At 42.0% G+C, this 72,089-nt stretch overlaps 1 protein-coding gene across 2 annotated transcripts; it reads left to right on the top strand.

Annotated features, from left to right (window-relative positions):
* Window positions 1–20,269: 20,269 nt before the first annotated feature.
* On the top strand, window positions 20,270–64,128 carry CCC1 (cation-chloride co-transporter 1). Of its 2 annotated transcripts, XM_087683823.1 has the most exons (13): window positions 20,270–20,649; window positions 20,977–21,138; window positions 21,488–21,566; window positions 21,703–21,794; window positions 21,901–22,015; window positions 22,143–22,243; window positions 22,428–22,489; window positions 58,741–58,980; window positions 59,123–59,234; window positions 59,323–59,517; window positions 61,995–62,395; window positions 62,488–62,649; window positions 62,743–64,128. In XM_087683823.1, the coding sequence occupies exons 1-13, from the start codon at window positions 20,516–20,518 to the stop codon at window positions 63,813–63,815; spliced, it is 2,928 nt and encodes a 975-aa protein (XP_087539949.1). In that variant the 5' UTR covers window positions 20,270–20,515; the 3' UTR covers window positions 63,816–64,128. The 2 variants fall into 2 exon arrangements, with proteins under 2 accessions (XP_087539949.1, XP_087539950.1); XM_087683824.1 differs by lacking the exon at window positions 20,270–20,649 and having other exon boundaries at window positions 21,004–21,138; window positions 21,496–21,566; window positions 62,743–64,127.
* The last annotated feature ends 7,961 nt before the right edge of the window (window positions 64,129–72,089 follow it).

The raw sequence follows: 72,089 nt of genomic DNA, 5'->3' as shown, positions 1-72,089 counted from the left end.
TATGTATCCCCTGATACTATGCTCTAGGGGCTTGTTTTAGCCCATGCAATGCCTTCTTCAGCTTACACACTTTGTTTTCAAAATGGAGGGACCTCAAACCCTGGTGTGGCTGAGCCACGTACACCTCCTCCTTGAGGTCACTATTTAAGAATGGTGTAATTAGATTAAGGTTGAAGCATGCTTCATGGAATGGCCAGCTTAGATTCCACAAAGCGGATGTAGGATGCCCAAGAAAGGGTGCAAACCTAATTCACGGCTATGGAAACCCTAAACTACAAAAAGGGTACAAATCTGAAAATATAAAGTGGGGCACAAAACCTAAAACACAAAGTTGGGTGCAAAATATAAAATGGAAACAAGGTATCAGCATAGAGAAGTAGCCTAATCCTAACCCTAATCTTGGTCTATATAAAGGTAGGAGGTTTAGGGAGAGTGAGTGAGTGAGAGGTGTATTTGAGGGAAGGGCCGAAGGAAATGTGAAGCTCTGCATCGTCATTCTAGCCGTTGGGGCAAATGACTCTTGAAAATCAAACCCTTCAACTTATGAAAATCCCTGTGCAACTAGTCTGGTTTTGTACTTTTCTAAGGTACCATCAACCTTGTACTTTACCTTCCAGTTCCACTTGGTGCCAATAACCTTCCACTTTACTGGCCGATCCATTAGCTCCCAAGTATCATTCTTCATTATGCTGTCATACTTGGCTTGTATAGATGCCTTCTATGTTGGATTTGCAAGTGCTTCTTCTAACTCAATTGGCTCCGTTACTTCTCTCATAATCTCAGCCATCATGGCCATATTGACTATGTGAGCAAAAGCCCTCCTTTGCTCCTCTATTCTTTGAGACCTCCTTGGTCTCGTTTGCCTTTTCCTCAAGAGATGTAGGCATAGGATTATTGTGGTCATAGAGCTGCTTCACTCAACACGGCAATGGCTTTTCCAATGGGGTGATGTCGGGTTGGTAAACTTTTTCCTCATCATCTGAAGATGATGCTTCCTCCTCCTTAAGGATAGAGACATCTCTCGGGATAGGTTCATAATGGACTACTTCTTCACTTGATGATAAAGTGGAAGAACTTGCCTCTTCTCCTCCACTGTATGTGGCTGCTCCTTGAGTACCACATCATGGCTCACGATGATCTTCTTTGCCTCTTGGTCATATAATTTGTAACCCTTCTGATCATCACTATAACCCAAGAATATACATTTTTTGCTTTTTGGGTTTTAACTTGTTTCTCTTCTCATTTGGAACATGTGCATAACATTTACATGTGCTCTTTATACACCTAGTGTCCTGATTGAAGGAATACCAAGCTCATCATCCAAATTCTTTGAACAACTGGAATCTCTGTCAAATCCCAAATTACTAGAATATGTATCATTACCACATCTAACACTTTCTTCTTCCCTTTGTCTTTACATGCAACATTAATAGATACACCTGAAGATGTGGGAATCTCCTTAGTCTCCCAAACTGTAGATGTAGTATCAAATGATATTTCTAGTCCACTAAGGCTCTGTGATTCTTGCTTCTCTTTCTGCATATAACTATTATCATCATCATCTAATGCATCATCAGTAGATGCATACCAACTACTCATCTCATAAAAAATACATCCCTACTCTCTCTGAACTCACCTATAATAAGGTTATAATATCAATACCCTTTCTATTCTAAAGAATATCCAATGAAGATACATTTTTAGCCTTTGGATCAAGCTTCTTTTGTAGCTCATCAGGTACATGAATACATGTAATACAACCAAACACTTTTAAGTGTGACACATCTAGCTTCTTACTTGTAAAGTATTCTTTGGGGATTACTCCATGAATTGTAACTGTGTGATTTTTATTTACAATATAGATAGTAGTATGAATAGCTTCAAACCAAAATTATTTTGACATATTCTTTTTAGCCATCAATGCCCATATAAAGATTTCTTGAACAATCATCAATAAATGTGACAAAATATTTATTGTTACAAAGAGATATATTTTGTGCAGGCTCCCAAACATCAAAGGTTGTTTTGTAAAAGACTGTATAAGTGTAGATTAGTTGCAAAAAAGAGTAGAGCATGTCACATGTTCATCTTAGGTGTTGAAATTTCTATTATGAATGCTACTATGTATGCTAGAGGCAAAGGAGTGGTTGTAGACATTGAAATATGGCACAAATGTATTGGACATGCAAATGTGCAAAGGCTAAAATTACTCATTGCAACAAACACTTCTCTTTGACCTATCTATAACGTGTCCACCTATCCACTTGTAGGACACGTCTTAGCAACCCATCGGGAAGAGAGTCCAGAAAGCGCCGCTTGACACTCCCACGGAATGTCACGGGGTTTTCGGTCTAGGTCTCCCATGGAACTAGCATCGAGCCCCAGACGAACTACTTTACACAGAAACATCAGGGTCGAAGCGGATTTATACTGCACTTAGTTCAAGGAGAATGGGAAACGAGAGGGATGCGAAGCTCAACCTCTCTGCCCGTAAGGCATAGTCCCATTCCGTTCCCCTAAAACAATATAAATCGGGACTCTAGCTTTCTAAATTCTAGGTCATTGTTACCTTGCTGTCACTTCCTTTGAGAAAAGTTCCCGGCCAACCGGGACCACCCTTCTGTAGGACGGGACCCATGGTCACATCCACCGCACTTTCCTCAAGTTGCTTTAGTTATCTAATTACCTACCACATTTAGTTTGACAAGCAAAAACAACTTCCTTAATTAGCCAATTAATCACCAGTTCCTTCACGTAACTTAAGCACTGATATAGAAAAACAATGTCAAGCAAGTCCCTTTTTTAACAATTGATCTTATTTATCAGTCTTTGGAATACATCACATAATCCAGCCCAAAGGCTATTCCATAATCTGCCCGAAGGCAATTCCATAATCCTCCCGAAGGTAATTCTAGCAATCCTCAGGGATCACTATTCCAAGTTCTGCCCGTAGACTAGTATGCGGGCCTCGAGATCCAAACTCGAGTCACGTCGGCCTCTTGTGCAGGACTCGAAGGCAAGGGATTTACGGCCAGATCCCCCCTCGCACCCAAGCGTCCTCTTGCTCCAAGTAGCACCCACGGAGAGGCCTCTCGCGGTGGGTTCGGTCCACGTACCCGACGCGGCTAACAACCCCCTTGGATAGGGTCAGGTAGATAGTCAGGGGTAATTGATGCTGCCTCTCCCTCCAAGATTTTAACCTGAAGAATTAGTTATTTTCCAACATTAGTTCCTTGAGCAAAGAAGTACAAACAGTGCTCCTAAGTGTACAAACGCAAGCATTCCAGTGGTCGTTTGTACGGCTAACTGCTAAGGTGTGAATCCTTCTCTCCGAATATATCCAACATTCAATCCGAGATCAATTGCGACTTGGCAAGATCCCAAGGGTTTCGTAAGCTAAGTTGCTTGTTTACCCTTTTATCCTTGGGTTAGGGTTTATACCCAATTAACCCAATTTATTTCCACCTTATGTTTCCTTAAATTAAAGACAATAAATCCTGGACAACCTCGTCACCCTAACTTGATTGGTCAATTGCTTTGCTAGGCAATTCATAATTTCCCTAACTTGGCAAATCAGCCCCAAGGAAGGGTGACGTAGTAGGATGACTAGTCATCCTCTTGCAAATTAGACTTGTACTTAGAACCTGCCAACCCTTGTTCTAAGGAGTGGCAATACTATTTTGTGGTTTAGACTCAAAACCATGCGATGTTGCAACTTGTTGCACGAGATAAGTGTCGCACCTATCTTGAGGGATTATTTCTCCCGTCACACAGTATTCCTTGGTCAAGATGTAGGGTTTGGGAGTCCTCTCGACCCAACCCAACCCTACCTTCCTTGCGAAAGTCTAGTATTAGGCCAATTGATCCATAGGGTAAGAACCCTAGATCGTTCTTACATGGGCATTTAACTAACCCTAACATTCCGTGAATGTGGGTAGGACCTTTGAGGTCGGAAATATTAAGTCAGTTTCCCGAGTGCGATACTAGGCACATTTTTATCGCAGCTTAGCTCGACCTAGCGCATTGAGGTGATCATCATTTGAGTTACACCATTACAAGTGATTTACCTAATTGATCTAATTGTCTTGCAACAATACTTTTCCTAAAATATGTAAATAATTGCAAGATATAACATTCCATGCAAATATGCAATTCATAGACTTTTTCCTTCTATGTAGCTATAAGTTCTACAATGATCGTTACTTTCCTTGCCTAAACTATAATGATTGACAATTCAGTGCTAACTCGTATAAACCCTATGTTGGTTTACATCAAGAAGTATGCCTATAAACCCTTTGTTTAATGAGTTGAATTCAAGCTTTAATATGAAAATGCATCCTTTCCTAAATACAAACTTCAATAAAAGAACTCCATGCATGAGTGAATGCCATGAGACCATTAATGATTTAACCCGTCCTTTAGCACTTAACCGACCTAAAATGTAACCATCCTCGCATGCAATTTGCAAGTTCATAATTCCTTTCCATGCATTGCGACGATTTGGACATAATTCAATTGGGTGTCTAAGATTATCCTCTATATGAACCATGACCATGAATTTACTTCATAAGTGCATCATGCAACATAAGCTCTATCCTTCTTAGCATGATATCATCTTCTAAGTTATGCATTATACGCTCAAGAAGATTGCAACCTGACCATGGAAGTGCAACAATTTCAAATGCACGACATGCAACTAAATCTTGTAAGACGAATGAATAAATGCATTCATAACTTCCCCACGAAAATTAAATGTGCCTAATGCATCCCTTTCATGTGGAATTATTTTTTTAAAGAACCTGGGCATTGAGGTTTGGGGTGTTGTCCACAAGTGTGGTCGGGGTAGAAGCTCCCGCGTGTGTGCCTCGTGTCTTGTGCTTGGGGGCCATTGACGAATTAAATCACGGTTCAACAACTTCCTCTTGGCTCTCTTTACGTGTTACGAAGCTCTTTCTGCCCGGGGTTCTCTTCTTCTACGTAGGAATGGGCCTTACAGTTGCGGGTTTTGAAAAACACAAGAGCACGGGTGAATAAGGATTCAGGAGGCCTTTAATGGAAGCTTCCAAGCTTCTGTCAAGAGATTACGTGGAGAGAGAAGATGAGAATGGCGGTGATGATGAGGATGACGACGAAGGAGATGAAGAGGATGATGATTATGATGATGATGGCGATGATGGCAGGGGCGTGGCAGCAACGACCTGGCGGCAGCCCTGGTGGTGTGAGGGCAGCGCCGCGGCGATGCCGGGCAGCACGGCAACCTGGCGGATAGCATGACTCCCTCTCTCTCTCTTCTCCCTTCCCCAAGCTCCAGGGGGGTCATATAGGTTGTAAAGGGGGGGATAGCCACCCACGTGGCTAGCTACATGCCTCCTCCCTCCCCCATGCTCTCCACCTCTCAAGGTCCTCTCACACTTTCTCTCCCCGCCATGCATCGTCTGGGGGGGAGGGGGTTATTATAAAAAAGTTTGCTAAAATTTAACCATTATCCCTTTCCCCCCCCCCCCCCCTTAAAAGGGGTGTTCTCGTGGGAGCTACGGGTTTTTAGCCATGGTCTTCCATACGCGATGCGGGCTGGAGTTCGTTGATACACGCGGAGTAAGCACTTAGCCAAGGGTCTTTTTGTCACGGGGAGGTCACTTGAAATGCTCTTGCGCAGGGTGTGCGGGGTCAAAAATCATTAATATTTCGTGCGAAAATATTACATTCTCTCCCCCTTAGAGGAATCGATATGTCCTCATCTCGAGAAGATTTGGGGGTATTGTTGGTTGAGAGTGCTTTCATCCATCCAAGTGGCATCCTCTTTGGGATAATCTTTCCATTGGACGAGGTATTCTCTCAAGGTTCTGGATCTCAAATGCCCCTCCTTAACATCTAAGATCCTGTCAGGCTGTAGCTCAAGGATTCCTTGGCTAGGCATTACAACTTGTTGATCATCAACCACGTGACTAGGGTTAGGCACATACTTTTTCAATAGGTTGATATGGAATACATTATGAACTTTTAGGTTTTCAGGGAGTTGAAGTCTGTAAGCATTAGGCCCTAGGCACTTGAGAATCTTGTAGGGCCCACAATACCTTGGACTTAGCTTTTTATATTCACCCAAGGATAGGGAACTATTCTTTGGACGTACTTGAATGAAGACCATATCTCCTTCCACAAAGGATCTGTCTTGACGTTTCAAGTCCGCGTAAGCCTTTTGCATGTCCTTGGCGGCTTGGATGTTATGTGTTATTGACTTGATTTGATCATCCATGTCTTCCAGCATCTACTTTGAAGCTTCAACCCTCAACTTAGATCTGAAAAGTTTAAAGGACTACGACAATTGTGTCCATACAATGCTTGAAAAGGGGTCATCTGAATGCTTTGTTGGTAAGAAGCATTGTATGCAAACTCGACCAGTGGCAAATATTGAATCTACTTTTTGGGTTCGTGACAACAGTGTGCCCTTAGCATATCTTCAATGACTTGGTTGACTCATTCCGTTTGACCATCAGTTTGGGGATGGTAAGCTGTACTGAAACAGAGTTGAGTCCCAATGGCCTTGAAGATAGCCCTCCAGAAGTGTGAGGTAAAGAGAGAGTCATGATCACTAATGATTCTTCTCTGTAACCCATGCAGTTTGAATATTTCCTTGATGAATAATCTTGCAATGTCTGAGGCTTTACAGTTTGTCTTAACAAGAATAAGATGTGCAACCTTGGTGAGCCACCAGGTTGCGTGTTGCCCACCATCGCCACCGCGTTGCCCTCACACCGCTAGGGCTATCGCCAGGCTGCTGCTGCCACGCCCCTGCCATCATCGCCATCATCATCATAATCATCATCCTCTTCATCTCCTTTGTCGTCATCCTCATCATCACCTCCATCCTCATCTTCTCTCTCCACGTAATCTCCTGACAGAAGCTTGGAAGCTTCCATTAAAGGCCTCCTTAAGCCTTATTCACCCGTACTCTCGGGTTTTTCAAAACCCGCGATTGTAAGGCCCATTCCTACGTAGAAGAAGAGAACCCCGGGCAGAAAGAGCTTCGTAACGTGTAAAGAGAGCCAAGAGGAAGTTGTTGAACCTTGATTTAATTCGTCAATGGCCCCCAAGCACAAGACACAAGGCACACACACGGGAGCTTCTACCCCGAGCACACGCGTGGACAACACCCCAAACCTCAATGCCCAGGTTCTTAAAAAAATTAATTCCGCATGAAAGGGATGCATTAGGCATGTTTAATTTTCATGGGAAAGTTATGAATGCATTTATTCATTCGTCTTACAAGACTTAGCTGCATGTAGTGCATTTGAAATTGTTGCACTTCCATGGTCAGGTTGCAATCTTCTTGAGTGTATAATGCATAACTTAGAAGATGATATCGTGCTAAGAAGGATAGAGCTTATGTCGCATGATGCACTTATGAAGTAAATTCATGGTCATGGTTCATATAGAGGATAATCTTAGACGCCCAATTAAATTATGTCCAAATCGTCGCAATGCATGGAAAAGAATTATGAACTTGCAAATTGCATGCGAGGATGGTTACATTTTAGGTCGGTTAAGTGCTAAAGGACGGGTTAAATCATTAATGGTTTCATGGCATTCGCTCATGCATGGAGTTCTTTTATCGAAGTTTGTATTTAGGAAAGGATGCATTTTCATATTAAAGCTTGAATCATAACGCATTAAACGAAGGGTTTATAGGCATACTTCTTGATGTAAACCAACGTAGGGTTTATACGAGTTAGCACTGAATTGTCAATCATTATAGTTTAGGCAAGGAAAGTAACGATCATTGTAGAACTTATAGCTACATAGAAGGAAAAAGTTTATGAATCGCATATTTGCATGGAATGTTATATCTTGCAATTATTCACATCTTTTAGGAAAAGTATTGTCACAAGATAATTGGATCAATTAGGTAAATCGCTTGTAATGGTGTAACTCAAATGATTATCACCTCAATGCGCGAGGTAGAGCTAAGCCTCAATAAAATTCTGCCTAGTATCGCACTCGGGAAACCGACTTAATATTTCCGACCTCAAAGGTCCTACCCACATTCACGAAATGTTAGGGTTAGTTAAACACCCATGCAAGAATGATCTAGTGTTCTTACCCTAAGGGTCAATTGGCCTAATACTAGACTTCCACAAGGAAATTAGAAACCGTAGGGCTAAGCATTATCGGCCTAGCAGGGTTAGGGTTGGGTTGGGTCGAGAGGACTCCCAAACCCTACATCTTGACCAAAGGTATTCTTGACCAAGGAATACCGTGTGACGGGAGAAATAATCCCTCAAGATAGGTGCGACACTTATCTCGTGCAACAAGTTGCAACGTCGCATGGTTTTGTGTCCAAACCACAAAATAGTATTGCCACTCCTTAGAACAAGGGTTGGCAGGTTCTAAGTACAAGTCTAATTTGCAAGAGGATGAATAGTCATCCTGCTACATCACCCTTCCTTGGGGCTGATTTGCCAAGTTAGGGAAATTATGTAGGGCGACGAGGTTGTCCAGGATCTATTGTTTTTAATTTAAGGAAACGTAAGGTGGAAACAATTTGGGTTAATTGGGTATAAACCCTAACCCAAGGATAAAGGGTAAACAAGCAACTTAGCTTACGAAACCCTTGGGATCTTGCCAAATCACAATTGATCCCGGATCGAATGCTGGATGTATTCGGAGAGAAGGATTCACACCTTAGCAGTTGGCCGTACAAACGACCACTAGAATGCTTGTGTTTGTACACTTAGGAGCATTATTTGTACTTCTTTGCTCAAGGAACTAATGCTGGAAAATAACTAAATCTTCAGGTTGAAAGCTTGGAGGGAGAGGCAGCATCAGTTACCCCCAACTGTCTACCTGACCCTATCCAAGGGGGTTGTTAGCCGCGCCGGATACTTAGACCGAACCCGCCACGAGAGGTCTCTCCGTGGGTGCTACTTGGAGCAGGAGGACACTTGGGTGCCAGGGGAGCTCTGGCCGTAAATCCCTTGCCTCCGAGTCCTGCACAAGAACCCGACGTGACTCGAGATTGGATTCGAGACCCGCATACTAGTCTACGGATGAAACTTGGAATAGCGATCCCTGAGGATTGCTGGAATTGCCTTCGGGCGGATTATGGAATTGCCTTCAAGCGGATTATGGAATAGCCTTCGGGCTAGATTATGTGATGTATTCCAAAGACTAATAAATAAGATCAATTGTTGAGAGAGGAACTTGCTTGACATTGTCTTTCTATGTCAGTGCCTAAGTTACGTGAAGGAACTGGTGATTAATTGGCTAATTAAGGAAGTTATTTTTGCTTGTCAAACTAAATGTGGTAGGTAATTAGATAACTAAACCAACCTAAGAAAAGTGCAATGGATGTGACCATGGGTTTGTTCTACGGAAGGGTGGTCCCGATTAGATGAGAACTTTTCTCAAAGGAAGTGACAGCAAGGTAACAATGACCTAGAATTTAGAAAGCTAGAGTCCCGATTTATACTGTTTTAGGGGAACGGAATGGGACTATGCCTTATGAGTAGAGAGGTTGAGCTTCGAATCCCTCTCATTTCCCATTCTCCTCGAACCAAGTGCAGTATAAATCCGCTTCGACCCTGATGTTTCTATGTAAAGTAGTTCGTCTGGGGCTCGATGCTAGTTATCTCCAAGAAACTTGACCATTAGGGATACCCTAATTCAGGTCGATCCTAAGTGGGAATGGCTGGAATGCTTCCGCTTCGTGGAAGACTTAGGAAGACCTAGATCAAAAACCTCGTGACATTCCGTGGGAGTGCCGGGCCTCGCTTTTTGGACTCTCTTCCGATGGGCTGCTAAGACGTGTCCTACAAGTGGACAGGTGGACACGTTAGAGTTGGTATCAAAGCGAACCAACGAGATCTAATAATTTCAAGGAAACTTAATGAGGATAAGTAGAGCAAATGTTACCACTAAGAACATTTCCTTACTTACTTACCGATGCTAGCCTGTAGAGTCGTGAAGCATGGAACAAATTCTTGGTGTTCCAGGTTATGGTTATGACTGCGATGCGTGCCTTGGATTATCTTCGGAGGCTAGATATAATGAATATCCTAGACCTCATCTACAATCCTTCACCCCTGTATGTGGAACAGAGATGGACGGGTGATTTAGGAATTTATTACATAGTTGCCTACCAACTTGCGTACCTTCGGACCAACTTGAAGAGAATCAAGTGGATGGAGAACTTAAAGATCGTGAAGCTATTCGTCTTTGTTGAGGCTCATGCAAACGCAACCCTACATGTCGACAGTCAAAAGGTCAAGCAGAACAAGTATGTGTACGAGGAAGTGACTCGAATAATCCCTACCGACAGAATCAAGGTGTTGGGACATTATGAGAAGAACGGGTATCAAAGGAAAGGATACCCCAAGCTTCCTATGACCTATCGATTCCTGAAAATCCATGACCCCAATCCATATTATTACTCAGTTCCCATAGCTGAATGTAACACAATCTTATTCTTCCCAAATTAATGTATCAGCTTGCTCTACCTTCCCAAATAAATGTACTCGAAAGGGCTATGCCCATATGAATGAATAAGATTTTTCTTATCAATGACTGTCATGGCTGTAAGTGTTGAAAAAGGAGTTAAGTGATTAGGTCACTTGGCTAAAAGCTAAACTGGGCATGTTAATGTAATGTGAGAAACGTCTAGCAAGTTTTTAATGTAAAGAATCTTAATGGCCAGGCACAACCTCAAGTGCAGATTCCTAGTCCAACCCCTACACCAAGTACAGCTGTAATTCAAGAGAAGAAGTTTCTTCTCAAACAAATCAAGCCACCAGAATTCGATGGTAAGGGAAGGACCGTCCAAACTAATGCCAAGATCTGGATCGAATCCATGGAGGATTATTTCGAAGCAGCAGGTACTACACCCGCTAACCAAGATATGCTCGCTAAGCTGAAGCTTACGAGTGAAGCAAGGCTTTGGTGGAAACAATGGTGCAAAGACCAAGGGATCTCGGAAGGATCAGTTACTTGGGAGAAGCTAAAAAGAGCTATGCGAGGAAGATATCTACCACCTGCCCACTGCACACAGAAGATGAATAAATTCTATGAACTGAAGCGGCTTGGTCTATCCCTTGATGTATACTATTCAAAGTTCGTCTCTCTTTTGAAGTACACGCCACAAATGGATATGACACAACAGGTGTCAAAGTTTTGTACTGGATTAAACCCACCTATAAACACCCGCCTGGAATCAATGTGCCCAACAGACCTTCAAGACATGCTCATTCGAGCTGTACCCATAATACAGGAGGTCTAGACCAAGCCAAGAAGTAACAAGACTTGGTCTTATAAGGATCAAAATAAGGAAGTGTTTAGGTCTCAGGCCAAGAGAGCGCATGTCCAAAATCATGCACAAAGGAAGAAAGCTAGGGCGAATGCTACCAATAACTTCATTCCTACCCAAGCAACAACCCTCATCCCGAGCATCCCCACCAGTGCAGATGTCTCAAACTTCATGGTGTGGATGCAGTACTTTATTAACAAAGAATTGGCCCAAGGAAAGAGCACCGAGACCACAGCCATTGGGCAGAAAAGGACGGTCACAGATGCCGAGTCAAGGCAGAATCCGAATCACTAGAAAGTGGAGGCCTCGACCACTCCCATCCACACAACAATGACGCCACCAACTAATTACGACAAGTACATTGCCGAGATACTCTCTCAATTGGAGAAGGCTAAGGAGGAAAGGAAGATAGCTGTGGTTGAGTTGGCAGTAGAAAAAGAGTCGGTGGCTACATTTCAGCTCGAAAAGACCCGAGTAATAGCCATGCATCAAAGGGAGATCTCTGATCTCAAATAGGAGCTGAAGGCTAAGGATGGCAAGGAAGAGGGCTAGAGGCAGTAGCTGGTGGATGAAACACAGGAACTCGTGAAGATGCAAAGAGAATACAAGCTCCTGATCGTGCAACATGAAGAGTTGACTGTAAAAATCGATCAAATCGAAAAGCTTATGGCTGAGTTTACTGCCAGGGACGAGGAAAGAAAGCAGGAGTTAGAGCAACAGTAGAAAGAGATCGAAACCATGACCGACAAGCTGGACCAAGGAAAGAAAGAATAGGAAACCATGAGCAAAGAGCTAAAGGACCAAGAGCAGAAACTCGTGTCCCTAGTCCAAAGGTAGGGTGAGAGCATGGAAGAGATGAAGAAGAGAGCCGAGGAATGGACAGGGCAAAATGAAAGAAGGCTGAAGACACTGGTGCGGCGCCTGGCTCTAGTAGAGAAAGAGAAGATCCTTGCAGAGAGCAAAGCAAAAGCTGCCCAGGTAGCCTTTAATACCCAGCAAAAGGCCTTCCTACATACACTAATGGACACCACCTGCCCAGAACAAGGAGAGTCATTGGAGGTGGTTAAGAAGAAACTCAGTATCGCACGCAGGGCTATAGATGCCACCCCAACCTGTGGAGGTTAAGCTAAGCCTAGATTATCAACAAAAGTACATGTTACTGGCCGGCCTAACCCCCCAAGAAATTGATGCAATAGGGTTTGAAGAGGGAACACAATAAGGAGACCAGCAATGGGGATAAAGTTGAACTTCAATTCGATGTGGGAAGGTTTAGAGAAGAGGTGATCTCACAGCCCCCCTCACTGCAGTCCCAAGAGCAACAACCGATCGACACATCAACGGAAAGATAAGCTGCACTTAGGGAAATAAGGAAAAAATTAGTAGAAGAAACCAGAAAGCAGCTAAGGGCCAAGCCAGTCGTGCAGCCGTCCGCGCCCCTCCCACCATGCCCTAATGACATTCCCATAGGATTCCACACAGAACTGGTAGTTTGGGAGCGACATGAAAGAGAAGAAGAGCCATTCACTTTCAGCTTTCTCATGCCCAACAGCTTGCGGAGGGTCTTACCACTCAAGGTGATGGAGGAGGTGATTGGGATTAGTAGCCAACTAGGACAGAAGTGGCTAGAAGGAAGAGAGAAGAACCCCACTCTTTGGGGAATTGAAGAAGCCAAATTCTGGCAAAATAAAGTGTTTGAAGTGCCACATTATGTGCAAGGTTATAACTGCCAACCCCTATGGAGGAGGCGGGTGTGCGACATCAACATGCTTGCCTGGATGGCTTTTTGCAACACCCTGCCCTACGAGAGGAACAACCCCACATTTATGGCATACCCTCATAGGGTAGGAGTGGATTTTGATGCCACCCTCCACAGGCAATATGATTTTCCCATTATCTACAACTCTAATGTTGTCTCTTTTGAACATGCCCTCATCTTCAACTCAGAAAGCTTGGATGGCTCCATGACTCGCCGACTTCTCCTCTTGCCCTGATCCAGCTTTCATAACTACATATAATTATCTTAGGCTTCTTAAATTATTACTTAAGCAGGACCCAACTCTTCTTTGTGATCCTAATGCCATCGACAGCTGTGCCATGGCTCGCCTGATGATGAGGGCTAGCCTCCTCCCTTCTTTTTGCCTGGCTCTCTTGGAAGACATGAACGACAGCCAGTTCACCAGATGTAATCATCCATTTCTCTCCACCACTTCACTCCACGTTCGCATGAATCTTAAAGGATACATGCAGAGCTGGCAATTTTTGAGCAAATCCATTCGACCCCCCTCTCCACCTAATTCAGACGATGAGAATTAGGCACTGGCTGTCATCCTACTAGTGTAATACTTAAATTTTTATTTTTATTTAAAGAAGAAGAAGCAAAAGAAGAAAAAGAAAAGCATGAAAGGAAAAGCAAGAGGAACATCACACAAGGACATGGAAAAAATGACTTACTTGAAGAAGCACTTAGCACCACATAAAACACGATCACTGCACCTAGGGGTCCTCAAGTTAGGCGTGCCCGGTGGCTTCGATCGGCCGGCTCTGTTCCTAACCCCCTAGCCCTTTTGATCCCCCACTTCGGGCCCATCAAGGGCACGACATACCTAGGGAGGTAACACTCACCTATGGTTAGACCTGTCACCCTAAGCTACTTGCACCGCACCTCCCTTTGCACAAATGGGGTCCGCAAGTGTGGGATGTCACCTACGCTTGCCTATGGTTAGATCCACCTCCCCATTCCACTAGCACGAGCACGATGCACCACACAATAAGGTAGACACTCCCCTTAGGTAGCGCATTGCACCTTCTCCTTTCAGGCATTACAAAAGGTGACAAACCACCAACTTCGGAGGCCCCCATCATCCACTTGGCATCCAATTGTTTTCTTCGACAAACATCATTACCAAGCTTCCACAAGCACTCGAGTCTACATGTGGCCCTACCCTCACCCGAACAATTTTCCAACTGCCTACCATTCCCCAACAGCAGCCAGAAGTGCCATGGGACTAGCACTCGTCTCGGAGGGGGGTAATGTTAACCGCAAGTTGAGATGGTGGAGAAAGAGGGTGGAGAAATGAAGGAAAAAGCGGAAAATTTATGGAAAAAGAGGATTTTAAATGAAAGGCGCCTCAAAAAGCTCTAAAAACTCTTGTAAAAGAGCGCCAAGCTCCCTCCTGTACCAATTGTAAAATATTAGACGGGTGTAGGCTAGAGACATAAGGCTAGAAGAGGGAAATAGAGAAAGGACCTTGCCACAACGGCTGGTCATATAAAAAAAAGTGATGGGTACCCATGGGATTTTAGGGCTTGTATATAAAGTTCAAAAAGTGAATGGAAGCTCATTCTTTTGGTGTGTGGCTAACAAGAGTTCTCTTCTTCTTCTCTTTTTCTCTTCTCCTTGCTTTGTGTATGCTCTTGAGAGAGGGAGGGTAAGAGTGTGAGGGAGTGAGTGTGTGGGAGTGAGTGTGTGGGAGTGAGGGATCAAGAAGGTGAAGCTCTTCACCATCTCCTCTTCTCTTCTTCTCTTCTCTTCTCTTCTCTTCTCTTTTCTTGCGCGCGCGGCTATGGTGGATGGAGCTTGGAGATGGAGGAAGCTTGAGGATGCTTGAGCTAGCATCTAGGATCGTGGAGCTACCGGCATGTGTGAGAGAGGAGGCAACTCATTTCGGCATCAAGGTAAGCTCACTACACTTGTAGGATCGACAAAGCGTCGGCTAGGTGAGAGATAGCCATTAGAGCTCACTTGAAACGCTTGAAACAATAAGTGGTCCGTGGGTCTTGGCGGTTGAGCATGAGCTCCCTCTACAAATGATAGGTAGGTTACTAATGGAGATGTAAAAGCAAGGGAGATTGGAGAGAGAGATCGAATGCTTGAAGAAGGAGAAGGAAAAAATAACCGAAAAGTGGAAAGAGCAAGAACCAACCACAGTGGCTTTAGCTCGAAGACATAATAAAATCTTAGAGGAAATGAAGGAGAGAGCTGACAAATGGGTGACAAAGAGTGAAAGACCTAGCGAGCCACCTGGCCCTTACAGAAGGGAACAAAGTGTTAGTGAAAAGTAGGGTAGAGGCTGCATAAACAAGATTGGTAGCCCAACAATGTGCCTTCCTTAGCACTATCTTGGACGTCACACAATTAGAACAGGAGGAGGCCATTGAGACATTGAAGAAAAAGATGGAGATTGCCCGCAGGGCCATAAGGCATGGGATGTGTGCTCAATCACAAGGAGAAGGGACCAGCTTAAGCCAACTAGATCAAATAAATTATTTGTAAGGGAGAGCTAACAGTCCAAGATGTGGACCTACTAGGCTTCAAGGAAGGAGAACCACAAGAGGCCAGGAGAGAATATGAAATGTAGAGGCTACTTTCAGAAGCAAGTCTAGAATTTGAAATGGGGCAACCAAACAAGGAGCTAGTCCTGCAACCTCTCTCTCCACAACCAAAAACGCAGCAAGAGATGGACACCATTACCAAGAGGAAAGCAGAAATCAAGAGGAAGAGAATGAGCATGTTGGAGCAAGCAAAGAGAAGATTGAAAGCCCAACCCATAGTAGCCCCAAAAGCACCCATTCCAACACAAGAAGATTGTTTCCTCGTGAATTGAAATGCAAAACTCATAGTGTGGGAGCAGAAAGAGAATAGTCACCAACCCTTCAACTTCACCTTCAAATTTTCCTGTACACTATGCAAAGTGCTATCAAACCAAAGTGGTGAAGGAGATGATAAGCGTGGGAGGAAGGCTCAACGAGAGGTGGAACCAAGAGAGGGAGAAGAATCCAACACAGTGGGGAATGGAAGCACTTGATTACTGGGAGAACAAAGTCATGGAGGTGCCTAGGACAATGAAAGGCTATGAGTCCCAACCAAAGTGGAGGAGGAGAATTTGGGATGGCAACATGGACGCCTAGATGTCTTTTTGCAACACACTACCCTTCAAGGGAAACAACCGCACATACATGCCATATTCGAGAAGGGTAGGGGTGAAGCTCAACCCTGACATCCACGGCATATATGGCTTCCTGAAAATATACAATGTAAATTCCACCAAGCCGGAGGATGCCCTGACCTTCTCCAAGAATGACTTATGAGATTAAATTGCCATTTTCCTAATGAGTTCACTTATTGCCTAGATCCCGCCTTTATCACTACTTGTAACTATCTTAGATTACTTAGGATACTACTTAAATAGGATCGTACACCACAAGAATACCGCCTCCCACCCCTATTTTTTGATCTTAATGCCGGCATAGATAGCGATGCCATGGCTAGCTTGATGATATGAGCTGCCCTCTTACCATCCTTTTGCATGGCCCTCTTAGAGGATATGAACGATAGCCACTTCACTAGGTGCAACCACCCATTTTTGTCCACAACTCCTCTCTAAGCTAGAATGAACCTAAAAGGATATATGGAAGGAAAAGCCTTCATTAACAAGTCTCTTAATCCCCCAACTTCTTCTCATGACCATGATGACGAAGATTAGTACTTTGTTACTTTCAAAAAAAAGAGAGAGTAAGAAAACAAAGAAGAAAATCACAAGAGAAAGCAAGAAACTCACTACATGAGCACCACAGTCACTATACCTAGGGGTCCCCCCTCAAGCTAGGTGTACCAGATGGCCGCGGTTAGCTGGCTCCATCTCTAACCCCTTAGCCACTTTTGATTCCCACTTCGAGCTAAGGGCACATCAAGGGCAGGACATACCTAGGGAGGTCACACTCGCCTATGGTTAGACATGACTCCCTAAGTTTCACCCATCACACCTCCCTTATGCACAAATTGGTCCTCAAGTGCAGGACAACACCCAGACTTATCTGTGGTTCATCGATCGAGCTCCCAATTCCGCTAGCATGAGCACATTATACCGCATAGTAAGGTAGACACACCCCCTAGGCAATGCACTTTTCTTTTCCTTTTAAGTAAAGATGAAGGTGACCAATCACTGACCTTGGAGGCCTTGTTATTTACTCTGCCTTTTACTCAACATAACCTTGGCCTCCACCACCTCAATCATTCGATAAGCTTCTCTTCCATGACCAGTCTCCACAAGGCCCCATCATCGACCCACACGACCACCCTTCAACTCACTGAGCCCTCATCAACAAAGAACCCCAAGTGCCATGGGATTCGCACTCGACTAGGAGGGGGGTAATATTAACCCTAGTGCAAGACAAGAAAAAAGAAAAGCAAAAATAAATCCAAGAAAATTTTGAGATGCAGACCCAATGAAGTCAACAAGAAGGCAAAAGGCACAAATGTAACCTCATAAAAATGCAAAAGATGGAAGGCACAATTTTTGAAAGACGCCCCTAAATTTTCATAAAAGAGTGTGAGTCTCCCTTCAGTGCAAATTGTTAAATCTAGACGAGTATAGGTGAAGGGATGAGGTAAATAGAAGCAAATGAAAAAAGAGGACCTTGGCAAGACACCTGGTCATGTAAAAAAGGGGATGGGTGCCCAAAGGATTTAGGGCTTGTATATAAACTCAAAAAGTGAACGAGAAGCTCATTCTTGGTATGTGGCAAAAGTAGCTCTCTTTTCTTCTCTTATCTTCCTCTTGCTTGTGCTTGAGAGAGGGAGTGTGAGAGTATGAGGGAGTGAGTGTGTGAGGGTGAGGGACTGTGGTGGAGAAGCTCTCCATCTTCTCCTCTCATCTTCTCTTCTCTTTTCCTCTCTTCTTTTGTCTCACATGTGTGGCTATGGTGGATGGAGCTTGACGGTAGAGGGTTGAGCTTGCTTGAGCTCGCATCACAGATTGTAGATTTACCAGAGTGCTCGAGGGAGGAGCCTAAACATTTGGGCATCAAGTTAAGCTCACTCTACTCATAGGATCGGAGGCGCATCGGCTAGGTGAGAGATAGCCATTAGAGCTCGCTTGAAACAATAAGTGGTCCGTGGGTCTTGGTGATCGAGCATGAGCTCCCACTTTGATTCTTATCCCCTATGTGCTTAACATCTTGCTCATGAGTAACTTCCAAGATTAGGCCATGCATTCTTCTCAAAGAACATTGTTAAAAGACAATCTTTGAGTTTCAACAGAAATGCATGCAGACTTGAAGGAGAATTGGGAAGTGGTCATAAATCTCCTCCATGCTTATTTCTCCAAGTGTAATGTTTCAAGGTGTCACATCCACTAGTTTTTATCTCCTTTGTAGCTCCATTCATGCATTAATTTCTGATGATGTTAGAAACTCCCCTTTGTGGTGACCTATCTTCTTCATTGAAAACCATATTCCAAATATATTAGTACCCCCACTACCCCTGATTGTGGCATCAATAGAGCAATCATACTCTTACAGTGCCAGATCCAGGTGAGGACACTTGATCTCTTACAAACTTAATACATTTGGTTTGAATGTCCTATCGAATGTCTTGATAGAGCCATCTCTACATTGGAGCATAAGCCCCTTACATTTTATGAAAAGGAAGACTTATGCACGAGAGAAATTTTAAGAACCAAAACTCAAGGCTTCCAAAGGGTTGTCCATATTCGTGAATCCCATAGATTTCCTAGCCTACTTCTTGAGGGGGATTTTATTGCTATTAACCTTGTCTTTAACCTACAACTTGCCATTGTGATCTTTTGTTAATCCTTTTATTTGGTGGTTGATTCTTTTAGTTTGCAAAACACATGTTGGGTTGAGTGTGCCAACTTTCGTCAACAGATGTTGTCTTGCTAAGGTTGAAGGTGAATCATTAGCAACATTCCTCTTTACCTTCTATACAATTTTTGATCTAGCTTTCTCTGACTACCCTCCCTTTAATGGTTGGATGCCTTTGTAGTTTGGGAGGTATTACTTTCCTTTTCCTTCCCTTTCTTAGGGCATTTCTTGCAAAGTGCTTGACTTGATGGCTAGGTAACATGCATCGAGGAATGAGAAATACTTAACTTCATAGAGAAGTTCCACAACTCTTGAGTTCGAAAAATGAAGTATCTTTGATGGCTCAACTTGGTGGTCCCATAAGATGAAAGCCTTGTGATCTCCCTTCAGGTAGATAGAGCATAGGAACATATGACACCTTACCAAGGGAGCTAGCAATCTCCTTGACATTTTTGTCGAAGATTCTGTGTAGGCCTAGGTTGGACACCTAGACTAGGCAATTTGGCAAAATGACTTCTAATAAGGAGAACTCAATAGACCATGGAACTTGCATCAAGTGCCCTTTGAAGCCCATAGAGCAAGAAAGCACCCAATCTTGCTCAGTATATTTGAGCTAACCACCACCTAGAAGAAGCCTCTTCAAATGAACTTGAAGTGCACCAAGGAACGATGAGCCTAGAATGAAGTGGCAAACCATCTCAAGAACTCCTATTTCGTTGGCAACCTCCCCACGAAATGCATGAATAAGTTTGAAGTAACAAAGTCAAAGTAGTGAGCACAAAGAGCCGCCATAGAGAGAGCCACAATAGCTTTGTGAACCTTCTTATGAGTGGCCAATAGAGGACTCTACTTTGCTTCGTTGAGTTTATGTATATCATTAGCAAAGGCTTGAAATACTACTTTAGAACCAACTTGCACATTGTTTACCCGAGTAGCATATGTCTTGGCTTCCATGCTTGTTCCATCAAGTATTGGAGTCTTTTATGAACCTGCCTCTAGATAGTCCTTTTGTGGAATACTGCTTTGGAATCAACTCGCACATTTTTTACCTGAGTAGCATATGTCTCTGCTTCCATGCTTGTTCTATCAAGTCTTGGAGTCTTTTGGGAACCAGTCTCTAAGTCCAGTGTCTTCTTTTCCTACATGTCTGACATGCACACGGCAAGGTTTCACACATAGATTCATACACGGCCACAATTTCCTACTCAAACTCACACTCTTAGAACCCAATATTCGGAGGTTGACTGAGGTGGGGGATGACCAAATTTCTTAGAAAATTCTTAGCCTGAAAGCAAGCCTTTAATTATAAACGTTTTGCTTATCATAATCATCACTTGTTTCAATATAACCTCAAATTAATGTTTCCGCAAAAAAAGAAGAGGGACGAAAGAAAATGCAAAAGAGAGACAATCCGTGCATGACCGGGCGACTGTGTACGTAAGGAAGCGGGGGAGGACGACGGGCGAAAGCAGTTCATGGAAGCCTTTGCGCTCAAACTCTTGAATTGGATCTGCTCCCGCATCGGAATCCACCTCAGGTGACAGATCTCGCCTCGATCCCTTTGCCGCGTGCCTCCATACCCCATCCCTGCAGAAGGATTCCGTTTCTCAGTTTTTCATGGAGGCCGGTGGCCCTCCCCCCTCACGAGGAGGCCCTTCCCGGGATAATGGAGGTTCTTCACCTGTTGCTGCAAGCTCAAACGTTCCCAATCAGTCTTCTTTGATCATGAAGGATTCAGGTCCCCCTCCCAGGTATGCCTTTTGCAAACAACCTATTCATGCGCAGAATCACATAATATACCAGAACGTTTTGCATTGTAAGCCTGTGCAGCATCAGCTTTGTAAGCAACCTATCCATAGCTTTGCCTTTGCAAGCAACCTATCCACGTGGAGAATCACATAAGATTTTTTTCAGAATGTTTGACATTGTAAGCCTGTGCAGCATCGGCTTTATTTGAGCTTTAACATCTGTTTGGTTTTCATTTGATGGTTAAGATTCAAAACGCGCAAATTGCAATGTTCTTTTGCATCATTTCAGTTAAATAGAGCAAAATGTGATGGAGAAGTTTGGATTTTCAGGCCTATCTTGGTTAAACCAGCAAGCATTGGTCAGAATGGTGAACCCAGAGACGAGGGACCACACTCACCGACCGCAAATGAGATATTTGACCGAACCGGTCTTGAGTCCAAGCTAGAGCTTTTTGGCTTTGATTCACTGGTTAATATCCTGGGACTTCGGAGGTATTTATTAAGATGATTCTGGCTGCTTATTTGTTGTTTGTGGTCTTGAAATGGATAACTCCATGGTGTGGACTTGTAACCAATGCAGCATATGTTCAAGGAAATGCTCTAGATGCCTGAGGGCCACATGGTGTCAATGCATGTAGACTCTGAGAATTTAAAGTTTGCATTCTGTCACGGTAGTTATTAAACATATAACATCCCACAGATGTCAGTGTAGGCAAGATCAGCATGTATACTGTCAGTGTTAAATTTTTGCAGTCTGCTTATCACATCCCATGAGTGTCAATGTAGCCAAGATCAGCATACCTTGAGTCTTGACCAAGGTTGCAACTATTGACTTGTGCAGTATGGCAGGGCAGCAACCAACTGCTTCTTCAAGTCCTAGGGATGGTGAAGATGTTGCTATAACCCTCGGACAGCGCCGGGTATTGCCATTTTTGATTGTGTAATCCAAAAAGATGAGTATCATGTATCGTGTTCCAGTAGTGTGTGAGGATTTCATTTATTATTTCCTTGATACATTTGCATTCATGATGTTTATGAACGTTTTTGATTGTGTAGCCAAGAGATGCCAAACTAGGAACGATGATGGGAGTGTTTGTTCCATGCTTACAAAACATTCTGGGTATTATTTTCTACATCCGATTTTCCTGGTATCATAAAACCCCTTCACTATCTATTTATATACATCCAGTTTGTGAGATATTCAGAGCTGCTATGCTGTTTATTATTTAAGAGAAAGAGGCAGTCTTTGTGCAGGATTGTTGGCATTGCTGGGGTCTGGCATTCCTTGATATTGGTCTCGTTGTGTTGTTGCTGCACCTTTTTGACTGGGCTTTCATTGAGTGCCATTGCTACCAATGGCGCAATGAAGGTACATCCCCTTGGTATATTCAGAAATGAGAAAATTGCATATGTGTTATCTTTTAGCTCAATATTTATCTGTGTTTCTTTTTTCTGTGAGTGTGACGGGGGGTTGTGCAATTTCTCATGTGAGTTAGGGTGGCGGTCCTTACTACCTTATTGGGCGAGCTCTTGGTCCGGAAGTTGGTGTGAGCATAGGTTTATGCTTTTTCCTTGGCAATGCAATTGCTGCATCACTGTAAGTATAGGTGTTGCAGGTGAATTGTTTTTTCTGAATCACTTGTTGCACAGAGCAAAATTGTTGGCAATGAGCATGTAAGCTCCATAGAGAAAAATTATATTGCACTAAGCATATAATGTGCTGTATCTTTTTCTTTTGGCTGTTAGCAATCACGATGCTTATATTTAAGTTCCTTGCATAGGTACATATTGGGAGCTGTGGAAACATTTATGGATGCTGTTCCTGGTGCTGGAATATTCAAAGGTAAAGCATTCTTTATAGGAGTTTGGATAGCCTCAAATCAATGGATCAACCTTTTGCTTCTTGATTTATTTGATCTTGTGAAACCATCCTTGTGAAGAGTTGATTCTATTAATTTAGAGCTCCAAAAGAAGGAAGCCTCATGAACACACAATCAGCTTTGAACACTTGAGCGTCGAGCACAAACACATAAATGGGATATTTTGGAGTTACAAAAGTACTCATTTCGCAACTTGCACACTAGCTGCTGTTCTTGCACCCTACCCTTTTTGGTTGCTGCTAAGAAACAAATGCTGCTCTTTGATTTGAATGAAATGTTGCACACTCAAAGACAGGTAGAAAACAACCCATGGAGTCAAAAGGCTACAAAAACCACAAGCCTTCTCCTTCAATCACATGAAGGCAACAAAAAGGGACTTTTGTCCCCAGCTTATCAAATTGTGCTTTCTAGAGCAAGTTGGTAGCCCTTTTATAGTCCACTCATCCAAGTGTGTGACGGAAGAAGGAATGAAGATATGAACACATGAAACCATGGCAATCCATAGATTGCAAAACAAGTCATAAGATGGCAGCCCAAGGTGCACCTTGGGTTGTGCTGAGAGAGGATGCTATAGACCACCATGTCTAGATGGATGGGGATGAACAGTCAGGTCAGGTGTGTATAGGCTATGAGAGTAAGCCACATGGTTCTAGATTGAGAAACAATGGCCACCACTTTATATGCTAGGAGAAAGCTTCAAGCCTAAAAGATATTGGAAGCGCTTTAAGTGAGGAAGGAATGTAGTGGTCCAAGTTTTGTGTTTGGAGTTGTGAGGATTAGATCTCCTTCTGCAAATTAGCCATAGGGGAAATGATTCAAAGCTGATCTTGATGAATACCATGTTGTAACAAGTATAGTAACTATTTGCATGCATCTTGGTGATCCACCATCTTGATTGTTGACTTTAAATTTGCTGAAAAATGCGGGGCAAGGATCATGGTTTGCTGGTCATAACCTCACCACGATGTTGCCAAAGGAGCCTCCATGCAAGAAATTCACTATCGGGTTTGTAAGGGGACAACAATAGGGAAACATAGCAACATCCCTAATAGAGAACACAACTAGGAGGTCTCTTAGTGAGCAAAACTTGATGTTGATGCCATGTGAGTGTGTGTGCAAAAGCTGAATGGAATGAGAGAAAGAGAGAAGGTAGAGAAAAGAAGAACACAACCTGCACAGGATGTTGAAAACGATGGCTGCAATGGGCAGAACTCCTGGGGCAGCAGAGGGGAAGGAAAGAATGAATGATTGCTCAGTTGCCTATATAGGTAGAGTCAATGAAAATGGCTAACTGGATAAAACAGGTTGGACCCATGCACTAAATCTGGCTGACTTGAAGAAAATGGATGTGTGGGGTTGTGAAAAATGGGGACATCCTAGGGAAATTAGGAAACCTTGGTGCTAGGCCTAGATGGATAGAGTGGCCGGAAGTGACTCGTACAAACAGTGCTAGCGCATGAGAGTAGCAATGGAAGAGGATGCACCATAGTATGATGAGAAACAATGAAGATAAGAAGAGAAACTCAGCTGATTAATAAAAGCAGGCTGATATAAGGCTCAGCCCTTACATGTTCTACAAAGTTTGGCTATAGTAAGGGTGTTAGGATGGAGAAGACAAGAGATAGAAAAATAATGACTGAAATTTTGTCAACCAACCTAAGACAACCACCCAATCCTCTAGCCTCTAGGACAATGTCCTAGACAAAAAAAATGGATGGGACCCAAAAATAGCACAAAGGGCAAAATGGCCAAAATTGACCAAATCGACCGGATCCAAACAATGCTCCTAATGTCCCTTATTGTGTGGGGCTCACACTTAGCAAATGACCATGAGCATTACCACCCCCTCTCGGATCCTAGGTGTGCTTGAATCCCCAATTTCCAAGGGATGAATATGATGTAGAAGTGAAGGCAATGGAAGAGTGTTTGTGAAGATGTCTTCCACATTGATTGCTTAGGGACAATAAATTGGCTCTAGCTCCCTGTCCTACATGCACCCTTGAACATAGTGATATAGATCTCAATGTGCTTTGTGGGAGCATAAAACATTGGATCCTTGGCTATAGCTAATTGTCACCATGAATGATTGTAGGCTGTGGTTGTGGAAGTTTGATTTCAGCTAACATCCACCTCATCCAAACAACATCTTAGGTGGTTGCACAAGTGGCTCTATATTGTGCCTTTGTGGAAGAAAAAGCAATAGTGGGCTATCACTTGTTGCTTCAAAAAATGACACTCGAGTTCAAAGTAGAGCAAAAGCTTGTACCAGATCTCCAAAGTATATGTCACCTGCCCATGGTTGCATTCCGTTTGCGGATGGATCCATATAGTACGATTCATCTAGTCCGGTCGGATGTGTATGATCCGTTTAGTTTTTGTCCCCCCCCTTTTTTTTTTGGAGTTGGTGTTCAAAGAAAAGCTATTTTTTGCTCTACCCTTTTTCTCTTTCTCCTCATTGACCTCTGCCTATACCTCATCTTACCACCTCCTCTTCGTTTACCTCTCTCTCACAAGCTTCTCTACTCTATCTCTACATCCTCTTCCTCTTGTGTCTCATCCCCTACATCTCTATTTTTTTTTTCTCTTCCTTTACCTCCTCATCTTTCCCTTCCCTTGCACTATCTATATCTCTATATTCTTTACTCCTCTTACAATGCCTAAGCCTCTTCATGAAGCCTTTCCATTATACATAGCTCACCTTAAGTCTTAGCCTTAAGCTTCTTTTTGTATCTACTATCTACTACTTTTTGTACTTGCTACTTGACACTTGTGACTTACTATACTGTGATCCATGAACCATGATTCATCATTGCAGCTAGCTATAAAAAAAAAATCCATTGTACATGTCTTCAATCTTATAAATAAAATTGGATCTCGAAAATTACTTGTGATTAGAGTCTTGGATTTACAATTTGTCTCAACCTCTCATTGTTTATGACTCGTCGTTGAAAACTGAAGCAAATACATTTGTGGTTTGTAATCAATATTAGTATTGGATGGATAATACCTTGTGATGCTCTATTTCATGGGTGGCCACTCATCTTGAAACACGTAATATTTACTAGCCTAACCCTTCATTTTCTATGTATTTTTAATTGATTGGGTGAAACATCGGATTTTATCCAAGATTTTTTTATGTATGTTCGATACCGTGCTAAGTTCACGGATTGAAAGGATCGGACGAATCGTACTTGACTAACCGGTATGTGCCCAATTTGACTCTATCCAAATAGATAGAATCCCTCTCCATAAACGATCTTGTGTGTCAGGGTGCTTCACAAGGATTGTAAAACTTGTGAAGTGGCCTACCAATGAGGTCGAAGAGGTCTTTGTATAAAAGAACTCAAGATGATGGTTTCATAAGAAACATTTGGTGTGGTATGAATTAATAGATGAATGTGGAGCAATGGAAGCAAAAAGGTGAAGCTTTTGTAAATACAAAGAATTGAAGAAAAGAACCAAAATACACGAATTGAGAAATAATGAACTCCAAAAATGAAATCCATATACCAAAGCATAAGAGTATGTGCAAAGGCATGGGTTGTGGCCAATTAGTAGAGTACTCTTAGGGGCTCCCATTCTCTAGTAGAATGCAATGTGCTTGCATCAAATGACTGATGACACAAGGAGAGCATATGGCCTTTAAATAGGCTGAATTAAAGGAAAATAACGACTAGATTGACCAACAATTAATGATCCCATATGTGTAGGCTGGCAAGGTTGAAATATACCACCCACTTAGAAATGCAATGTACTTGAATATAGTGCACATAGAGTCATGATATGTAGAATGCTAACACCTTGTCTTAGATCATGTGTGTCATGAGGACAAGTATTTTTGAAACCTCACTTAACATGTGGATTAATTTTTAATCACATGATTAAGTAAATGTTGCAAATGTGAGGTGCAATCGGGGTTGAAGTAAATTTACGAGTCCAGGACCTCGAAGAAATCACGGGATGTGAAAGGCAAAAGTTGCTATAAGTTATGCTGCACAGGTACTTGGTGGTATCTGGTGCCAGTTGTTGGCCTAGGTCGTTCATTTGGCCGTAAGTGTCAGTTGGTGACACTAGAGAAGTGGCGTTTTAATGGTAACTAATGCCAATATAATGGTCAAAGATGGCACAGAGACACTCAGGAATGGAAGTTGCCTAGCCAATTTAATTATTGGTCAGCCAGATTATTTTTCAGGGCATTGAAATAATTATCAGATTAATTTTCAGCATCTAAAGACTGAAAATTAATATTTAATTACAGATAATGCTGGAAAAACCATTTGGGAAGGTTGCCACTTGTCAAAAATGCCCATGCAAGACTGAAAAACGTCTTTAGAGGTTGGAGAGAGGCATTTTTAGTGTGTTCGGCCTGCAAGAGAGAGAGAGGAGATGCTGTTGGTCTGATTTGCAGCCATTGGGGGATCTTCTGAGGCAGCCAGGGGCAAGAAAAGACCAATCAACAGCAAGTGACAGCATCTACAAGCTGTTGAGACAAGGCAACAGCAATAAATGACTGATTTTCTTCAGTTCTTTGCATCTACAAGCTGTTGTGGCAAGGCATCAACTGCATTTGACTGATTTTCAGTCATTCTTCGTGACAAAACTCTGAATTTTCTTGCTCTATAGCTTTCTCTCTCATCTCCCAGCCATTTCATACCCTTGTTGTGAAGATCTCAACATTTGGATCCTTGGAGGTTGAGAAATTGCAAATTTCTTTGTTGTAAACTCTAATTTACAGCAGAAATTAGGGTGTAGTAGTAGCCTCGGGAAGCGTGCAAAAAATTGGAAGCTCGAAGACTTGGATTCAACAAGGCTGAAGGTGAATTTCAGCTAAATTCAGGTGGAGGACTAGCTAGCCATTGAATTTGGGGTATTTCCATCGTCTATGTAGTGGGTGAAGGCCAATTAAGTGCCTAAATCAAGGGGCAAAATAGATTGAAGACTTGCTGGTCACTTTGGACAGTAAGGGGAGTTTGGATTGCGAAGGGGATTGGGAGAATCCCATTGTAAATCAACTTCTTCTTCAATAAAGCTAAAGAAATACCGAAAGGGGTGCCGATTTTGGGGCCGATCGGGTGTGCATTGTCCAAGATTAGTAGGTAAATTTGTATTTTTAGATTTGCATTAATTGTTTGCTGCTGTAATTAAGTTGTAATCATGGATTTACCACCCCATCCAAGGAGGAAGATTGGTTACAGTGGGTGATAAGTGCAATAAAATATACAATGATGAAAGACTTATCATGGTACATACAATAATGACAATGAGATAAGACCATGGATACGTGATCAAGCCACCACCAAGTTGCCTCAAAAAGACATTAATGTCGATATTGATTGTATCCATTTTTGACAATAGCATGTTGAAATAGCTGAATCTCAATTTTTGTCACAAACTAACTTTATGGAAAGCACATTATGACCATGGATACTATAAGTTTGGCCAAACTGCCAAAGTGTCCTCTCATGAATAGACTAGGAGCAAAGGTTGTTGTCTCACCTTCCATTGTGAACTTGAAAGGTAAACCAACTCTAGGATTTGAATCTAGTAGATTTATTAGTGCCTGTAGAAAGCCATGCTTAGGCTCCACTACACTTGCATATGGATGAGCTTACATGCTCCACAACCACCACCTGCTAACACTTCCTCTCTTTGGAATTGGAGAGTTGTGAGGGATGACGACATCACTAGGGTTGGGATGATTTAGGGGCTGCTACTGTCTTCATGCCACATGGTTGGAAGTTGTGTCAAAATCTAAGGATGATATAGAATCGAAGGTTCTTGCCCTTCTTCTTCTTCTTCTCATTTTCCTTTTGTTTTTGCAACACTGCTGGCTTATTGCAGTCCTTGCAGACGTGCTTGTTCTTGTCTATAATCATAAGGTAGACTCATGCTGAAATAGCATTGATCTCATGTTGAAAATTGATGGGAGAATTCGATGACTATCAAACTTTGGAGGCAATTTGTAGGGGGTGTTGAGCTAAAAAATGCATTATAAATTGATTAGCTCTTTAAAACAGTCCCAAGACATGTAAATTACCCAAAGTTTTATTAAATGGTGTGTGGTTCTAGAGAGTGTTTGTATCCCATAAGCCAAACCACCCTAATTTGGGAGGATCCACTCATCTATAAATAGACAAACTGCCCACCATTCAATTGCTCTTCTAAAGAGCTACTTGAGGCTATTTCTTCTTTGGCATTTGTGAGGGCTGTTGGCTGCACATCCTTCCTCTATCATCATCTTTGCCATCATTACCGTCTTTGGTGCTATCATCATTTTTCAGCTTGATTTGGTGCCCTCATTGACGCTTTGGGCTGCATGGAGAAACGTTGGAAGAAGTACTCTTACCTTTGTCAAGGAGCGAAGGATGGAGCTAAATCATTTGAACCTTCAACTACTTCTACACTGATTGTTATCCATAAGTTTATGTTTCCTCATATCCATGTGTTGGAGGAGCCTTCTTCAGTGGATGCTTCATGTTCCGAGAGGCCTTGGCTTATTGATAGTGGTGCTTTAAGTCATATGACTCCACGAGGAGATTTGCTATAGGATTTCCGTCCATCAAAGGGTCTTGCCATTGTTGGTGACATCTCATTGGTGTCTATCAGTGGTGCTGGCACTTTGCCATTATTGCTAGCCCGTCCATTGAGGTCTGGTGAGATTGGCCATCTCCCTGATCTTGAAGGGACTACGACATTAGGCGCGTCTGGCGATCCATCTCCTTCATCATTGCTAGGCCTTGTGTTAGGTTTGTGTAACCCTTGTGAGTTGTATGAGCCAAAACCCTATTTTGTTTCTCCTCCTATTGTGTAGGATTGAGATGGTTTTGAGTATGTTAACTTTAATAGAGGAGGCTCTCGAAGCAGACACCCTTTGTTAGGTATTTCTCTACAATCTGATTCATTTCAACACGTAAGCCACACTTCTCAACTCCCTCCTATTCCACCACTATCTTCTCCACATTTTGATCTACTCACATCTCCATTCCAAAATCTTGGATTATATTTCACTTCTGCTCAAAGCACACTAGGGGTTGGATCTTCTTTCCCCATCCCACCATCTATCTACCCTCCATTCTCTCCACCTCTTGGTGTATTGTTAGGGGGAATACCACCCTTTAACATTGTACCTTCCACATATCCCCACTTTGTTAGAAGATAGGCATAGGAACCTACTGTAAGCAAGGGTGTATGAGGGTAGATAGGTGTGAATAGCCTAAAGGCAGGAGAAACCCTAACCCTAGCTAGGCAGAGGCTATATAAACAACATATGGATCACTATCAAACTAGAGATAGAGTGTACCCAAGTTGTACCTTGAGCAACTTAGTAAACAAGATTTTGTTCTTGTACTTTGAGCTTCTATCTTCCTCTTGTGCACACTTTTTCGAGTTGCAACTTTGATTCTCCACATGGTATCAGAGCCTCCTCTGATCTCTTCAGCTTCCTCAAACCTCAGCTCCACTAAGTGCACAAGACAATCTCCATCTCTCTCATTTTGGATCTTCAAACTCCATAGCCAGCCGGACCCCTTGACCTTGGAGGAGTTGGTGTGGGCGAAAGAAGCAATTTTAGCCTCTGGTTTCTTCTGGAGATCTTCTCCTTAGCTCTGGGCGATTCAGCCTGGCACAACAAAGCTTGGGATTAGTCGACATGGTGGATGGCATTGCTTGAAACACAGAATTGATACTGTTTCTGACAGCGTGATGTCTCTTGGCTTGGTGTGGGCAGCAAGTGGCGCAATCACTGGGGCCACCATAGGGCTTTCATAGCCCCCCTTGGTCATTAAGAGTGATTTTAATCATTGAGTTAACTCCTGAGATAGTTACTAATCTAGGAACCTTATCTCAGAGGTTAGTGTACTTGGAAAGTCATCATCAAAGCTTATCAAGACCGACATTTACCATCTCTAGCAACATGAGCTACAGATGAGTGCTTGTAAGCACTAAGGCACATTGTTTAATCATCATTGTTGCTAATACTTACATAATCTGAATGTTTTTATCAGGAAATTAAAACAACTGAGTGCTTTGTTTCAAGTTGTAAGGCTATGTGTACAATTATAAATACATAGACCATCATACACTATAATAGTGTTGCATATCTTGAGTGACTTTTTTCAAGTACACTGGGCAATGAAATCAGAAGGATGAGTGCCATTGTACTCTCCTCAGAATCATCAGTAACAAGCATTGAAATCATAGACCGTCCTTGTTTAACACAAGGTTCATCCACTGAGCCATACCACAAGTGTCAAAAGATGACGTACCAGTGAGACAGGGCAATTATCGTTTGTCAACTGCATAAGTTATCAAGTAAAAGGTTGCTTGTTTAGCATGAATTTTGTTCGCAAGTTATAGGAAGATTAGTTGAATTAACCTAACCTATGCCTGATCTTAATCGATAAGTTAAGGTTGAAAAATCAATTTACACGTAGACAACGAGTCATGTGTTTATGAAATGTTAACGTAACTATCTTCAAGAGTTAAACAAATTGGCACAAACCTAAACACCCCCGGAGTACTCGTTTAGAATGAGTTAAATTCCAAGAAATTCACTAGGAATTAGTACGTAACCTAATCGTTACGTATTGCTAAAACTGAAACTCCTATACCCTAAATACTTGCCCACTTTCACCGAAATGTAGGGACGTGATGAAGGTTCCAAATCATGGAGTGAATGTGATACAAGAGACCAAGGTGCCGTAGCACAAGGAAGATGATGAAGACAACCACGAACCACGAACCGCAATGTCCTCCCGAAGGGGTATGAGGACAGTGGAGAGGCTGTCATCAAGCAACCAAAATAACCAAAATACTTACTTGTATCAAAGATAAAAAAACCCAAACTTCCTACCTATCTCAAGCTCCGTTTTAGGGATGAATCCCTTACTTCAATGCTTGATATGAGGTGCGTAAGTGCTCAAGCTTGAATCCGTTGGTCTTGACAACGGAATCAAAATGTAGAGGGAGCTCATGCTCAACCATCAAGACCCTCGCGCTTATTGTTTCAAGCATTTCAAGCGAGCTCTAATGGTTCTCTCTCACCTAGCCGATGTGCCTTCGAACCTATGAGTGTAGTGAGCCCTCGCACACACCGGTAGCTCCACGATCCTAGATGCTAGCTCAAGCATCCTCATGCCTCCTCCATTGAGCTTCATCCAACATAGCCGCGTGCGTTGTCGTATTGCTGCGCATTCGAGGTGTGAAAACCACCCAAAAGTTGTGTGTGTGATTTGATACTTTGTACATACTTAGTCGTTATGTTTGCTCTTTCATTCTATGCGGGAAATATAGTGAAGAGGAGTTTGGTGTAAGAGGAACTTATCCGTAATGCTCTGGTAGTGGTCAGAAGTTCCATGCCAAAGCAGCCATTAGGGGTCTGGAAACAGAGCTTTACTTGGGTACTACCTTAGTGGATATGTATGCCAAGTGTGGCTTTCTTTTGGAAGCAAAGGCTATGTTTGACAGACTACCAGTCCGAGATGCAGCATCCTAGGCATCACTTATGTCAGGATATGCTGATTATGGTTTTGATGAGGAAGTTTTAAAATGTTTTGGAGAGATGCAACAAGGGAGCGTACCTTTAGATGCTCTCATATTTATTTGCTGTCTAAAATCTTGTGGGGCTTTAGGAGCCTTTAAAAAACAGGCTGTAAAGAGGAGCTGGAACATGGGGTCAGGTAACATTGCACCCATCATGTGGGTGCTCGTCTGACTCGACCTGTGTTGTGTAGCATAATAATCTGGTCAAGGTATAGTCAACCTGCCTTGCCTTCCACCGGGCAATCATGTCTTCAGATCTTCAACAACCACTTGTCCGCCCCAAGAGGAAGATTACTATTGTTGACTACCTGGTCAAGTTCTGATGGATCCTAGTGATCTTTGTGGTCCTACCCATCTCATTCGCACACCGAGAGCGGGAAGGGACACAACCCCAGAAAAACAGGCCGCTTTTAGAAGCTTTTCTGGGAGGGAAGCCAATTTGGGAGGCGGAAGGAAACGACGAAGAGGGGAAGGCGCTGAGAAAAACTGGGAGGAAAAAGCAATCCATTATGCTCAGAAGGGAGAAAGATGTTGAACAGCACTGAGTTGCAGTTCGTCAGTATGACAAAGCGATAAACATCCGGGGGGGGGGGGGGAAGAAGTTTTAGGGAGATCCCGACAAGGCTCGCCTTTTATGATCGTCATCGTCATCGTATTCAATCTGAAGCAGCCGTCATAGCCAGGAGCTCAAACAAACACGGAGAAATGCAACTGGAGCCTTATTGCTTTTCATTCTCCCCCTTTGATTATTTCCCCTCTTTGGTTCGTCCAATCGACAGAAGAGGCGACGGCTTCCTATCAGTCATCCATTTTGGGAAAAGGAGAGTTGGATCATCATCCTCCATCGTCAGATAGACAGGTGCTTCATTCATTCATTCGGTGTCTGTTTGCGTTTGTAACGGAATGGGATCACCACCATTCGAGGCTGAAGCAGCATCTCAACCGACGAAAGCTTCTTTGCCAAAAGACTCATCTTCAATATCTTCTGTAATAGACTTAGACAAGGCTTTTGGATTGTGGAAGGAATAGAGGATTTGGGGGAAAAACAGAGACGCCAGCTGGAGGAATGATTGTAGAGTTGTTGAAAGAATTCCACAGCAGTTGTAAACAGGTGCCAGGAGTTTCAGATCGTCGCCCAACACAAATCATCATATTCAGGGATGGTGTAAGTGAGTCACAGTTTGAGCAAGTGCTTAGGGAGGAGTACTTAGCATTTAAAAAGGTGGTGGCATCAAGGGAGTGGCCGAATATATCCAAGTACTCAGTCAGACTGAGAACTCAATCACAGAAAGTTGAAATGATTGCAGGGCTGTATGAAGAAATGCGTACGTGAATTTGGAGGGTCCAGAGGAAAACAGAGAGCTCTACGTGAATTTGGGAAAAGGAAAACGTAAACTGAAATTAAGGAACAAAGAACTAGAGAAGGCAGCAACAACAACAGACGAAGCTGCTAAGTGGTCGAAGTTACTGAGTTGGAGATTGAAGCCAGCATCCAATGATCCAACACCATCTCGCAACCTGCCACTCGTCCGTACTCACTTACCATCATTAACAACAGAACTGGAAAGAAGTATAAGGTGTCAATCAGTGAAGGAGGGACCATTAATGCCTCTGAATTCAAGAAGATCACAGCAGGAGATGGTACTGGTTTGAAGCTTTATGATCCAGGCTATCTTAACAGAGCACCTGTACAATCATCTATTTCGTATATTGATGGGGACAAAGGGATATTGCGTTATAAAGGATATCGTATAGAGGAACTAGCAGAAAACAACACATTTACAGAGGTGGCTAATCTCTTAATGTATAGAGATTTGCCAAACAAGGAGCAGTTCTTAAGCTAGGAAGCAGCCATAGCCCAACATTCAGACTTATCAGAAGGTGTCCTGTCTTTAATAGCAGCTTTACCACAAAAAGCCCATCCTATGGGGCTCTTGATGGGTTAATTAATGCATTACCATCATTCCATCCAGATGCAAACCCTTAAAACCATGAACACTATTGATCTTTCCAACTGATCAACATCACAGGAGTCAATTGCAGTCATATCAGGCCTGGGATTGAAACTAAGTGTTTTTGGGCATGATTGTTAAAAATATTCTTTTGCTCAATGCACAGTATGCTGACGTTGTTGTTGCATATTAGTATTCATTCTCTTGATTGATCTTCCATCTTGAAATTTATCAAGGTCTTCTGTAGACACGACTTTGCTTTCGAAAACCCTTCGACAGCGTGCGAGAAAAGAGAAGAGAAGAGAAGAGGAAATATTGAAGAGCTTCACCCTTCTGATCCCTCACTCCCACACACTCACTTCCTCACACTCTTATACTCCTTCTCTCAAGAGTGCACACAAGCAAGGTGAAGAGAAGAAGAGAGGAGGAGAAGAAGAGATGACTCTTGTTAGCCACACACCAAAGAATGAGCTTCCATTCACTTTTTGAACTTCATATACAAAATCCTAAAAATCCCATGGGTACCCATCCCTTTTTACATGACCAGCCGTTGTGGCAAGGTTCTTTTCCCATTTCCCTCTTCTTGCCTCATTTCTTAAGCCTACACTCATCTATTCTTTTACAAATGGCACAGGAGGGAGCTTGGCGCTCTTTTACAAGAGTTTTTAGAGTTTTTTGAGGCTAAACGCAAACCCTAAACGCAAAACGCAGAAACGCAAAAACACAAATTGCGGGTGAAGTGTGAAGGGTTTCTCAACACCCACTCTCAGACCCAAAAAGGGGAACAAGAGAAGAGTGAGGTGGAGATGCAATGCTACGTGCTCAAGAATTCTCATGCAGCAGGTGCCACTTGGATAGTGTCCATCATGAGAAAATTGTTCACTTGTCCAAGTGCCCTAGTACAAAGATGATGAAAAAATGCAATGTATAGGAGGAATGTCGGACTTTGTGTGGTGCCGAGAACCATAAAGATATGCTTGTACTTGATCTTGAGAGGTGGCTCCATGCTGACCAAGTGACCAAGGCAAGAAGAGAAGAAGAGGAAGAAGATGTAGAGGATCCCTAAGATCCAAGATTTCCACCGGAAAGGGAACCTGCAATAAAGAATAGTAGACAGAGTGAACTAGAGAAACTGAAACTCAACCTCGGGAGAGAAGCCACTAGCTCTGTGCATCCATGTTGGAAGGAATACGAAGGCCTGATCACCAAGTCGTGGCTGAACCTCCGAGGTCCCGATCTAGGTGATACCTGAAGATCTTGGGTATAAGTAGAAGAGATGACTGGTCGAAGACAACCACCCCAAGAAAGTAGAGGATGGGTGAAAAAGTTCATGTGGAGTAGGTTTCCCCTTTGAGGTGGGAGGTGGAGGGGTCCTCGCTGCAGTCAAAGAAGAAGTAAATGCTTCCTCTGAGGGCAAAGAAATAATATCCCCCTCTGAATCCCCCTTTGAAGTAGATAGGGAATCCAAAAACTCATGGATCACGGACTCCAAAATGTCTGATGACGAAGAAAGTATTGCGAGTGGTGCCGAAGAAGGTATCTGGGGTGTCGAAGAGTTCCCAGAGGTAGCCTCTCGAACCTGAGTAGTCGAGGGTGGGGAAGGGTAGGGCTCAGAATGAGCAAGAGGTGGGTAACAATCGCTGTCTCTTAGTGGAGCAAACTGGGTAGCCGAAGAAGAGGAAGGAGTCGAGCAGCCACTGTCTCTTGAAGGAGCGGTTTGAGGAGGAGACGATATCAAACAATCATTGTTTCTCGGTGGAGCGGACTGTAGAGCCGTAGGTCGTGAAAGCCACTATACTTGAAAATAAGTGGGAGAAGACTGCCGCTGGCATTGCGACGATCTCCAGGAGGTTGTAGCGCCAATCGATCCTCCATGTGCTTGAAAGGACTTAGTGCGCATCGGATGCGTCTTGTTGCCTTGAGCATAGTACTCTGATAACTGATGCAGAACAATCTTTGTGGCTCAGAAAGGAGAGGTGGCACAAGGAGTATGTGGTGGATGACGCATATACTCCAGGGGGTGGGGAGCAAGGGTCAAAGCTAGCAAGCATTGGTGGTGTGTTTGGTGATGCCACAGCAGGAGCACCTAGTAGTCTGGTCATCTGTTGGTAAAGAAGCATAGATACCAGTGTGCCTTGTTGAAGAAGGAAGAGGTCAACCACCATGAACTACGAACCGCAATGTCTGCCTCAAGGGGTGTGAGGGCAGTGTGAAGCACGAACCGCAATGTCCACCTCAAGGGGTGGGAGGGTAGTGGAAGGGCTGGAAGTAAGTTGCCAGTGGGAGAAGGATACGACAACAATAAGAGGTTGGAACCAGTAGAAAAAACCCAGGTGAGGAAAGAGAAAGACTAAAAACGCAGGCAGTAGGTGAGAGAAAGACGAAAAACGTAGGCAGGACAGCCTACAAGAGAGAGAAAGACTAAAAACGCAGGCAGGACAGCCACCAGGAGAGAGAGTAAAAATGCAAGCAGCAGGACTGTGATGACATGGCAGGCTGTACGGCAGCGGGTCTGCGTAGGAACAACAGTCGCCTGGCTGGAATCAGCTCCAAACTGCGTGAAGAGGGCTGGAAATCAGGCGCCAACTGATGGAGACAGCAATGGCCAGCTTGGACCGCAATGTCCTCTGTGTTCGGGGTGTGGGCAGCAAGCTGAAATACTTGAAAGCAGCAAAAATGAGATTTTGATGCAGCGGAAGAAGAAGAGAAGTGGATGCGGAACCCGCCACCGGTCTTTGCCTTCACTGGAGTGGAGAATCTTTGCCACAGTTTGAGTAGAACCGGCTCTTATACCATGTCAAAAGATGACGTATCAGCGAGACAGTAGGGTTGGCGGGGAGGAACACGGAGTGAACTCGGCAAACATGGAGAAGAGAAGAGAAGAGAGAAGAAACTCTGATGAATGGAATGATGAAGTTCTGAATCATGGAATGAATGTGATACAAGGGACCAAGGGTGCCGTAGCACAAGGAAGATGAAGACAACCACGAATCACGAACCGCAATGTCCTCCCGAAGGGGTGTGAGGGCAGTGGAGAGGTTGGAGAGAAGAGGTGACGGATTGAATGAATCAGCCGTGAGGAATGAATGAGAGAGTGGCCTATAAATAGGCACAGTCAGTCTAGGATGACGCCCCTTTTTGGGGCTGCAAACCCTAAACGCAAAACGCTGAAACGCAAAAACACAAACTACGGGTGAAGTGTGAAGGGTTTCTCAATAACAATGAGGAGCTCAAAGTCCAGTCTAGGTTCAGATCATTGAAGCCTAAAAAGACCATTAAACCTCGGAAGAAGATTGTACATAAGAAAGGACCACCAAAGCCATATTTTGAAATATTACATTTGTATGATTTTCAGCCTTTCTCCGCATTACAACTTTGATATCAAGTGTTTGATTTGCTTCCGTCTTCAGTGGCAAGTTTGTAAGGGACTAGGCACTGCCCTTGTTCTAGCAAGTGGTAAGACCTTCCCAATGGCCACAACATATGCTAATGTCCGTCCTCAAATTCAAAAATTTGATGGCAAAGATTTCCACCCATGGCAGGTACTTATCAAGTACAAGATGATGGAGAGAGGGTATTGGCCTCTCATTCAAGGCACTAGAGCTGTAAACTCTGCAAATCTAGTTGATGTAGAGGATGACCAACGTGCCCAGGCAATCATCATGTTATACTTAGATGAGTCCTTGATTCATCATGTTGATCAACTAAATACTGCTAAAGAAAAATGGGATGAGCTTGAAAAGCTCTATGGAGCCACTGGTAAAAATACTAAAATCTTCCTTAAAATTGAATTCTTTAGCTTGGAATATAGATCAGGAGAAGGCTTGGGAAAATTCATTTCTCATATGAAGGGACTTATGGCACAGCTTGCCTCAGTACAAGCTCCAATACATGAAGAAGATGCTATTGCTATTCTCTTAAAAGCTGTAAAAAAGGTGTTTCCTACCCTTGTAACCACTCTTACCAACATTCCAGATCCTGCATTGGCAAGTATCATCCAATCCTGTTTGGATGAAGAAAAGAAGAACCACAAAGAAGGCATCACCAGTCAAGCATCTTCAACTTCCCGTGATCAAGTATTGGTACATATAGTTCTCACTAGATGTTCTTTCTGTAAGAAAAAATGATATATTGTAAACAACTGTTGAAAGAAGTATTCCGAAAAAATGAAATTTAACAAATGCAAGAAGATAGGGCATATCACTAGTAAATGCTCCAACATTCGTGGTGTATCCAAAGAATTGGTGGTCAATTATGCCTCCAATCCATCTGAAGATCGACTTTTTGAGTCTTTAAACCATCTACCTAAAAACACTCTTGTAGCCTGATTTATAAAGGCATCCCGTTTGTTTAAGGGGGGGGGAGGGACATCTTACATGCCTTGTAATCCAATGCCACCCTGGCATTTGGGGGGGTGTTAGAAGATAGGCATAGGAACCCATTCTAAGCAAGGGTGTATGAGGGCAGATAGGTGTGAATAGCCTAAAGGTAGGGGAAACCCTAAGCCTAGCTAGGCAGAAGCTATATAAATAGCCTATTTGTCACTATCAAACTAGAGATAGAGTGTACCCAAGTTGTACCTTGAGCAACTTAGTAAACAAGATTTTGTTCTTGTACTTTGAGCTCCTATCTCCCTCTTGTGCTTTACCACATCCTTGCACTTTGGGATGGTTGTGATGGGAATCCCCCTCACGACCCTCGGACACTCACAAACCCCCACACACAACCTTTTCGATGCTTATGGACTATTGTCCCACATCCCTTGGGTGACTCCTATGCAGGGATTTCCATCCTTTGCTCCCCGTGTCCCTATTCCTCCACTTTGGGCTCCACAGGCAGTTACCATGTCCATACCTAGTTCGCCCTCGCCTACATTTGGATCCGCTATTCACACTTCTCGTATGCATGGTGGGCACTTTGGGATTACATTCCAAGTGTACTCCACTCCACCTCCCTATCCTTCCTATCCACTCTGTCACAACATCTATAAATAGAGAGGCTGCTTGCCATTCAAACTCATCCCTTTAGTGTAGATTCTTACTCCTTTGTTGTGTTTGGTCCATTTACTGTCGCCCGCCCACAAACTGCCTCCTTTGTGCGTTTGACTCTCCATCAGCTAGGCGACAAGTGGCAGCTCTACCTCGTCATCAGGCGTTAGCCTTGCAATCTGCGTTCAGCCTTTTCACCCCTAGGCGGCAGCTGGCGACCATCTTCTCCTTGCTAACAGCCGTCCTATAGCTGTGTTTGCAGCTTCTTGCTGCCACCCTCAGCTCCATGCACCTTCCTTGCTGTCACCTCAGTCATTAGACTCTTTGGTGATCAGTGTTTGGTGTTTTCTTCAACTTCTACACTCTAATTGGTGGTCAGAACGCTTGGGATCTGCCGTCTCCAGTGGATGTCACTCTTTGGCACTACATGCTCTGCCCTTGGGCATTTTGTACACTCTTACATTCATTTACAACATTCATTGACTTGAGAGTTTCTTCTCTCTGTGTTTGAGTTTTGAGTTCTTGCAATTTGCATTTTGTTTTTGGGTTTGAGTTTTGCTTGTCTCTGTTTGAGTCTTTGTGTTTCGGTCTTAGTCGTACGTGCTGTGTTTCCTTAGTGCAAACCCTAGCATATCTTCACACTCTTCTCTTATGCAAGGTCCTTTGAGACAATTGTCTATTGCTGCACTTGTTCCCGCTTGTATACCATCTATCCCATAGGTTCCATCCATCCCCCACTATCTCCTTTGGTGGTTTCCTTGTACCTTCCTTCCATTTCAAAGGAGGATGATATTGGTGATGCGGTTGTGGACTTTCTTGGCCCCTAGTGTTTTAGAGGGGGTTTTGAGGTTCGTAAGGAACTTCTTCATTCAGCGGTCAATTTCGACGGCCTTCATATACATTGGCATTATTCTTGTCACCTTTGGATTTGCATCTTCTTTGGCCTTAAGCCATATGTAGGATTTGAGAGGGGTTACCAGCAGTCATTTTTGTCATGCACTATCATTTCCAGCTTGTGAGCCTCAATTTGAGTTAGATGGGGACATTAGGAGCTTTGGCATATTTGTCACGTTCCATGAGAGCCACCGGTTGTTGGACGACTTTGCCCTTAAGTATCTTGTATACTCTTTCCTTCATTTACAACATTCATTCATTTACTTCAGCTTTCTCTTTCTTCTTAGTTTTTGTTTGTATTTTTGTATCTTGCATTTGCGTTTTTGTTAGCTTTATTTATCTTGAGTGTGAACACACATTGTTGTGTGTAAAAGTGCGTGTTTAGGTGTGAACACCTTTTACACCACTTAGTATTAAATAAGGGTCCAAGATGTAGGTAGATACCTTGAACCTATATATTCAGGCCCTATCATTTCTACTAATATACTACATATCTTATTATCAATCTATTGTTTAGTTTGTGTGTACGTGTGAGAGTACTATCATTTCTACTAATATACTACATATCTTATTATCAATCTATTGTTCAGTTTGTGTGTACGTGCAAGAGTACTCTCACCTCGATGGAGTTCCATCCGTCATAGATTGCTGGTCCATCTTCATAAGCTCCATACCCAACTGTGGTATCAGAGTAGTGGAATTGATGCATCCATGTGCAATGGCAAAGTAGTTTGCGAGTGCATCTCATGACGTGCTTTTCATAATTTAGCAGCAATAGTAGCAAAAGTACAAGAAGAAGAAGAAGAAGAAGAAGAAGAAGAAGAAGAATAAGAAGAAGAAGAAGAAAGTTTGACTTCTGTAGGCTCATCCTTCGCCAATAATTCCAAGAGATTGTTGCAGTAATTAGCCATTGAGTCCCTATCCATTTGCTGCGAGGTTTGTTAACCATGGCTCACCTTGTCCTGTATGTCAAGTTGTGCTTGTTTGCATTGTGATAGTTATTGCAGTCATCTAGTTTGTGCGTTGGTGTGCAACTTCACTTGCAGCTCTAGCCACATATTTGATTTGCCTGTCGCTTGTAGCACCTTATCTACATCTCCAACATTTTAACGATATCTATCACCACGCTCGGTTGTCTCCATTAGCGGTCCAGAAGCCGTGTGGACCTTTCCGTCATGGCTTTCAATTTGACGTCTATGCACCACATCATTTACTTGCAACCTAGCCACGTAAGCTGTTCGTCAGACTATCTGTTGACCCATCATCAACCAGATAAGTCCAAAATTAAAGTTTAATTAAACTTCAAAACATTGGATTGTTAGGGGGTTTGTACGCAAATTGGGGCATTTTGATTTCTTTTGAAATTTCACATATTTCTTCGCCAAAATTTGGGGGTTTTCAATTGTGATTGAAAATTCTCAAAATTTACTTGATAAAATTTGGGGCTCTTTACATTGGCATGCTTTGGTATCAAATCAAAGCATCCGACAATACATTTTACATTGTCTTAGGTGCTCGCCTTATAGCACTTTCACTCCTCCAATTGTGCACAACTCTCGAATGTAGTGGATTTTGGATGTATTCAACATGCATCCAAGGTACTGTGCTGACAGTATGTCTGCCATGGGATCACTATTGACTATACTAGTCACTGTGAGATGTGTGTAGATGAGTATGGTTGTTACTACGTCTCTGAGACTACTTTTTGTATAAGTTTGGGATTAGTTCATGAACAGTTTGGCATGAACTATTGCCTCAGTTTTGAGATCAAATTTTGTTCAGTTTCAACTAAGTTTTTGATAAGTTTGAGAACCGTTTATGGTCACTTTTGGGATTAGTTTTGCATCAATTTTTGCAATCAGCTTGGGGTCACATTTGTAGCAGTTTATGATTAGTTCTTAGATTAACAAATGATTAGTTTACAATCGGTTTATGCTCAATTTTCAATGGTTTACAGTTGGTTCCATGGATAGCAGCATGTTAGTAAATGGCATTGACAGTTTCAATGTGGTTTATGATGAGAATATGCTTTACTATGGTTGTAAAGTCAGAATAGTTGAGAAACATGAGTTATGGATGTATCCAATGGGTTTCTAGCAAGAGTTTTGGACTAATTCTCAGTATTATCTGATGTTTTTGCTGGCTGAAAAATTTTAGCAAGGTTTGGGGCATGTTACATGGTTGGACAACAGTGGTCAATGTTGTGACAGTAATGCCTTATCGAAATTCTAGTGTAATATGCTTTTCCTTTGGCGCAATGCAGTGCAATCGAGGACGATTGCAGGGATTTTAAGGGTGAGGTCTATTAGAGGGATGTGAAATTTTGAGATGCTCTAATCTTGTCGATAACATTTGATTAAGATATCAATCAAATGTGTAAGGTTGTTTAGTACAATTGATGCACATGGTAGGTATTTCATGGTAACAAGCCAAGGATCTTGAGGATGCAATGGGTATCAAAGACAAAAGTTGTAATTAGTTATATCAACTGCGTTTTGGGGTTCAATTGGTGTCAGTTTTGACCCTTGGATAGTTGTTTGACCAATAAGTGTTAATGGTGGCACTAGAGACTAGCATTAATTAATTAATTAATTAATTAGTGCCAATCTAAGGGTCAACGAAGGTTGGGGACCACTCTAAGTTGCACATGGCCTAGCCAATTTAATTATGGTGGACATATTTAATTTTGGGAAGGGTTAGAAGGGTTGAAGTTAATTTTTAGGATGATTTAATTTTGAAAATTAATTAAATGGCTAGATAATGCTGAAAAATGGATTCAAAAGGCTGCCACTTGGCGAAAATGCCCATACAAACTAGGAAAACGTTTTTGGAGGCTGGGTCTTAGCCATTCAGTTAGTTTACAGTTCACGAGAGAGAGAGAGAGAGAGAGAGAGAGAGAGAGAGAGAGAGAGCGAGAGAGCGGTTGGTCCATTTTCTGATCAAAGAATTAGATTTCTCTCTCATCTTGGCTTTCTTTCATCTTCTCTACTCAATTCTCAAAAGATCTTAGCATTTCTTAGCCATTCTTACCAGATTTGAGCCAGATTTGGTGGATAGTAGGAGGATTTTTGTTGTAAATCCTAAATTTTTGCAAAAATGAGGGTTTAGCTACCTCGAGACTTGTACCAACAAGATAAGGCATCATACATTGAAGTCAGTATTTGCAATTTGTTGTATTGATAGGGATTTCAGATGCTAGGTCATCCATTGTGAAATGGGGTTGCATTTGGCTAGTTGGTGGTTCCATTTGTGTAAGTCTTAGTTAAAAATCAAGGGACAATCGACCCAAATTCTTGTTGATTGTTTGCATAGCTAGGGGCTTTTGGATTAGCCAAGGAGATCAAAGAATCTTTGCTTGTAATTGATCCATTGGCAATTGAAGTTAAAGAAATACCGAAAAGGGCACCAATTTTGGAGCCAACAAGATGTCTATTGTCCAAGATTGTTAAGGTATTGTGTATATTCCAGTTTGTGCTCAGTTATTAATTGTTGTAATTAAGAGCTTGATCACGATTTACACCCTATTTGAGAAGGAAGACTAGTTTCAGTGTGGTAGGTTAAAACCCTAGAGTTGGGATTGACATCCAGGTTGATGGTATGTTGGTATTTGATAGAGAACGAGCGTGGCTCCTAGTCTTGTGTTCACATGAGGGGACACTTTGGTGGTTTGACCAAAGGCGAGAAATCCATGGTCACATATATGCAGAGGCATTTTTGACAAGATAGTCTTGTATGCTACTGCGAGACATTGATGATAGATGCAGAGATATGTTGCGGTTCTTCTCTACTTTTAGAAGCTGGTACGATCGACATCGACATCATGTTTTCTCTGAGGCATCTTGGTGGTGACCCACTTTTGCGGTGATCGAGAGTGCCTCTAGAACAAAAAGACGAAGTCTACTTCTAAGACTTCAATAAATACTCTTTAAGCTCCAGGTATTCTTCGAAATTTTATATAGAGATTGTTTTATTAATGCTAGTAATAGCGATGGTAGTTCTATTAATATAATAAAATTGTTATTGGCTTGTATGACCTTTCAAAGGTCATTGGGCATATAGATAGCCAAGAGGTTACAATTTTATTCGATGATGGCTCTACTTATAATTTTATTTCTTTTTACTTGTATAAAGGTCGCGGCTCCACATGTTACTCATTAACCAAAGTTATCGTGTTTGATACACGAAGGACCCTAATGTGGATTGTTGGGATCAGGTGGTTTTGGTTTGGATCTATTGCCAATAGTACCATCAATTGATGGACTTTTGACTTATGAGTCTTGCCCATATTGATGCCATTCTTAGCATACTATGATTCTTTGATAAATATTTCTCCTTGTATATCAACTATAAAAATCATGTACTTTCGTTTGAGCTTGATGGTTATTTTCATATGATCGAAGGTTATTTACCCTTTGGGATCATAGAGAAAAATGTACATATAGAGGATGAAGGAAGAGGAAGTAAAAGTCTCCATGTGCACTTGAGGAATTAGATATCTAGTTGGAGAGAGGTGTAAGGACATTTGGAGCCACATTTGAGTAGATTAAGTAGAAGTTGCATGGAGATATATTTGAGCAGATTGAATTGAAGCTATATAGAGAGATGTGGAGATATTTGGATTTGTACTTTAGCAAATTGGAGAGAGGTATGGAGACATTTGGAGCTGCATGTTGAGCAGATGATAGAGTTTAGTTTAATGTTTTTTCGATCGAAGTATTACTACTTATATTTGTTTTGTAAAAAAAGTTCAATTATTCGATTTGCAATATAATTCAATTTCGTTTAATAATAATCTTAATAAAAAATTAAATGTGAGTATTTAGATTTAATATTATATGAGTATGTTAACGTCTTTCTGTTCAAGCTACTTGACAACTTTTGTTTTACCTTTTGGATTGACCACTACTTTTGTAACTTTTCAATAGATAATGGATAATTTATTTCGTCCATATCTTGGAAAGTGGATAGTTGTTTTCCTTAACAACATCTTTATTTATAGTAGGTTGTTGAAGGAGTATGCAAAATATTTGCGTATAATTTTACGTCTTTAAAGGTGAGAGCAATTGTTTGTCAAACTATCTAAGTGCGAATATTTTGCATGGAGTGTCAAAAGATGGCGTACCGGCGAGACATCAGGGTTGGTGGGGAGGAACATGGAGTGAAATCGTCAAACATGGAGAAGAGAAGAGAAGAGAAGAGAGAAGAAACTCTAATAAATGAAATGATGAAGTTTTGAATCATGGAGTGAATGTGATTCAAGGGAACAAGGGTGCCGTAGCACAAGAAAGATGATGAAGACAGCCACGAACCACGAACCGCAATGTCCTCCTAAAGGGGTGTGAGGATAGTGGAGAGACTTGATAAAAGAGGTGATGGACTGAATGAATCAGTCGTAAGAAATGAATGAGAGAGTGGCCTATAAATAGGCACAGTCAGTCTAGGATGGCGCCCCTTTTTGGGACTGCAAACCCTAAACGCAAAATGCAGAAACGCAAAAAACGTAAACTGCAGGTGAAGGGTTTCTCAACACTCCCTCTTAGGCCCAAAAAGGGGAACAAGAGAATAGTGAGGTGGAGATGCGATGCTACATACTGAAGAATGCTCATGCAGCAAGTGCCACTTGGACAGTGTCCCTCGTGGGAAAATTGTTCACTTGCCCAAGCGTTCTAGTACAAAGATGATGAAAACATGCAATGCATAGGAGGAATGTCGGACTTTGTGTGGTGCCGAGAACCATAAGGATATGCCCGTACTCGATCTCGGGAGATGGCTCCATGTTGACCAAGTGACCAAGTGATCATACTCGATCTCGAGAGGTGGCTCAATGCTGACCAAGTGCCCAAGGCAAGAAGAGAAGAGGATCCCTAAGATCCAAGATTTCCACCGGAAAAGGAACCCGCAGTAAAGAACAGTAGACAGAGTGAACTGGAGAACCCGAAACTCAACCTCGGGGGAGAGAAGCCACTAGCTCCGTGCATCCATGTTGGAAGGAATACCAAAGCCTCGTCACCAAGCCGTGGCTGAACCTCCGAGGTCTCAATTTAGGTGGTACCTGAAGATCTTGGGTATCAGTAGAAGAGATGACTGGTCGAAGACAGCCACCCCAAGAAAGTAGAGAATGGGTGAAGAACTTCATGTGGAGTAGGTTCCCCCTTTGAGATGGGAGGTGAAGGGGCCCCCACTGAAGTCGAAGAAGAAATAGATGCCCCCTTTGAGGGCAAAGAAATAACATCCCCCTCCGAACCCCCCTCTAAAGTGGACATGGAATCCAAAAACTTCATGGATCACGGACTTCGAAATGTCTGATGACAAAGAAAGTGCTACCGATCGTGTCAAAGAAGGTATCTGGGGTGTCGAAGAGCTCCTAGAGGTAGCCTCTCGAACATGAGTAGTCGAGGGTGGAGAAGGGTGGGGTTCAGAATGAGCAAGAGATGGACAATAGTCGATGTGTCTCAGTGGAGCAGACTGGGTAGCCGAAGAAGAGGAAGGAGTCCAGCAGCCACTATCTCTCAAAGGAGCAGACTGACGAGGAGACGGTATTAAACAATCACTGTCTCTCGATGGAGCGGATTGCAGAACCGCGGGCCGTGGTAGCCACTTGTAACATGTCTTAGAAGATGAAGCCGAATTCTTGAGGAAAAAACAGTCCGACACTCAAAGGGCACAAGATCCGTTTCACCTCCCAGCCTTGCCTAGTTAATTGCTGGCCACTCCCATCGTGATCCGATTGCCAGCCGTCAAATCTTGGTGAGTCCTACTATTCTTGGACTCTCTTTAATTCTAGGCTCTCCTAAACCCCGTTCGGGCGCCCAAGGCCCCGGACGGTCATGCCTCGTGCATGTTTCTCTTAATTTACCTTATAAATATAACATATCCTTCCCCTTAAGAATTGGTTTCGTCCTCGAAAACGATACTTGGAAGGTCTAATTGTAAATTGGGAAACCTTTTCTTTAAGGTACTTACTCGCTCCCATGTTGAGCTTTCTTCTGAACAATCTTTCCACTTAACCAAACATTCTTGATAAATAGTATTCCTTGTTCGTCTATTACGAACGTTTAATATTCTTTCTGGTTCATGTGGATTAGATTGGTCATTTAATAGCTCCTCAATATTATCATTTAAAATTAAATTATCCAAATCACCCAGCTTCTTCCTTAACTTACTTATATGAAAAACTGGATGTATTTTACTACAAGCAAGTAGTTGGAGCTTGTAAGCCAGTTCTCCCACCTTTTTAAGTATTGTGAAAGGACCACAATACCTGGGTGAAAGCTTTGGACATTGTCCCTTTTTCATAGTTTTAGTTTGTTCAGGCACCTTAAGATAGACCAATTCTCCTTCTTTAAAGGAGATGTCTCTTCGGTGAGGATCTGCATATGCTCTAGCTCGATTTTGAGCTTTTTTTAATATTTTCTTGAGCCAATTTTAACATACTATTCATATCCTCCAAAAAATCCTTAGCTGCCTGAACCTTTTCCTTACGCAGTCCTACTGCATGAGGAGCTCTGGGCTGAAACCCATACATTAACATAAATGGACTATATCCAGTGGAAGAGTGCTTGGCACTATTATATGCAAACTCTGCTATCGGTAGATACTCTTCCCAATTAGTTTGCCTTTTACTTACATATGCCCTAAGCATATCTTTAAGGATTTGGTTAACCCTTTCAGTTTGCCCATCAGTTTGCGGGTGATCCGTCGTACTCATGCTAAGTTTAGTATCCAACTTTCTAAATACCGCACGCCAAAATTGACTATCAAATTTTCTATCCCGATCAGAAACTATATTTGCCGGAAGGCCATGCAATCGGTATATGTTCTCTACGAACAATCTAGCCAATTCTGGTGTTTTAACATCAGTTGAAGTTGGAATGAACCTAGCCATTTTGGTTAACCTATCCACAATCACCCACACAGAGTCGTGCCCCCTCTGTGTTCTGGGTAAAGCAACAATAAAATCCATGGAGATACTCTCCCATTTTCCCGAAGGAATCTCTAGTGGATGGAGAAGTCCTCCCATTTTTAATCTTTTAGCTTTATTAACCTGGCATTTATTACATTTGACCACATAGTCAAGGACGTCCTTATTCATTCCAGGCCAATAGAACTGCCTTTTAATAAGACTATAAGTTTTATTAACTCCTGGATGTCCCGCGCTAGGGGTATCATGACACTCAAAGAGTATCTAGCGCCTTATTTCTGTATCTTTCGGGACACATACCCTACCCTTGTAGAGTAAATAACCATTATCAATGGTAAAATTCTTCCACTTGAATCTGGTTTGAGCAACCCCTAATGCTCCATTTCCTTGTTGAACATCCTCAGATATTCCTTTCTCAATAGAAGCACTTTCATTTGGATCCCCATTTTTATTGCTTCCCATATGTTGGAATATGCCGGATCAACCTGGCATTTCCCTTTTAAAGATTCAAGCAAGCTGGAAGTGAACCGAGTAAAACTCAATTCATTTATGATGGGCATTCTGCTGAGTGTATCAGCTACTATATTATACTTTCCTTTTCTATATCTTATCTCATAGTCGAACTCTTGGAGGAGTTCGGCCCATCTGGCTTTACGCGCGTGTAAATCTGGTTGATCATTCAGCCATTTAATGCTTTCATGATCAGACAAGATCAAAAGTTTGGCACCCTATAGATAGTGCCTCCATTTCTTCATTGCCTGTACTATTGCATACAACTCCCTCTCATAAACAGAATAATTCTGTTTTGCACGGTCTAATTTCTTGCTTTCAAAAGCAACTGGTCGACCTTCTTGTAATAAGACCGCGTCTATCGCCTTATCACTGGCATCGGCTTCAACCACAAATGGTTTATTGGGATCCACAATTAATAGTACTGGAGCTGTAGCAATAGCTACCTTAAGTTTTTGAAAACTTTCATTTTGGTCTGTTCCCCAATTAAAGCTCTTTCCTTTCCCTTTAAGTTGGTCTGTCATTGGAACAACTATTTTGGCATAATCTCGAATGAATCTACGATAAAATCTAGATAAACCTAGGAAGATCTGCAGCTCTTCCAGGTTCCTTGGAGATGGCCATTCAATAATTGCCCTAACTTTTTCTGGATCCATCTTGATTTCCTCTTTCGAGATAATGTGCCCCAAATATTTGACCTCTTGTGCGAAGAATTCACATTTAGTTTTCTTCACATAAAGGGAATGTGTTCTTAACAGTTGGAATACCAATTGTAAGTGTTCCAAATGTTCTTCTCTTGATTTACTAAAGATCAAGATATCATCCAAGAAGACTACTACAAAATGTCCTAGATAGGGCGGTAACACATTATTCATCAGCTTCATAAAGGTAGCTGGTGCATTAGTAAGGCCAAAAGGCATCACTAAAAAATCATAATGCCCGTATCTATTACGAAATGTTGTCTTAGGAACATCCTGTGCCTTAATTCTTACTTGGTGATAGCCTGATCTTAAATCTATCTTTGTGAAGAATTTTGCCTCTTGTAATTGATCAAAAAGGTCTTCCATTTTGGGCATAGAAAATTTATTCTTCACCGTTATTTTATTAAGTGCCCTATAGTCAATACAAAGTCGCATAGAACCATCTTTTTTCTTTACTAATAAAATTGGCGAAGCCCAAGGTGAATTACTGGGTTGAATAAACCCTTTATCAAGGTAATCCTTAATTTGTCTTTCAACTTCTTGATGCTGCGTTTCACTTAATTTATAAGGTGGTTTAGAAATAGGGTGAGTATCCTTATTTGTGTCAATTGGGTGATTTATATCATCCCTATCTGGTGGAAGGGCGCTTGGTAAATTAGAAGGAAACACATCTTTAAATTCATCTAACAAACTACTTAATTCATTATTTACATTCAACTCACAAACATAAGAAAATTGTTGTTTAATATTACAGAAAGTAAAAGTGTTTTGTACAGGAAGAGACCATAACATATATACCTCACAAGCTTCCTTCTTTATCAGCTTCTGAACCTCAGTGGAACACAATAAAGGATTATCAAATACTTCATGTTCACCTTGAATGACAAAAGTCTTACCATCCCTTTCAAATTCCAGTGTATTATGATAGTAACTACGTTTTAAGGATGGTTTCAGTCCCCATAGCCACTCCCTCCCTAGAGCAATATCAGCTCTTTCCATGTTTATGATTTGGAAATCAAGTTTATCTTTATATCCTTGAATCTCAATTTCCAAATTGGATACCATTGTATCCCATATTTTATTATCTTGACCTTGCATCATACGAACAACATATTGATGCCCACTCTTTTGTTGGGGAAGCTTCAATTTTTTGATGAGTGCATAATTTATAAAATTATGGGTAGCAGAGTCATCAATCATGACTCTAACCCTCTTTCTAGCTATCAATCCATGCACTCTAACTAAATTATGTGGACCAAAGGTAGGCTGCCACATAGAAGTTGACATACAACACTTGTGTTGTACATCCATGTGTAAGACCTCTAAAGATTTATACCCTTCATGCCCCTTTAATTCTAAGGTCTGCACTACATGGATTTGTTTTTCTTTTCCCTTGCCCTTGTCCTTATCCTTTCCTTTGTCTTCCCCCTTTTTCCTTTGAGGGCAATTTCAAGCAGCATGGTTAGGGAATAGGCAATTGAAACACAACTTTTCTTTTTTGGCCTTATCAAAGTCGTCTGGACTTAACTTTGGCCTTACATATTGTTTCTTTTCAAAAGGTTGTTTTTTACCCTTAAAAAATGGCATTTTCCTTTTAAATTTGCCCACAAATTTAGAGGTTTTCAATTCCTTAGACTTAGGCTCCATATCAGTGAGACTAGTGAGTGTACCTGGACGCATACTATCTTCATTGATTAATGCAAATTTAATTGCCTCTTCTAGCGTCTTAGATGAACTCCTTTTTACTTCCTTTTTACAGGCTTTATCTAGTCTCCTAATGAATCCTCTTGTCTTTTGAAATTCATCTATTCCTTCCAATTTGAGGATTATCTCACGATATTCCTCCAAATATGTCAGCAGGGGTCTTCCCTTTTGTCTGACATAATCCCAATCTTCCCAATTTCTTTCCATTTCATTTTCAGGGAGGAATTCTTTCCAAAAGACGGATTTAAATTGAGCCCAAGTTTCAGGTATTTTATTTGCCTCCTTTAAAGTTTGCCACCATTTATATGCTTTGGGCCCCAAAGTTAAACTAGCCTCCAGTGCTTGGAGATGTGGTGGAGTATTTTTAAGTTTATGTAAATCTTCCCATTTTTGGAGGAAATTAAAGATTGTATCTTTATTTCTATCTTTTTCCTCCCCGTGAAACTGAGGGGGTTTCATATATTTTAGAATTGGATTATCCCTCAACTTGTGGTGGGTTTCCTTAGGATCTCGCATAGTCACATCTAAATCTTTCGATGAAGATGGAATATCCGAGGTTTCTACCTTATTTTTATCCCTTTCTAACAATAAAGTTAATTGAGATTTTATTTCAGTGAGTGTTTGAGTTAAAAATTCCATTTGAACCCCCTGAGCCTGCACACGAGCAGTAAGATCATCAAATTGTTCTCGTGTAGCAAAGAATTCTTCCCACTGTTCTTCTTGCATCTCCGTTTCATGGGGATCTACCATAGGGTGGTCCCCAAAACTAGAACTTTCCATTGCTCCCTCTTTCTTTTTTTCTGCCATTAATACACTGGAATTGGAAAGCAAAGATAAAAAATTTGCATACAAGGTAAAGTACTTCCCTGATTATAATGGCAGGCAACTGTTGCTGGTTTTGTAAATAAACCCGAAGAGTAAGGAATAAATTTTGCCTTCCCGGACTAAAGCAGTAAACCAGTCATGCTGGAAATGAAGTTCTGTGGTAGAAACGGAAGAATCACGGGAACGACTGGTATATCTTCTATGTAAAAAAGCGGGTCTGATTGACTTCAGTCAGCTGGTAGCGATCTGACTCCTGGCTTTAGTCGGGTGGACACGATCCTGCTGTAAAACTACTCCTCAAAGACAGTCGTATGACGTGTAACACCTGAAGCACCATCTGACATTTTTCCGTTACGTCTTACAGCAGTCGCCTCACGCTTTTCGTCACGGCTGCTTCGTGTCACACTTTCGTGACGTGTCACGATCACAGCTTACAACTTCGTGTGGTGACCTTCAATGACTTCTGATGGAAGATGGGCGGTGACCTTAAACGACTGACAGATGACGTGTCGCGGCAGTCGAATCGTCTGGCCTTTGCGCTCGTAACCGCTAGAAAAAGCATCATGACTGACTAACAAGATGAAGACCCGACAGTTCCAACAAAACGCGATGGCGGCTTTGATACCAATGTAACATGCCTCAGAAGATGAAGCCGAATTCTTGAGGAAAAACAGTCCGACACTCAAAGGGCACGAGATCCGTTTCACCTCTCAGCCTTGCCTAGTTAATTGCTGGCCACTCCCATCGTGATCCGATTGCCAGCCGGCCGTCAATTCTTGGTGAGTCCTACTATTCTTGGACTCTCTTTAATTCTAGGCTCCCCTAAACCCCGTTTGGGCGCCCAAGGCCCCGGACGATCATGCCTCGTGCATGTTTCCCTTAATTTACCTTATAAATATAACACCACTGTACCCGAAAATAGGTGGGAGAAGACTGCCGCTGGCATTGCGATGATCTCTAGGAGGTGTAGTGCCGATTGATCCTCCATGTGCTTGAAAGGACTTAGTGTGCATTGGATGTGTCTTATTGCCTTGAGCATAGTACTTTGATAGTCGATGTAGAACGATCTCTGTGGCCCAGAAAGGAGAGGTGGCACAAGGAGTGCCTGGTGGAAGACGCATATACTTTGGGGCGGTGGGGAGCAAAGGTCAAAGTCGGCAAGCATCGGTGGTGTGTTCGGTGATGCCACAGTAGGAGCACCCAGTAGTTTGTTGGTAAAGAAGCCATGGGTACCATTGTGCCTTGCTAAAGAAGGAAGAGGTGGACGAGGTTAGCCATGAACCATGAACTGCAATGTCCACCTCAAGGGGTGTGAGGGCAATGTGAAGCACGAACCGCAATGTCCACCTCAAGGGGTGGGAGGGTAGTAGAAGGGCTGGAAGTGAGCTGCCAGTGGGAGGAGGATGCAACCAGCAGTAAGAGGTTGCAACTTGTAGAAAAACGTAGGTGAGAAGAGAGAAAGACTAAAAACACAGGCAGCAGGAGAGAAATACTAAAAACGCAGGCAACAGGACTGTGATGACGTAGCAGGCTGTACGGGTCTGCACAGGAACAGGAGTCACCTCGCTGGAATCAGCTCCAAATTGCGTGAAGAGGGCTTGAAATTAGGCGCCAACTGATGAAGGCAACAATGGACAGCTTCAACTAAGATGTCCTCCGTGAACGGGGTGTGGGCAGCAAGTTGAAACACTTGAAATCTGCAAAAACGAGATTGTTTTCTGAATGGAGAGTGATCACAACAGTCACTCTGCTGTAAACAGCTGCAAACTGCAGGTGGAAGGCTGGAAACAAGCGCTAGACTATAGATGACAGCAAGGGATAGCGGAGACTGCGATGTCCTCCGCGAAAGGGGAGTGGGCAGCAAGCTAAAAACACTTGAAACTTGCAAAAACGAGATTTGGATGCAGCAGAAGAAGAAAAAAAGTGGATGCCAAACCCGCCACCGGTCTTTGCCTTCACTGGAGTGGAGGATCTTCGTTGCTAGGTGAGCAGATCCAGCTCTGATACAATGTCAAAAGATGACGTACCAACAAGACAGTAGGGTTGGCGGAGAGGAACACGGAGTGAACTCGGCAAACATGGAGAAGAGAAGAGAAGAGAGAAGAAACTCTAATGAATGGAATGATGAAGTTTTGAATCATGGAGTGAATGTGATACAAGGGAACAAGGGTGCCGTAGCACAAGGAAGATGATGAAGACAGCCACGAACCACGAATAGCAATGTCCTCCTGAAGGGGTGTGAGGGTAGTGGAGAGACTGGAGAGAAGAGGTGACGAACTAAATGAATCAGCCGTAAGGAATGAATGAGAGAGTGGCCTATAAATAGACATAGTCAGTCTAGGATGACGCCCGTTTTTGGGGCTGCAAACCCTAAACGCAGAAACACACAAAACGCAAACTGCAGGTGAAGGGTTTCTCAACATGGAGCTGTTATATCTTGGTTATGTCATCTTGATTGATGGCATTCCGATTGATGCCAAAAAGGTTCGAGTAGTGTTTGATTGGTCTATTTTGAGGACTAGAAGGCAAGTCAAATCTTTTTTAGGTTGGATTGGGTTTTTTTTGAAGTTTATAAAGAACTATTCTCATATTGTTGAGTTCTTGATATGTTTGCTTAGCACATTAGTTTTGTTTGGACTAGTGAGCTCGATTAATGTTTTAAAACATTGAAATAGTTGGTTACTACTGCACCAATGTTGTAGATTACCGATTCAAATAAACCTTTTGGGTTTCACGTGGATGTGAGTCAGTATGTTTTAGGTGTCGTTCTTTATCAGGATGCTTGGCTTATCGCATTTTCAAGCTCATTGATGCCCAAACACGTTATACTTGTGAGAGAGTGCAATGGAAAGAGGAAAATGAACATAGAGAGAAGAAACAAAGAGAGAACACAAGAGAGAAGGAACAATGTGATTGCAATGGCTGAAGGTACAAGGCTGGAATAGTCAGTCCCAAGATGCAGTTCCATGCATTAGTGTGGGCACTAGATGATAGTAGGGGAATGCGAGAATGAGGAAGGTTGGTTGATTATAAAGGATCAATGATGGATAATGAGAGTGGGAGGGCAGGGTGTTTATATATAGGCGATAAAGTGACAAAACTCTAAATAGGGTCAAAATCCTAAAAACGGCCAAAAGTATCCTCTATTTAAAGTGTCTAAAATAGATAAAATGACAGACAAAGATAATATTAGAGCTTCTAATGTCCTTGTCGGTAAGGCTCACAGGTAGGGGATGACTACAAAAGTTACACATGACTACTAACATCTCCTCTTAGATCTTGGATGTGGCAAAATGTCTAAGGAGATGTGGATTCGAGGGTGATGGGAAGAGTGCCAACGTCAAGGAAGTTTGTCAATGATGAAAGCCAGCCAAGGAGCAAGATCCCCTCTCCATATAAAAAGCCGATCAAATGGAAGGCCATGAGAGGGCAAAGGAAATGGAGAGGCCTTTAACAGATGGTGACTCAATGACGAAGAAAAGAGGTGGTCGTAAAAAGAACTGAAGGCCAAAACACAAAGCATCAGGAAATCCATAGTTGCATTACTGATATCGTCCTTCTTTGAAAGGGATGGGAGGTACGAGGGAGTAACTTGAGGAGATGGTGGGGGCTGGGATGGAACTTGTGGGATAAATGGTGCATAGTTGGAAATGGGTGCAGCTATAGAAAGCTGCCTCGGAGGGCCTTGCACAATGGAGGGGGAATGGAGCATAGATAGCCGCCTGTCCTACCAACTTATCACTAAAGTGGCTCTTGTAGAAGAATCCTCAACAAAGACAACTGGCTCGGTGAATACAACATAGGTCCCAAGTGTAGGAAGGCTAGAAACTAACAGGAGAGGGAAATCTAAGTTAGAACATATAGGGCCTTAGAAACGGAGCTTGATAGACGTTTAGACAATAGAGGCAAGGTGCCAACACCACTAATAGGCACCAAAGAGATGTCACTAGGATTGACGATATCCTCTAACGGACAAAGATCTTGCAATAAATCACCTTGGGGAGTCATATGACGTGATGCACCATTATCAGTGAGCCAAGGCTGCTCAGAAGATGAGACATTTGTAAAAGGCTCCTCCACTTGATAAATGTGTAGAAACATGGACTTGGTGGTAATAGTAGGTGACAAAGTAGAGGTAGATGAGGGCTCCGCGATCCATCCTTTGCTCTCGGATGAAGGTGAGGGTATATCTTCTAGCACTTCTCCTCGGGGTGCGAGGTCTTCCCACAATGAGGACACATGGGATATTCTCTATGCTTCCCCACAAAATCTGTATGAGAGTCGGAAGATGACTCCAACTTCTACTTGGCTTGTCTTGTACTTGGAGATAAAAGCTGCATAAGTACGGCTATGGACACGGGTCTTGTAAGAATATGTCGGTGACGGAAGATGTGAGAGAAAGGTCATAGCTAGGTCCTTTGAAGAAATGTCTGTACCAAGGGACGAAAGCTCATCTCGTAGCTCCTCCATCTTATGGATGTGATCCCTCATCGTAGGGGAATTTGTGATAAAAAGTTGTTGTAGCTTCAATTGAAGAGATAATAGAAGTCCAAATGTCTGGATCTAGAAGAGAGATGCCAATTGAAGTCGTCAAAAAGATAAAAGAGTCTCATAAAGTTGCCAAATTCACGGTCACACCGTCATGAGGATCCATGGTAGGTCAGATTATAGGGATAGTAACAAAATCCTAAAGGTCACAGTCGTTTAAAAGACACTCCATGCGGCACGACCAAAAAGGATAGTTCGTCCCGTCTAGCTTGTCAGACCTTGATAGAGAGGGTAGGATTGGCACTTGCTCAGGAGATGCCGTCGATGCCAATTGGGGACTAGAAGCCTCGGAAGAATATAACGGGAAAGAGAGATAGGATGGTGGTCGGTGGTTTGAATCGGCCTAAACCACACGATCTCCTAAAGCACACGTCCGCCATAGATGTCCTTCAATAAAGTACCTGCAAGAAAACAAAGAAGATGCTGCCATTAAGATGTTCTCCACCTGTATGGGGTCCGTTGATTTGCCGGTCAACAAAAGATGTATCCACAATAGTGTAGATGGGGAGTATTTATTTGAGGTGAGAGAGATGACTTGATGCAGAGAGGGATAGATCTGCAAAACACAGATATGGCTGCAATAAATGCAGTGAAACAGGTTAGAAAACCTGTCGCCCCCAGCTAAGATAGGGGCTACCTGGCAAAGAAAGTGTCTGTCCAGTAGAAAATACAGCAAAACAAAGCCTGTCTGCCTGAAAAACAGGCCGTCCAGCATAGAAAGGTGATGCCCAGCCTGGAAAAAGGCCACCCAGGTGCAGTAAATGCTGTCTCTCAGGACTGTGTGAAGCCTCCTGGTGCTGAGAACTGCCTTGCAGTAAAAACGCAAAGCTGCCCACTCTGAAATGCAAAGCTGCCCTATTGAACCCAAATGGGAGAGACCAGAAAATAGGCTGTCCAGCTCTGGATAATGGCCGCCCAGCCTGTATGAAAGCCACCCAGCCTGTTAGAAGGCGCCCGTGTGCAGTACGAATACTGCCGAGGTGGAATGATGCTTGTCCACACAAGACGTAGACCAAAGAAAGATGCCTGTACTGAAACACAAGCAATAAATGGGTCTGTCTTGCAAATGACAGCAGCCGCCAAGTAATGGTAACACCGCCCAACAAGGGGAGAAGGGCCCAACAAGGGGAGAAGGCCTTAGTTGAAACACAGGGTGTAGACGGTGGAAACAATATGTGGCTGATAAAGTTAGTGAGTAACCAAGGCCAAAATTCGATGTTTGCCAGGGTGTCAAGCACTCTGTACATCATGACACTCGTATAAAAATTTCTTGTGGATATCTTGATCATCGGGCACACACACTTTGCCTTGTTTAAAAAGTATCCATTATGAATGCAATACTTTTCCACGATCTTTCTCTCTGTGTAGCTAGCTTTTGGGTGTACAGACCACTAAAGCTTCCCAAGATCCTTCTTGAACTAGTTGCGAGATCTTACCAAAGTAAAGATCATTTTAGCAATACCCTTTGACAAAAAGATAGAAATCAGTCAAGATTTCAAAGAAGGATAAGACATTAACTTCATGAATTCAACTAAGAGCATCGGCAACCATATTGTTTGCGCTCTTTCTATAGTGAATTTCGAAGTCAAACTCTTGTATAATCTCCACCCATCTCGCCTTACGGTCACGAGGATTTGGCTGATCACAAAGGGATCTTAATGAATGGTAGTCCTTCCAGATAATAAACGTGAAAGTGGTAATGCAATTGAGTGGCCTTTTTATATAATATTTCGAGCTGGTTGACATATTGAAAATTCTTCTCTCTCTAGATGAATAATTACCTTTTGGGGCTCTTTTTAAGAGCTGGAAAAATGCCAGAAAAATAGGATAATTTAAGTGGCAAATTTAGGTAGCTTAACACTACCTATTGTGAGTGTACAATGTGGCTTACTTTTTGGATTGACTCTTCTGTGATCATACTCATTATAGAGTTGCTTTACATTGTCTATGTCACTCTTATTTATGCTCAACATTATTTAGTGGGAGATAAAGCCTTGCATTTGTTTGGCCATTGGGTAGGTAATAATAAGATGTGTGGTAATCTCATCACATGTGGTGCATTAAACTCGTTTGCCATGGGAGATCTTGTGGTGACACAACATATCTCCTATGGGGAGATCACCTATTAGAACCCTCCAGACAAAAGGCTTTACCTAAACTTGTTTTCCCATGAGAGAACTTGTGGCGACACAACATCTCTCCTGTGGGGAGACCACCTATCAAAACCCTCCAGACAAAAGACTTTACCTTGATAGGAATCTTCAATTTCCGCTATTTAAGCAGTTTGCCTCACCATTTAGCTTTACTTTTTCTGCATGACAAAACTTTGTTTGCTTTTTTCTCTCCCCAACCCCTCTTGTGTCAACCACACATTTAGCATTACACTGATAGCATCTTTGGCACTGCATGACATTGTTTGACAAGTTTGGGTGCAAAAAGTTCAACCAATATTGCAGGGTGTGATTGCTGAGCCTCTCTGCATAGTTACATTTCATAAACAACTAGTATGTAAAGGTTGCAGAAGTGTTTACAGTTATTATTTATTTCTTTTTGTCCAGACTATGTAGTCTGAAAGTAAATTTTGACAGTATTTAATTGTTGTCTTGACACACATTGGTTGCTTTTGTGCAGCTACTGTAACTGAAGTGTTAGCTCCATCTGCATCAGGAACTAGTGCTGAAGCAGTGAATAGTCCCAACCTGCATGATCTGCAGGTTTATGGTGTCCTTGTGACAGTGATTTTATGTCTGATTGTATTTGGTGGTGTAAAGATCATCAACAAGGTTGCACCAGCATTTCTTATCCCCGTCCTACTTTCAGTAGTCCTTATATTCATTGGCATATTTGCAGCTCGTCATCATGACGGCTCAGGTGAAATGCTGTTTTTGAATCCTTAGCCAGAATTTGACTTTATCCCCCCTTCAAGATTGTGGTAATCTGTGTTTGAATATTAAGTTGGATGTTGGTAATCTATGTTTTTATGTAAGTTGAATGTGTGTATTGATGATATCAGGTGTAACGGGTTTGAGGTTCAGCACTTTGAGAGATAATTGGGGAGCAGAATATCAAAGAACAAACAGAGCAGGAATACCAGCTCCAGATGGATTTGTCTACTGGGGATTCGAGTGAGTGAGCTAGGAGAGAGACTATTTAAGTATATCAGTGTTACTGCAGTTTATGCATGTCCATGTAACTTCAATGCTTTTGTTTCAGTGCATTATTGGGACTGTTCTTCCCTGCTGTTACCGGTATCATGGCAGGCTCTAATCGATCCGCATCTTTGCGTGATACACAACGATCAATACCCAAAGGCACATTATCTGCAATTGGTGCAACAACATCATTATACCTGGTGTCTGTTTTTATGTTTGCAGCAGTTGCCTCCAGGGAGGAGCTCCTGACAAACAGGTTGTGATTTGTGAGACATCCTTGTTTGGCCTTAAAAGCATTTATTAGTGTGTGCAAAGTTGCATTAAACCTTTTAAGTCACATACGAGCTGCACATGGTTTTCCTTCTGAGTTCTGCCTTCATTTTTGTGTTTGTTACTTCATACAAGTGTGTGATTCCAATGCATCTCTAATATAGATGCATAGTACTGTGAGCTATTTGGGCATGGCTAGGTACAGTCACTGCCTGTTTGTGTTTGCATGCCTATTATATGCATTTAAATGCAATCTTCATGCACTTTAATGAAGCCTATTCCTTACACATGCGAAAAAAACTGGTCAAGTGACACTGCACACCAAGTACTGCCATCATGGGGATTCTGAACTATTGGTACTCAACAATCTAAGGTATGTTCTAATCACAACGCTGGACAAGAAGCTCCTAGTGCTTACAACACAGACATCACTGCGACCAAAATGGTTGCACACAAATGAACAGTCTGCCTCTCAAAACTGTGCTATTGATATTAAGCTACAATGAGACAGATCAGATGTATATTATATAGCTCTGAGAAGGCATGTATGCAGCATGTGGTGCCCTGGCTGCTATGACTATCAGTCATTGCCCCCTCTGCTTTATTACATGAGCAGGCATTCAGAAGATGCAAGAATAAAAAGAAATAAGGAGCAAGGAACAAGTTTGATCTTGGTTTTTTTCCTCAACAGCTTTACTGCAAGAGCATGTGCAGCACGCATGCCGCATCTATATATGGCATGCCTGGTTGACAGTCCAACACAGACAAGCAGACCAACATTATTGTTGACAGGGGCTCACAAGCAAGAGATGATGGTAAAAGGCACACATGTTTGCTAACAAAACTTACCTCTTTAGATGATGGTACAAGGCACACATGTTTGCTAACAAAACTTATCTCTGTTTTATTTGGCACTTCAAACTAGTCGGTATCTCCGGTTTCTTCCTATGCAATTTTGGATTTCCTCTAGTTTGTTTAGTTTCTATCTACCATCGTTAGCCATTGTAACTTGTTCCTAGTATGTCCCTTGTGTTTTGCAACCCCCCCTTTAATCACGATTGACTTGATTGAGGAGTGCAACGTCTTTCTTAACTTTGTTCACCTGTGTTTTCAGCTACTAGTCTTTGATTTGCTCTTTTGATTCCAACTTTTACCTTTCTGTTTCCTTGGTCTCAATTCACATATTGTGATGAGGAGCCACAATGCCTCCAACCTCTTTATCCAAGGATGCTAGGTGATGAAATGAGTGTATAGGAGTGAGAGTGTGTAGCGGAAAGGGAATTGAACAAAGAGTGAATAGAGAAGGAGATGAAAGATGCAGTAGAACGAAGGAAGAAAACTGATAGAAGATTGAATGATACAAGGCTACAACAGTGAGCTCCAATATGCAGCTTGGAGCATTAGTGTGGGTGCTAGATGGAGACAAGAGGATAAGATAGAAAGATGAGGAAGGCTGGTAGAGAATGAACTGACTGTGGACTTTGGAGGAGGGTGGGCACATATAAATAGAATGCAATGCTAAAACTGGGTAGTATAAATAGAATGGAAAACTGACATTAAATGTAGGTTGGACCAGCAAATAAAGTGATAAATGACAACAAAAATGCACTAAAAGAATACTACTTGTGCTCGATAAAATCTACCTTGCCCTGGCAATAAATGCCACTGCAAAAAAAGGGGGAAACAGGCTGCCTTGATTGAAATGCAGGTGTGGACCTCCACCTAAAATGTTTGGGACAAATGGAATGATGGACAAATACATTGTCATAGCTCCATATGTCCTCGACTTACTCAGATTGAGGCTTGCAGGTAGGGGTGACCATATATGGCACATTTGGCTGCTAACATGGAGTGCTTATAAATAGGTGGTAGTGGAAGAGACTCGAGAGAGTCAGGTCAACCAGTGTCCAGGTGCCCAAAAATAAGTTGGTTAACCATAAATGCATCCACCTAGTGGAATAATGAACCACACAAGTGCCCACAAAAGCTTAATGAAATGCATACTAATATGCGCATTGAAAGAGTGGAATAATGAACCACACAAGTGCCCACGAAAGCTTAATGAAATGCATACTAATATGTGCATTGAAAGAGTATTCAAACCCATGATATGCATAAAATTAAAATCCTCTCTCAGATCATGGGAATCTACAATGATGACCCGATAAGATCCCAAAAGTGTCAAACATGTCGCACAACAATGACAACAACTAAAATCATGGATACCTAAGGCTTGGGCGATCAAGCCAATGCTAAAGTGCCTCGAAGAAGACACTAATTCAGCTAAAGTTCTAACACAAATGTATATTCGTTGGTCACAGAAATTATACATGACAGTCCTTTTCTATGCTTTCTAAAATAATTCTAGAGTGAATGCTATTATGTATCAGGTGTAAGTTGTTTAACAAAAAGGAAATTATGCTTCATAGAGTACTGACAGTTGTCCCCTCATTGTTTTTTCAGGTTGCTCACAGCCTCAGTTGCTTGGCCCGTGCCTGCAGTAGTTCAGATTGGCATAATTTTATCGACTTTGGGGGCTGCTCTCCAGAGTTTGACAGGCGCTCCTCGGCTTTTAGCAGCCATTGCGAATGATGACATTCTCCCAGTTTTAAAGTATTTCAAGGCTCCTGACAGTGTTGAGCCACACCTTGCAACCCTTTTCACAATGCTTATCTGTGCTGGTTGTGTTGTGATTGGCAACCTAGATCTTATTACGCCTGTTATCACAATGTTCTTCCTTATGTGTTACGGAGGGGTCAACTTATCATGCTTTCTGCTCGACTTGCTTGATGCTCCAAGTTGGCGCCCTCGTTGGAAGTTTCATCATTGGAGCCTATCACTTGTTGGTGCTCTACTTTGCATGGGTAAGGTTACTGTTCAGTTCGTATAGAGTGACTCTGTTAAAATTGTAACTGGGAATAATACTTCGTTTGCTAATAACCTTTGGGTTTAACAGTTATCATGTTCTTGATCTCATGGTCATTCACGGTTGTTTCACTGGCTCTGGCAAGCCTTCTTTACTATTACGTGAGTGTGAAAGGGAAAGGAGGTGATTGGGGTGATGGCTTCAAGAGTGCGTATTTTCAACTGGCCTTGCGCAGTCTTCGTTCTCTTGGAGGTCTGGTCTTTGCCCTTGCTTAATGTAAAGTTACTACACAGCAAAACTCGGCATTTACAATTTCAGGTTTTCCTGTATAATTGTTGTATGCAGCAAACCAAGTCCATCCAAAGAATTGGTATCCAATACCTCTGGTATTCTGTAGGCCATGGGGTAGTCTACCTCAAGATGTGCCGTGCCATCCTAAGCTTGCAGATTTTGCCAACTGTATGAAGAAGAAAGGCCGTGGCATGTCAATATTTTTGTCAATTTTGGATGGTGACTACAGAGAGAAAGCGGAGGAGGCACGGCATGCTTGCAAACTCCTCAGTACTTACATTGACTACAAGAACTGTGAAGGTGTGGGTGAAATAATTGTGGCAAATAACATGCGGGAAGGCTTTCGGGGAGTTATTCAAACAATGGGCTTGGGAAACTTAAAGCCTAACATTGTCGTGATGAGATATCCGGAGATCTGGCGGGAAGAGAATGCTAATGAAATTCCAGAGAATTTTGTCAGTATAATTGATGATTGCATTACTGCTAATAAGGCAGTGGTGATTGTGAAGGGGCTTGATGAGTGGCCAGGAGAATTCCAAAAGCAGTATGGCACAATAGACTTGTATTGGATTGTGCGGGATGGTGGCCTCATGCTGCTACTTTCACAATTACTCCGTTCTAAAGAAAGCTTTGAGAGCTGCAAGATCCAAGTATTTTGCATTGCAGAGGAAGACGCATCAGCAGAGGAACTCAAAGCAGACGTTAGGAAGTTTCTTTATGATCTTCGTATGCAAGCAGAAGTGATTGTTGTCACAATGAAGTCCTGGGAGGCACATCAAGAGGATCAGGAAGCCAAGATGGGGAGAGAAGATGCTATGGAAGCTTTCTCTAAAGCCAGAAAGCGAATAGCAGTGGAAACTGCTGAGTTGAAATCGAATACAAGGGGGCTTGAACTGGTATTCAATGACCAGCAGGTAAACAAGTTCCTTTATACCACCTTAAAACTGAACTCTATAATTCTGCGATATTCTAGGATGGCAGCTGTTGTGTTTGTTAGTCTTCCTCCCCCCCCTCCCAATCACCCTGCTTGCTTCTATATGGAATATATGGATCTGCTTGTTGAGAGCATTCCGAGACTGCTTATGGTACGTGGATACAGAAGAGATGTGGTTACCATTTTCACATGAGGCAACCTGTACATGTTTCTTTCTTAAAAATTTAGTTCATAGGAATCTGCGTAGGAAAGGCAAAATATGGATGCAATGATAGGCATCTGTACATTCGGAGAGTTGTCTCACAGGTTTTACTGTTTCACCCGTTCTCACATTCTTTTGGCGGCCCTGTTATGGGAAGCCTGTAGTCTAAAGTCAGATTCAATGATTCTTGTGTAGGATTGCAATTTTTATTTCTAAATTGCAACATTTCTCCACGATTCACTACCAAATCTCTGAAATACAAATATTTCTTGCATTTGTGGACTATGGCAATTTTAGAGGTATACATTGAACTTTAGGTTTGCCATATCAAACGTCTATGCTTTGCAAAAAGGCTTTCATACCTGCACCCCCTACCTTGTCGCAAAAAAAATCATATATGGTACTTGGAAATTGATGTAACGCTTGGATGTTTGGTAAGGAAATTACGCGTTCTCTGTACTGGTAAACACTGATATTTGATAGACTGTGGTGCTGTTGGGATATCCATTCCTTGCAAAATTGGAGTAGGCTGGTACAGTTAAAACTTATCACTGTGAACATCCTACCAGTGGGCCTACTAGTGTAGCTGGACTGGTCTTTCCAAAAGCAAATCTTATGGCCAAATTGACACCATAGATATCAGATATGTAGAATTAGTTATACAGGTTTGGTTCAGTTCTCTGGATTATTTGTTGTAACACATTCCTCAGTAGCACAAATTCATGCGGCGATTCAAAATTATAACATGAACTGACTTTATTTGATGGACTGGAAATCATTAACACAACGAAGAGGTTGCATGTCTGATTTTATAAATTTGATTGAGAATGATTTTGAAAAAAACTTTGGGTTGGTGTACAAATTTCTTGCTTAGACCACAAGAGTTACAAATGAGAATAATTAGAACATACAAATGATGCTCATGCCCCCTTCAAGCTATTTGATTTTTGTAAAACTACTAAACAATGAATCCACATTCCATACACCTTGAATGCATCTTGCAGTCACGTGTGGACTCCTTGGTGTATACCTTGGTTTATCCAAGGTAGACTCATTATAAGTCTCAATCAATATTGTGTAGCCACATGACTAGCTGCTTGTGTACCTTGAACCACATGCTCACACTTGTGCCACCCAACATTGACAATGTTGGAGTTTGCAATAATTGAAGGATATTCTCTTGCATGAGGTGAACACACTCACGGAAGAGCTGCCAACTACTTATACCATTTTAAGAGATGCAAATCACACATCTATGTATTTGTAAACATAATAATCTTTATGAGCAATTTGATACAATCCAAGAGATTGTTCTAGACAACATATGTTGGGTGAACCATATTGCAACATCTTTGATCTTGTCATTTGCACATAGTTGGTCTCTCATTGTACATCGATGTACATACAAAGAAGAAATACATTCACTTGAAGTTTCTCTCACCCATATTGTTTGGGTGAAGCTTCTTGGGGGTAGTCTTAGTAATATCCTCCCTTTGCTTGTATGTGATGTGCGTTTTTATCTTGTAGCTTCCATTCTTTGGAATATTGGTCTTGTGGGAGTCTTCTCTACTGCTAGTGGAGTTGCCCAACTTTGTGGCGTTGATAGTAGTAGAAGTGCATAGGTTGAATTTGCCACCTTATGCTTCACTTGCCCCTTGAAGGTGGTAGCCAACTTTTGGCCTATCATGAGGAATTGAGATGATGTGTCTTCATTAGGAAAAATGATGCTATGCAAGCTTATCCACGAACTTGAAAACATCATTATCAAGGATAGAAAATGATTCTTGCCCTTTCCTTTGCTATATGTAGTTCTTTAGAGGAAAATGTTCAAGAAGAATAAGTAAGCACATCTCAATCCAATTTTTCACTATATGGGACTTGAGGTACAACTCCCACCAAAGAGCTACTACGTTTGTAAGGCTCTTCCACATGATGTATCTTGAAGTCCTTATTTTGCCACACAGAGGTAAGGGCATTGCCCATATCCTTCATTGAAGTGCATATGAACTTTTTCTCACTTGTCGTCGTATTTTGAGATGGAAAGTTTCTTCACTATTGCTCTTGATTCTTTTTGATGAGGGATATTTAAAGACACATTGAATGTATAGGTTCCCCCTCGTGATTAGAACAAAGTGAGAGCCCTCACATGCTTGGAGTGATTGGAGGAAGAAAGACATGGATGTTTGAGATGGCTTGAACCACCCCTTGTAGAAGAGGGGAGGAAGAGTGAATAAAAGAAGGTGAAACATATGAAGGAGTAGGTGAATGCTTTGCTCTAATCATCCATGAAAAATAGGAGAACTTGAAAATATGCTAGTGGGTTTGAGGTGAGCTAGTCTCCACTCAAAGCACTTTCCCAAGTTGGTGTTCACCTAAACTAAGAAGAAGAGAGTTCTTGGAGATGTGTGGCTTGTCTTCATGTGCACCACCTCTATCTTAGTGCATGTTGCTCCCATTGGCAACACGAGGTCTTCACACGAAGGCTCTATGGACGATGAACCCTTGTACTATTGTTGTAAAGAAGAAGGAATATAAAGTTTGAAATTCTCTAACTTTAACAAAATAGGAAATTGAAGACTAGAGCCTTTGACCCAATATGTGATGAAGTATGGGTAGGTGTTGCCATTGGTTTTACCTTCACTTTGCTAATCTTTGATTCTTTGCTTCTTTACCTAGTTTGCCGTTGATGAATTGGAAGACACTAGTCTCCTAGTGCATTACTCAAGTTAAGGTAAAGAAAACTTGAAGGCAAACATAATCCTCTTATTGTACACATTACTATTAGTGTTATTTTCTTGTTAATAAAACATGACAATGCTTTATTGTTTTGCCTACTATCAATAATCCAATCGTTGTGTCACTTATGAATCATTGCCATGCTAACACACATGCCAATTAGCCATATGGCATGGTGCATGGCACTCATGTTATCGGCGTGCCACATGATGTCACATATTTTAATTGCAATGTTGCCTTGGTGGTCACATCGCCTGCCTGGTTTATGACTAATCGAATGCATGTGGTGCTCCTCTGCATTACACTTTGAAGCATTTATGCCCTAAGGGTAATGTCACACATACTTCTTGCTACCGAATTTAATATTTATAATCAAGTAAAGTGAGTTGCATGTGACACTCGAGTAGTTGGCTTGCTAAAACTTGCCAACCAACCATAAATGCATCCTCTAGGGCATTGGGTGGCCCTTGGAAAAGTTGGAAAATGGCTACCTACTCAATGTGAATATCATCTAACACTAATTGAGGAAGAGATGGACACAAAACTAAATGAGGAAACATAGTCGGAGCTCCAATGTCTTTGTCAGACTCTGACGAAGCTCACAACTAAGAGATGATAGACTATCAAAATATGGCAAGCTAACATCCTCTCTTAGACTTGGGAAGTGTTTGAAGATCCAAAAGTTGCATATGGTGAAGCATAGAAATTAGTGGAAGAGGCTTCATGAAGAGATTTGATTCATTGTCCTCCATGGGACAATAGGCCATTGCTAACTCAAAATCCATGATCTAATCTCAAACAAAGTGGTATTGAATCTCTATGTGCTTTGTGTGCCAATGGAACATAGGGTTTTTGACCAGAGTTAAAGCATTTTGGTTATCCACAAGTGTCTTTGTGGGTCCTATTTTTGGAAAGCCAATCTTTGCCAACAAGTGACATATCCAAACTACCTCATGAGCTATAGAATTAAGTGCATGGTACTCAGTCTCTATAGAAGTTAAGGCCATGGTAGGTTACTTCTTATTTCTCCATGAGGTAACTCCATGTTACTTGCCTAATGTGAGTCACTTCATCTAGCAAGAGGGACCCCCTTTGTATACATGATCTCATAGGATCAAGTCTCGTGTAAGTAGCACAACATGTGCAAAGCAACTCTTTAATGAGCATGTGGAGGGGTCTTCATAAAAGAGGACAACAATGTCACCACAAAAGAGATGTCTGGTTGAGTATGAATGAGCTAGAGCAAGGATCCAACAAGACACTTGTACTAAGTAGCCTTAGGAAGGGGATCTTTGATAGTAACCAACTTGGACTTAGGTCCATGGGGAATGAAATAGGCCGACACTTGGCCATACTAAACTTTGAAAGAAACTCTAAGATATACGTGTGCTAGGAGATAAAAAATCGTATGCCATTTTATAGATCTCCAAACCAAGAAAGAAGTGAAGGATCCCAAGGTCCATCATGTCAAACTCTTGCTGCGAGATCTCTTGAGTTCGATCAACCTCTATTGAGTGACTCCCTATGAAAATCAAGTCATCCGCATACAAGATGACTAAGACACACCTATCACCCACAACCTTATAATAAAGGTTGGGGCCATGATCTTAAAGCCACTCTATAAGGAGAATTTGCTTCAGGCTATAGAGGGCCTTTTGCAACATGTAGACATGATACTCCTCATGCACAAGAAAACCAATAGGTTGTGAAACATCAATCTCCTCCTTTAATATGTTGTTCAAGAAGGCATATTTCATGTCCATTTGAAAGATAGGCAAGTGATGATGGGTAGCAAGAGGCAAACTAGCCTAAATAGTAGACATATGGGATGTAGTGCAAAAGTCTCTAAATAATTCAAACCCACCCTTTGAGCAAAATCCTTGCCAACCAGCCTAGCTTTATGCTTCTCCAAGGAGCCATTAGGCATTTACTTGGTCTTAAAGACCCACTTTACATCAACCACCTTTTGCTTCCGTAGATTCGAAACCAACTCCTAAGTCTAGTTATTATTGATTGCATCAAGCCTTGCATGCATAGCATGGTACTATACATCCTATGCCATATCCTCATAAACTATAGTAGGCTCATCACTTAGAAGAATTCATGACATAAGAGCATAGTTCATGCAGAGTGAACTCCCTCGTTGGGCTTGGATCCTAGTTCTACATGGACATGAAGGGGTCATAGGAAGAAAGTGAGTCACTTTTGCATCGCCCACCATGAACCACCAATACCATCGATAACTTGGTAGGGAGGGGAGGGGTGGATGGTCAGGGGGGATTGAAGAACCACTTGCACAAAGAACCATTAATCGGATCATTAGAGGTTGCAGCCTTATTGAAGATCGTATCTCACTCACATTGATCTTTTGTGTCTTTGGGTCAGAGCTTGTAGCCCTTTGTGGTTGTGCTATAGGTCACAAAGATAAGATTATTTGACTTCGAGTTGAGTTTGCTACCTTGTTTCTTCTTGTCCACATGGACATAAGCATCACACTTAAAGATGCAAAAATGGGACACAAAAGGCTTCTTCTCCCAAAGAATGCCTTATAAGGAGTCATATCCTACAATGTTGAAGTCCGAGACTTATTGCAACTATGTACTACTGTAGCAACCTCCTCACCTCAAAGAGAGTGAGGTAGACTCCTATGATCCAACATTGCTTGATCTATCTCTAGCATGGTTCGATTGATGTGCTCCACCACATCATTCTTAGATGGTGTGTTCAGATGGAATGTTGAAGTCAACTCGAACAACTGAAGCCTTGAAAGTCATTTGCATTTTTGCAATCACCTTCCAATTGTGTAGAAGTTGGAGTACACCTTACTCTTGAACTCCAAGAAGTATGGCCACACATGTCTATTGAAATAATAAATAATTAGCATTAAATACTTGCCCTTCCCCCCAAGGGAGGCCGTGTCCATAGGTCCACATAAGTTGGTGTGCACCGAATCGCAGTGTAGAAGCCCTTTGATAAGCAATGTATAAATGAGACTACCTATGTTGCTTGCTTGGTAAAAGCAACTAGGACATAAAGCATGAATGGAAGGAAAATTCGAATCCTCCACTAACTTCTTTTGAGAAGTCTGTTTGAAGGAGTCAAAATTCAAGTGCCCATAATAGGCATACCAAAGTAGCCCAAGCTTGTGGAAAGTCCGTACAACAAGGGTAGTGAACTTGTAAAGCCCACCCTCCTATGTAATTGTCCCAAAGAATAGAATGTATAGAAGAATCCTCAATAAGTCATAGCATCTTGGGTAAGCCATGTGAGTACCTAGCTCTATCCAATCATAGATAGAAAGAAGGTTAAGACCAAGATCGAGGACATAAAGTACTTTGGTTGCACTGAAGCTTGTCGACCTAGCAAAAGGGAAATAGACTTGAATTCACAAAATGGCATGGAATATTTATCACCAAGGGTGGCCAAACCCCCTTTGGAATGAAGGTCTTGAACTAATCTTGTTGGTAGGTCATATGGGAAGTGGCCCCACAATCAACGAGCCATGGCTTCTCCTTCATGGAGGAAGCAAGGGCTATATCCTCAACCTCAAATAGATGCACAAAATTAGACTCAGTAGTAGCAGGGGTAGGCTTTGAGTCCTTTCAACCTTCCTTTGACTTTGAGGTCCTAGGGTGAGCAGGATGGCCCTATGGATGATATGAAAATAGGGGAAATGAGATAGTTGCTTTGATCTTTGATACCTGTCACACAATTATTATCATTCAAGATGGGGCTCTGACATTTGATCTTTCAAATGTTCATGCTACCTATCAGGGGAATTATGAATAGACTCCTCTTTTGAGTCATCAAAACCATTGAACCAGTGGTATGACATGTTTGGACTTGCAAACACACTTAATTGTAGAAGAGTCCAAATGGAGAGAATAATCAACTACACCTGCAAGAGATGAGTTGTAGATGTTCGACCTTTGTCAAAAGCACTTATAGGATGCAAAAAATGTATTTTTTGTAGTAAAAAACAGGTTAAAAATGTGTGTCTTCAACAAGATGATGGTCTTCTTTGTTTAAAACCTCCATGTCCTCACTTAGGTGATGATACCATGTGAAAATGCACAATGGAAGAGGAACATGAACATGAAGAGAAAGGGAGAAGAGAAAGACCCTAGGAATGGAAGAGAAATCTACATTGAATATGAAATGAATGTTGAATACAACAATGGACTCATCAGTCCCCTGCATACAACCCAAAGCATCGGTAATGGCATTGGATTAGGTTGAAGATGATGATGGCAACACTGGAGATAGACTATGCAACCTATAGAAAACAGAAGGGATCTACCCCACCAAGGCTGCCTACTATAAATATAAAAAAGTAGCCAAATTGACCAACCAACTATCATAAATGCTCCCAAAAATAGTACTCGACATACTAAAATTGGCCAATTAGTAATAACTGCTAGCAAACATGCTAATGTGGCATCCTTTGGGGCATATCGCAAATGTAGAGGCTATGTAACCCCTGGAAAAGTTAGAAAATGACTGTCTACTCAATGGGAACACAACTGACACTACTTGAGGAAGAAATGCACACAAAATTGAATGGGAAAACATAGTTAGAGCTCCAATGTCTCCCTCAGACTTTGATGAAGCTCACAACTAGGAGATACAAACTTACAAAATATGGTAGACTAATGCATAGGCATTACTTACAATTGATGTGGCTTGCAAAGGGTGTCCCTAAATTATCTCCACCACTCTTGAATTTGAGGATGCACCTTAGTGTTCAATTTTAACTAGTGATTGACAACTTCATGGTGACGCAAGTCCCCCTCAATGGTAGGTTGTGTCGATTCACTTCTATTGCATGCATTGAAGTTTTATAATTGAGGATGCACACTAATGTTCACCTTTAATGGGTGATTGATGACTTCATGTTGACAATAAATGGTGAGTGCTATTTTGTGCTCGATTAACAATCCTTGTTTCTCAAGACCCCCTTGAGGGTAGGTTGTGATGATTGACTTCTATTACATGCACTTGTAACTCACAAAAAATATTTGTGACATGTTGGAAGGGTTATAAAGGCCTTTTAATTCTATCTATTGCTAATATTATTCTTTATTTTTTGGACTCTTGCCCTATTTCCTTCTCCTCCTTTTAGTCTCTAGATTTGTATTATGAAATCTTCCTTGTGACCTTTATGTTCTTTGACTCCTTGGTCTTCTTCATGTTGCATCTTGGCTTTTGGTCCAATTTGACTCTTTTTCCTTAGCTTACGAAATCTTGCTCTGGTAGCTCTTGGTCCTTTTGACCTTTAGGTTCTTTGTCTCTTTGGTCTTCTTCATGTTACATCTTGTCTTTTGGTCCAATTAAACTCTTTCTCCTTGGCTTACTTGCTCTTGGACTTGATATTTATACTCTTGTCCTTCATTTGCACTTGGGCTAGGATTTTACATTTACAACTTGATAGTAGTACTCAACTTTTAATTATATACATAAATTATTTTGCTTTGAGATTATATATTTTGAGAGCATGACCTTTATATGGATTTTGGAGATACTTTTCTT

This window comes from Lygodium microphyllum, chromosome 8 (assembly GCF_053477565.2).
Source record: "Lygodium microphyllum isolate KBCC chromosome 8, Lygodium_microphyllum_v1.1.10, whole genome shotgun sequence".
NCBI classification, from domain to species: domain Eukaryota; kingdom Viridiplantae; phylum Streptophyta; class Polypodiopsida; order Schizaeales; family Lygodiaceae; genus Lygodium; species Lygodium microphyllum.
Note: the sequence above shows the minus strand (reverse complement) of the source record. Positions and strands in the feature narration are given on the sequence as shown.

Coding starts and splice junctions, on each gene's coding strand:
- CCC1 (XM_087683823.1), top strand. CDS start 20,516: ATGGAGGCCGGTGGCCCTCCCCCCTCACGAGGAGGCCCTTCCCGGGAT. Junction 21,567..21,702: donor TAACCCTCGGACAGCGCCGG/GTATTGCCATTT, acceptor TTGATTGTGTAG/CCAAGAGATGCCAAACTAGG. Junction 59,235..59,322: donor TTTGTCTACTGGGGATTCGA/GTGAGTGAGCTA, acceptor CTTTTGTTTCAG/TGCATTATTGGGACTGTTCT.